General features: G+C 44.1%; 2 protein-coding genes across 3 annotated transcripts in view; one reads left to right on the top strand and one right to left on the bottom strand.

Moving 5' to 3' along the window:
- Positions 1 to 18,482: 18,482 nt before the first annotated feature.
- LOC110505982 (osteoclast stimulatory transmembrane protein) lies at positions 18,483 to 38,994 on the bottom strand. Of its 2 annotated transcripts, none has more exons than XM_021585453.2 (11): positions 38,941 to 38,994; positions 38,524 to 38,586; positions 34,138 to 34,432; positions 30,526 to 30,638; positions 26,818 to 27,016; positions 26,292 to 26,386; positions 26,011 to 26,109; positions 25,687 to 25,894; positions 21,081 to 21,260; positions 20,109 to 20,240; positions 18,483 to 19,979 (listed from the first exon to the last, which is right to left on the bottom strand). In XM_021585453.2, exons 2-10 carry the CDS (start codon positions 38,565 to 38,567, stop codon positions 20,115 to 20,117), a joined length of 1,359 nt encoding a protein of 452 aa, XP_021441128.2. In that variant the 5' UTR covers positions 38,568 to 38,586; positions 38,941 to 38,994; the 3' UTR covers positions 18,483 to 19,979; positions 20,109 to 20,114. The 2 variants fall into 2 exon arrangements, with proteins under 2 accessions (XP_021441128.2, XP_021441129.2); XM_021585454.2 differs by lacking the exon at positions 38,941 to 38,994 and adding an exon at positions 38,877 to 38,914.
- A 30,420-nt stretch (positions 38,995 to 69,414) lies between these two features.
- Positions 69,415 to 72,089, top strand: part of LOC110504282 (nascent polypeptide-associated complex subunit alpha, muscle-specific form) — a 3,795-nt gene continuing 1,120 nt past the window's right edge. The window contains exons 1-2 of the mRNA XM_036962920.1: positions 69,415 to 70,137; positions 70,253 to 72,089. The exon at positions 70,253 to 72,089 is cut by the window's right edge and continues 1,120 nt beyond it. Coding sequence (XP_036818815.1) covers positions 69,430 to 70,137; positions 70,253 to 72,089 — 2,545 coding nt within the window. The 5' untranslated portion in view covers positions 69,415 to 69,429. The remainder of the gene's footprint in view (positions 70,138 to 70,252) is intronic.

Genomic DNA, 72,089 nt, shown 5'->3' with positions numbered 1-72,089 from the left:
ATAGCAATAGTGCCTACGAGGTGCAGAAGAGATATGCATATAGTGGTGAAAAAAAATATGAAGTCATAGAGCGCTTGCAGCAAACATAAATTAACATATTCAGGGTAAATATGCAGACTATTTACGATAATAAGGGCGGATTATTCAATTCAATGAATGTTAAATAGATGAGGAAATGGTATGTCTCTTATCTAGCCATGGCTCCTATTCATTTTAATCGCTTCCCAATTGAACTCTTCATTTTCTTCACTCTGCATTATTGTTCTCGTTCCTGGAGCGGTGGCACCCATTGGCCGCGGTGATTTCCACTGGTCACATGGTTTAAGTGGCTTTCCCTTTATTCAGTGCGGGGGGAAATAGAGGAAGTCGACGTCACGCCCGGGGCCAACATCACGATAAGATGTTTTCATTATGCACAGCGGCTGATAGGCTACGCGATTATTCAGGCTCCTATATGCATAAAGGCAAGAACATACCATTCATCTAGATGAAATATAAACTGTATGTCCTTTATGCATCGCCCACGTGTTCGCTACGGACATAGAAAACAAATGAAGAGCAGAGACCCCAGAATCAACTTTAACTGTGTGTGTGTGTGTGTGCGTGTGCGTGCGTGCGTGTGTGCGTGTGACAGAGAGAGAGAGAGCACCGTTTGAAGTTTAAGGCTACTCAGGCAGGTTTATATAACTTAAGGCAACTCAGGCAGGTTTCTATAATGTAAGGCTACTCAGGCAGGTTTCTATAGCAGAAGGCTACTCAGGCAGGTTTATATAACAGAAGGCTACTCAGGCAGGTTTCTATAGCAGAAGGCTACTCAGGCAGGTTTATATAACAGAAGGCTACTCAGGCAGGTTTATATAACAGAAGGCTACTCAGGCAGGTTTCTATAGCAGAAGGCTACTCAGGCAGGTTTATATAACAGAAGGCTACTCAGGCAGGTTTATATAACATAATGATACTCAGGCAGGTTTATATAACAGAAGGCTACTCAGGCAGGTTTATATAACATAATGATACTCAGGCAGGTTTATATAACAGAAGGCTACTCAGGCAGGTTTATATAACTTAAGGCTACTCAGGCAGGTTTATATAACAGAAGGCTACTCAGGCAGGTTTATATAACTTAAGGCTACTCAGGCAGGTTTATATAACAGAAGGCTACTCAGGCAGGTTTATATAACTTAAGGCTACTCAGGCAGGTTTATATAACAGAAGGCTACTCAGGCAGGTTTATATAACATAATGATACTCAGGCAGGTTTATATAACAGAAGGCTACTCAGGCAGGTTTATATAACATAATGATACTCAGGCAGGTTTATATAACAGAAGGCTACTCAGGCAGGTTTATATAACTTAAGGCTACTCAGGCAGGTTTATATAACAGAAGGCTACTCAGGCAGGTTTATATAACTTAAGGCTACTCAGGCAGGTTTATATAACAGAAGGCTACTCAGGCAGGTTTATATAACATAATGATACTCAGGCAGGTTTATATAACAGAAGGCTACTCAGGCAGGTTTATATAACATAATGATACTCAGGCAGGTTTATATAACAGAAGGCTACTCAGGCAGGTTTATATAACATAATGATACTCAGGCAGGTTTATATAACAGAAGGCTACTCAGGCAGGTTTATATAACATAATGATACTCAGGCAGGTTTATATAACATAATGATACTCAGGCAGGTTTATATAACAGAAGGCTACTCAGGCAGGTTTATATAACTTAAGGCTACTCAGGCAATTTCATATAACAGAAGGCTACTCAGGCAGGTTTATATCACAGAAGGCTACTCAGGCAGGTTTATATAACAGAAGGCTACTCAGGCAGGTTTATATAACTTAAGGCTACTCAGGCAATTTCATATAACAGAAGGCTACTCAGGCAGGTTTATATCACAGAAGGCTACTCAGGCAGGTTTATATAACAGAAGGCTACTCAGGCAGGTTTATATAACTTAAGGCTACTCAGGCAGGTTTATATAACTTAAGGCTACTCGGGCAGGTTTATATAACAGAAGGCTACTCAGGCAGATTTATATAACTTAAGGCTACTCAGGCAGGTTTATATAACAGAAGGCTACTCAGGCAGGTTTATTTAACAGAATGATACTCAGGCAGGTTTATTTAACAGAATGATACTCAGGCAGGTTTATTTAACAGAAGGCTTATCAAGCAGGACATACAACAGAAGGCTCCTCGGGCCAGTTGATATGACAGAATGTTACTCATCTAGGTTTGTATAACAGAAGGCTACTCAGGCAGATTTATCAGAATGATACTCGGGCAGGTTTATCAGAATGTTACTCATCTAGGTTTGTATAACAGAAGGTTACTCAGGCAGGTTTTTTAACAGAAGGCTACTCAGGCAAGTTTATCAGAATGCTACTCAGGCAAGTTGAGATAACAGAATGTTACTCTGGCAGGTTGATAAAGCAGAAGGCTACTCAGGCAGGTTGATATAACAGAATGCTACTCAGGCAGGTTGAGATAACAGAATGTTACTCAGGCAGGTTGATATAACAGAAGGCTACTCAGGCAGGTTTATCAGAATGCTACTCAGGCAAGTTGAGATAACAGAATGTTACTCAGGCAGGTTGATAAAGCAGAAGGCTACTCAGGCAGGTTGATATAACAGAATGCTACTCAGGCAAGTTGATATAACAGAACACTACTCAGGCAGGTTGATAAAGCAGAAGGCTACTCAGGCAGGTTGATATAACAGAATGCTACTCAGGCAGGTTGATATAACAGAAGGCTACTCAGGCTGGTTGATATAACAGAATGCTACTCAGGCAGGTTGATATAACAGAAGGCTACTCAGGTAGGTTCATATGGCAGACTCTGCTGCCCTCTACTGCTAGTTGTTAGTCTCACATCTGTTGTCGCATATTATGGGTTGTACATTGAGTGTACAAAACATGAAGAACACTCCAAATATTGAGTTGCACACACTTTTGTCCTCAGAATTGCCTCAATTGGTTAGGGCATGGACTCTACAAGGTGTCAAAAGCGTTCCACAGGGATGCTGGCCCATGTTAACTCCAATGCTTCCTACAGTTATGTCAAGTTGGCTGGATGTACTTTGGGTGGTGGACCATTCTTGAGAACACACAGGAAACTGTTGAGTGTGGAAAAACCCAGCAGCGTTGCAGTTCTTGACACAAACCGGTGCGCCTGGCACCTACTATCAAACCCCGTTCAAAGGCACTTAAATATTTTGTCTTGCCCATTCGCCCACTGAATGGCACACATACACAACCCATGTCTCAATTATCTCAAGGCTTTAAAATCCTTCTTTAACCTGTCTCCTCCCCTTTCATCTACACTGATTTGAAGTGGATTTAACAAGTGACATCAATAAGGGATCATATCTTTCACCTGGATTCACCTGGTCAGTCCATGTCATGGAAAGAACAGGTGTTCGTAAGGGTTTTGTACACTGTGTGTGTTTGTGTCCCTGTCTGCTCTTCCTTCCTGCCGCCACAAGCTACCAGTCTCCTGATGAGAAGTGTAGAGTGTCATGTTTACCACAAGCTGCCAGTCTCCTGATGAGAAGTGTAGAGTGTCATGTTTACCACAAGGTGCCAGTCTCCTGATGAGAAGTGTAGAGTATCATGTTTACCACAAGCTGCCAGTCTCCTGATGAGAAGTGTATAGTATCATGTTTACCACAAGGTGCCAGTCTCCTGTTGAGTAATGTAGACAGACATGTTGAAGTGGCTGCTTGGTTTGGAGACGCCACTAAATAGGGAATAGGGTGTCATTGGAGATGCCACTATATAGGGAATAGGGTGCCATTGGAGACGCCACTAAATAGGGAATAGGGTGCCATTGGAGATGCCACTATATAGGGAATAGGGTGCCATTGGAGACGCCACTATATAGGGAATAGGGTGCCATTGGAGATGCCACTATATAGGGAATAGGGTGCCATTTAGCTTTCTCAGAATTAGTCATAAGTAAAGACATTGGCTCAGGGAGCTGGGTGTCTCGTCTCCTTCCCCTGTCAGGGGGTTTCTGTTCAGTCATTGGAGAAGTCCCAAATCGCACCCTATTCCTTATTTAGGGCACTACTTTTGACCAGGGCTGTAGGGCTCAGGTCAAAAGTAGTGCACTATATAGGGAATAGGGTGCGATTTGGTGATGAATTCACTATATCTTCTTATCAAATCAGTCAAGGCACACCGCAGACGATGCAGACGAGGCCCCTTTGTTTTTCTAAATTCAGACTCAGGACGTCGCCATGCACTGTTCTGTTTTATACTCCTCCGTCGTTTTAGTTTAAAAATGGAATCATACAGAATAATACAGATCATGACACAGCTCTGATGGAAACAGGAGGTTGAGGTAAAGTTGTATAAATGCCGAGAGATCATTTGTTCATTGGGATCTTTTTGTGCCTGTAAAATACATTTTGAGAGAAATGGCGGTGGAAAAGCCTTTATGTACAAATATTGATAGAGGTCCTGGATGGCAAATATTGATAGAGGTCCTGGATGGCAAATATTAGGTCCTGGTGTAGAGGTCCTGGATGGCACGCAGCTTAGCCCCAGTGATGTACTGGGCCGTACGCACTACCCTCTGTAGTGCCTTGCGGTCAGAGACCGAGCAGTTGCCGTACCAGGCAGTGATGCAACCAGTGTTCTCGATGTTGCAGCTGTAGAACCTTTTGAGGATCTCAGGACCCATGCCAAATCTTTTTAGTTTCCTGAGGGGGAGTAGACTTTGTCGTGCCCTCTTCACAACTGTCTTGGTGTGTTTGGACCATTCTACTTTGTTGTTGATGTGGACCCCAAGGAACTTGAAGCTCTCAACCTGCTCCACTACTGCCCCATCAATGAGAATGGGGCCGTGCTTGGTCCTCCTTTTCCTGTAGTCCACAATAATCTCCTTAGTCTTGGTTACGTTGAGGGATAGGTTGTTATTCTGACACCACCCGGCCAGGTCTCTGACCTCCTCCCTGTAGGCTGTCTCGTCGTTGTCTGTGATCAAGCCTACCACTATTGTGTCGTCTGCAAACTTAATGATGGTGTTGGAGTCATGCCTGGCCATGCAGTCATGGGGGAACAGGGAGTACAGGAGGGGACTGAGCACGCACCCCTGGGGAGCTCTAGTGTTGAGAATCAGCGTGGCAGATGTGTTGCTACCTACCCTAACCACCTTGGGATGGCCCGTCAGGAAGTCCAGGATCCAGTTGCAGAGGGAGGTGTTTAGTCCGAGGATCCTTAGCTTAGTGATGAGCTTTGATGGTACCATGGTGTTGAACGCTGAGCTGTAGTCAATGAATAGCATTCTCACATAAGTGTTCCTTTTGTCCAGGTGGGAAAGGGCAGTGTGGAGTGCAATAGATATTGCATCATCTGTGGATCTGTTTGGGTGGTATGCAAATTGGAGTGGGTCTAGGGTTTCTGGGATAATGGTGTTGATGTGAGCCGTATAGTCACTGTGGGGACGACGTCCTCGATGCACTTATTGATAAAGCCAGTGACTGATGTGGTGTACTCCTCAATGACATCGTACCTCGTCTAGTTTATTGTCCGATGATTGCACTTTGGCGAGTATTATTGACGGTAACGGCAGCTTTCCCACTCAACTTTTCCAGGTCCTGACCAGGCATACGGCTCTTTGTCCTCTGTACCTGCGTCGCTTCCTGTAAGATGGCTGTTCATTGACTATAGCTCAGCATTCAATGGTGCCCTGAGTATGAATCACGCACTGTGCAATTGGGTCCTGGACTTCTTGACGGGCCGCCCCCGAGTGGTGAAGGTAAGAAGCAACACCTCCATTCTGCTGATCCTGATCAACACTGGGGCCCCACAAGGGTGTGTGCTCAGCCCCCTTCTGTACTCCCTGTTCACCCATGACTACGTGGCCTTGCACGCCTCCAACTCAATCATCAAGTTTGCAGACGACACAACAGTAGTAGGCCTGATTACCAACAATGACTAGACAGCCTACAGGAAGGAGGTGAGGGCCCTGGGAGTGTGGTGCCAGGAAAATAACCTCTCACTCAATGTCAACAAAACAACGAATTGGAGATGATTGTGGACTTCAGGAAACAGCAGAGGGAGCACGCCCCTATCCACATCGACGGGACAGTAGTGGAGAAGGTGGAAAGCTTCAAGTTCCTTGACCATACACATCACTGACAATCTGAAAGGGTCCACCCACACAGACAGTGTGGTGAAGAAGGCACAACAGCTTCTCTTCAACCTCAGGAGGCTGAAGAAATTTGGCTTGGCCCCTAAAACCCTCACAAACATTTACAGATGCACAATGGAGAGCATCGTGTCAGGATATATCACCGCCTGGTACGGCAACTGCACCGCCCGCAACCGCAAGACTCTCCAGAGGGTGGTGCGGTCTGCCCAACGTATTACCGGGGACAAACTACCTGCCCTCCAGGACACCTATAGCACCCGATTTCACAGAAAGGCCAAAAAGTTCATCAAGGACAACAACCACCGCCTGTTCACCCCGCTATCATCCAGAAGGCGAGGTCAGTACAGGTGCATCAAAGCTGGGACCGAGAGACAGAAAAACAGGTTCTATCTAAAGGCCATCAGGCTGTTAAATAGCCAGCACTAGCACATTAGAGGCTACTGCCCTATATGCATAGACTTGGTATCACTGGCCACCTTAATAATGGACAACTAGTCACTCTAATAATGTTTAAATAATGTTTACATGTATTCTATTCTTGTAAGACCCTGGAGTGGAGAAGCAGGGGAGTCAAACATTTAATCGTAACAAGACAGGAACAGTGTCAACACACAAGGACATATGACAATGAATGCTGCGTTTGGGAACAGAGCAGGGGAACAGACAGATGTAGGGGTGGTAATGACAGAGGTGATTGAGTCCAGGTGAGTCCAATAATCGCTGATGTGCGTGACGGGGGGAAGGCAGGTGTGTGGAATGATGGTGGCAGGAGTGCGTAATGCTGGGGAGCCTGGCACCCTCGAGCACCAGGGGGAAGAGCGGGAGCAGGCGTGACATTCTACTGTATTTTAGTCAATGCCACTCTGACATTGCTCAATCTAATATTGATGTTTTTCTTATTTCCATTCTTTTACTTTTAGATTTGTGTGTATTGTTGTGAATTGTTAGATACTACTGCACTGTTGGAGCTAGGAACATAAGCATTTCACTACACCCACAATAAAATCTGAGAAATATGTGTATGTGACCAAGAAAATTTGATTTGATGTAAAATTTAGGCTCATCTGTAAAACAGACCCTGGTTTCAGTATGACTTCCTGTCAAAATAAGAGTAAAGGTTAAATATTGTATTTTTACCCATAAGAGTAAAATGTCTCTATTCTCAGAAAACTAACAACCAATTTATACTCTGAGACTCTTTGTGGATATGGCCCCTGGCCAAGAAGGCAGCAGCAAAACACAATGTTACAACATTTTAAACACACGATACATTCAGCACAACAACATGATCCCATGTCACAAGTCGTGGAAACCGAAGGCAGCAGCATGATGTTAAGTGGACGGGAGTGACTGCGAGAGGTTCAGAGCAGATTGACATAAGCAATAGCTTTCGCTGTAATGCGCCTTCATTGATGGGACTGCCTGTGTCTGCAACGGCAGTACTAACTCCAGTGGTGCCTAATCTACCTCTGCCTTCAACTCCGGGACCGTTTGTGTCTGACTCCAGTGGTGCCTAATCTACCTGTGCCTTCAGCACCGGGACCGTTTGTGTCTGACTCCAGTGGTGCCTAATCTACCTCTGCCTTCAGCTCCGGGGCCGTTTGTGTCTGACTCCAGCTGCGGCTCCTTCTCCTCCTTTCTCTGGATCTGACAATGCACTACATGCTGTGGGAGGTCCTGGATCTATCGCCAGGAGTAGCGGGCACACGCTAACAAATTGTGTGTGTCAATTTCATTGTATTGGGCAGTTCGAAGGTAATCTATTGTAGCTCTGTGGGTGTAACATTTATTGATGATTTTGAAACCTTCTGGAAACAAAACATGTTCTATAAGGAGGATGGGATCCACCCAAATCATCTGGGTTCCTGGATCCTTTCACAGTATTATAAGGAGGATGGGATCCACCCAAATCATTTGGGTTCCTGGATCCTTTCACAGTATTATAAGGAGGATGGGATCCACCCAAATCATCTGGGTTCCTGGATCCTTTCACGGTATTATAAGGTGGATGGGATCCACCCAAATCATCTGGGTTCCTGGATCCTTTCACAGCATTATAAGGCTGCGTTGAGACAATGACTTACCAATGACCCAAGCACACCTCATTTAATCCCTACCATTGTGTTGCTGAGTCATCATAATGCTTTAGCAAAGTGTACATTATCCCAGGGGCGTTGGAAGACACAATGTAATTAACCTATTTTATGTCCCTCTTACTGCCAGGAATGCCTCTGCTGATCCTACAGTTAATGTATGTAGTAATCATGTGCCTATGTGTTATACTGTCAGCACTGAGGCGGTGTGGCCTAGCAGAAAGTCCACTATGTGTTATACTGTCAGCACTGAGGCGGTGTGGCCTAGCAGGAAGTCCACTATGTGTTATACTGTCAGCACTGAGGCGGTGTGGCCTAGCAGGAAGTCCACTATGTGTTATACTGTCAGCACTGAGGTGGTGTGGCCTAGCAGGAAGTCCACTATGTGTTATACTGTCAGCACTGAGGCGGTGTGGCCTAGCAGGAAGTCCACTATGTGTTATACTGTCAGCACTGAGGCGGTGTGGCCTAGCAGGAAGTCCACTATGTGTTATACTGTCAGCACTGAGGCGGTGTGGCCTAGCAGGAAGTCCACTATGTGTTATACTGTCAGCACTGAGGCGGTGTGGCCTAGCAGGAAGTCCACTATGTGTTATACTGTCAGCACTGAGGCGGTGTGGCCTAGCAGGAAGTCCACTATGTGTTATACTGTCAGCACTGAGGCGGTGTGGCCTAGCAGGAAGTCCACTATGTGTTATACTGTCAGCACTGAGGTGGTGTGGCCTAGCAGGAAGTCCACTATATGTTATACTGTCAGCACTGAGGCGGTGTGGCCTAGCAGGAAGTCCACTATGTGTTATACTGTCCGCACTGAGGCGGTGTGGCCTAGCAGGAAGTCCACTATGTGTTATACTGTCAGCACTGAGGTGGTGTGGCCTAACAGGAAGTCCACTATGTGTTATACTGTCAGCACTGAGGCGGTGTGGCCTAGCAGGAAGTCCACTGTGTTCAGCTCACCCTGCACTATCATAAATAACATGAGCACTTCTGCTAAACTTCCCAGTAAAACAATAAAAACAATCAAGCATCCCAGATAAGTGTTAAAAATAGCCCACGTTAAGTAGCAAACTCAACTCAGTAGTGCACTACATAGGGAATAGGGTTCTATAGGGGCCATGGTCTAAAGTAGTGCACTATATAGGGACTATGGGTCCATTTGGGACGTAGATAGGGTGTTGCATGGAGCAGCCAATCAAATCATCAGCACGTATTTATTCTTACCCTGTATGTAAACACACACATCAACTTTTAGAGATTATATTGTTAGGCCTACTTGACGTGTTCTTTTAGAGAATATACGCTGTGGCCTACTTGACGTGTTCTTTTAGAGAATATATGACTAGGCTTACTTGACGTGTTCTATAAGATAATATATGTTGTGGCCTACTTGACGTGTTCTATAAGAGAATATACGGTCTGGCCTACTTGACGTGTTCTTTTAGAGAATATACGGTGTTTACTACTTGACGTATTCCCTTTAATTCTCAGTGGGGTGATGGCCGTTCCTCCTGCGGTGTAAAACATACTTTACATCCCGTCTGTTTCACCGAAGGGTTTGGAATCTCTGAAAAGGGAACATTTCCGCCTTTAATTTCTTTAACAATCTCGTGGAGCGTTATTGGCTTTTTGGTTTGTGTTGTGTTTTCTCTGTTGGTCCCCAGGGCAGGGAGTCTGTTAGCTGAGTGTAGAGGAGTCTGTTAGCTGAGTGGAGGAGGGAGTCAGTTAGCTGAGTGGAGGAGGGAGTCTGTTAGCTGAGTAGAGGAGGGAGTCAGTTAGCTGAGTGGAGGAGGGAGTCTGTTAGCTGAGTAGAGGAGGGTGTCAGTTAGCTGAGTAGAGGAGGGAGTCAGTTAGCTGAGTAGAGGAGGGAGTCAGTTAGCTGAGTAGAGGAGGGAGTCAGTTAGCTGAGTGGAGGAGGGAGTCTGTTAGCTGAGTAGAGGAGGGAGTCAGTTAGCTGAGTAGAGGAGGGAGTCTGTTAGCTGAGTGTAGAGGAGGGAGTCAGTTAGCTGAGTGTAGAGGAGGGAGTCTGTTAGCTGAGTAGAGGAGGGAGTCAGTTAGCTGAGTAGAGGAGGGAGTCTGTTAGCTGAGTGGAGGAGGGAGTCAGTTAGCTGAGTGGAGGAGGGAGTCAGTTAGCTGAGTGTAGAGGAGGGAGTCTGTTAGCTGAGTGTAGAGGAGGGAGTCAGTTAGCTGAGTAGAGGAGGGAGTCAGTTAGCTGAGTGGAGGAGGGAGTCTGTTAGCTGAGTGGAGGAGGGAGTCAGTTAGCTGAGTGGAGGAGGGAGTCAGTTAGCTGAGTAGAGGAGGGAGTCTGTTAGCTGAGTAGAGGAGGGAGTCAGTTAGCTGAGTAGAGGAGGGAGTCTGTTAGCTGAGTGTAGAGGAGGGAGTCAGTTAGCTGAGTAGAGGAGGGAGTCTGTTAGCTGAGTGTAGAGGAGGGAGTCAGTTAGCTGAGTGGAGGAGGGAGTCTGTTAGCTGAGTATAGAGGAGGGAGTCTGTTAGCTGAGTAGAGGAGGGAGTCAGTTAGCTGAGTGTAGAGGAGGGAGTCAGTTAGCTGAGTGGAGGAGGGAGGCAGTTAGCTGAGTGGAGGAGGGAGTCAGTTAGCTGAGTGTAGAGGAGGGAGTCAGTTAGCTGAGTGGAGGAGGGAGGCAGTTAGCTGAGTGGAGGAGGGAGTCTGTTAGCTGAGTATAGAGGAGTCTGTTAGCTGAGTGTAGAGGAGGGAGTCAGTTAGCTGAGTGGAGGAGGGAGTCAGTTAGCTGAGTGTAGAGGAGGGAGTCAGTTAGCTGAGTGGAGGAGGGAGGCAGTTAGCTGAGTGTAGAGGAGGGAGTCAGTTAGCTGAGTGTAGAGGAGGGAGTCTGTTAGCTGAGTAGAGGAGGGAGTCTGTTAGCTGAGTGTAGAGGAGGGAGTCAGTTAGCTGAGTGGAGGAGGGAGGCAGTTAGCTGAGTGTAGAGGAGGGAGTCAGTTAGCTGAGTGGAGGAGGGAGGCAGTTAGCTGAGTGGAGGAGGGAGTCAGTTAGCTGAGTGTAGAGGAGGGAGTCAGTTAGCTGAGTGGAGGAGGGAGTCAGTTAGCTGAGTGTAGAGGAGGGAGTCAGTTAGCTGAGTGGAGGAGGGAGGCAGTTAGCTGAGTGGAGGAGGGAGTCTGTTAGCTGAGTGTAGAGGAGGGAGTCAGTTAGCTCAGTGGAGGAGGGAGTTTGTTAGCTGAGTGGAGGAGGGAGTCTGTTAGCTGAGTGGAGGAGGGAGTCTGTTAGCTGAGTGGAGGAGGGAATCTGTTAGTGTAACAGCATAATTTTAGACCGTCCCCTCGCCCATACCCGGGCGCGAACCAGGGTCCTTCTGCACACATCAACAACAGTCACCCACGAAGCGTCGTTAGTTAGTTAGTTGAGTCAGTTAGCTGAGTAGAGGAGGGAGTCTGTTAGCTGAGTGGAGGAGGGAGTCTGTTAGCTGAGTGGAGGAGGGAGTCTGTTAGCTGAGTGTAGAGGAGGGAGTCAGTTAGCTGAGTGGAGGAGGGAGTCATTTAGCTGAGTAGAGGAGGGAGTCAGTTAGCTGAGTGGAGGAGGGAGTCAGTTAGCTGAGTAGAGGAGGGAGTCAGTTAGCTGAGTAGAGGAGGGAGTCTGTTAGCTGAGTGTAGAGGAGGGAGTCAGTTAGCTGAGTGGAGGAGGGAGTCAGTTAGCTGAGTGTAGAGGAGGGAGTCAGTTAGCTGAGTAGAGGAGGGAGTCTGTTAGCTGAGTGTAGAGGAGGGAGTCAGTTAGCTGAGTGGAGGAGGGAGTCAGTTAGCTGAGTGGAGGAGGGAGTCAGTTAGCTGAGTAGAGGAGGGAGTCAGTTAGCTGAGTGGAGGAGGGAGTCAGTTAGCTGAGTAGAGGAGGGAGTCTGTTAGCTGAGTGTAGAGGAGGGAGTCAGTTAGCTGAGTAGAGGAGGGAGTCTGTTAGCTGAGTAGAGGAGGTAGTCTGTTAGCTGAGTAGAGGAGGGAGTCTGTTAGCTAAGTGTAGAGGAGTCAGTTAGCTGAGTAGAGTGGTCAGTTAGCTGAGTAGAGTACCACACAGAGTGCCCTTGTGCAAGCAGGCACCACATGTGCCACAGAATTCAATAAGGCCTGCCTGGATAAAGCAAAAATATATTATTAGACTGAGAGGAAAGACCACGGGCGGTAAACATGAATAATCATACCTAAAGATAACCTAACAGAGAACACTGAAGCTCTCTAAATGTGTGATGCTACACACAGGACTGTACATATTCTGGAGGATTCAACCCTCCTGTCCAGCAGCCAACACTCTTGATTTGAGGGGTTAGTAATGAGGCGCTGCCATTACAGTCCCCCTATTCTGTCCTGTAGAAGTTCAGTCTCCTTATTAATCTCTGTGTTGTAGTTCATAACGCTTCCCCTTTACAGACAGCTCTATGGTGGGCCATGTATCTTCCTAACAGGCCTTCTCAACAAGGAGGTGAGAGCCTGGTGTGGGTGCCATTGTAACCCACACAGACAGACACACACCTTCCTCCTCCATGAGGTTCTAGCAGTATTTTTTTTTTTTAAAGGAAAACAAGTAAAGTCGTGCAATTCAAAAAAAAAATAAATAATAATAATTCCAAGGCTTATGACGTGTTCATGACGTGTTCATATGATATCTACGGGACCAGGGGTCATATGCCGCTGCTGCTACTCAACACAAGCCACTGGACACTGGACATAGGTCCTAACTTTGGCCTATTTTAGTTTGAATGAATTGAATGTCTTTTAGAAAATAAGCCTTTAGCCAATTTTTTTTTTAAACGTAAGTGTAGATTTTGCCGACAGCACACTCAAGTACCCTTCCTCTCAGAATAGTACCCTGGAGCCACAGCCATCAATGACGAAAGTGGTCGACGACAACAATAAACGGCAGCACTTGAAATAGCTTGCCTGCCAGTCCGCTCAACCACTACATAGATGTCTTATCAGATAGCAGCATTTCAGCACCACAGCTCAGGGACAGATCTTTCTTTCTAAGGGAGAAATCTAGAGATCAATCCATTTGAACTAGTTGATTACCGCATATAAAAATATTTTAAAAAACTAAACACAGATTACAGAAAATATGGATTTTGACCGACCGAGGAACGTTTCATTTTTTGACTTTGCCGGGGGAGTTCAACTACTCCACGGTGTGAACGCCAGGTCAGTCCTCCCTGTTATTCTGATAGGGATCTGTTGGACTGGAGTCATAGGGAACCTTCTGGTACTACTGAGTCTCATCCACGACCTGAGAAACGGGACAGCATCCGAAGTCAAATCGCTACTTGCCGGTCTGAGCTCTACAGACCTATTGATCACACTGTTGTGTGCACCTGTGCGCGCAGTCACCTACTACAGACAGACCTGGATCTTGGGAAGCTTGTTGTGCCAAACAGCGGATTGGTTTCAGCACTCCTGCCTGGTCGCCAAAACGTTCACCCTGGCGGCAACAACCGGGGCAAGATGTACCTTTGTTTCAGGCTCCTCTGATAGCAAATATTTTAGCCACATGCAAATCTATGGAGCCCTGGCTTTCATCTGGATAGCATCACTGGTCTCCTCCACCCCTCTTACGATATTCACGTCTTTACAGCCATACCATGACGTCAAGCTGTGCGTAACTGAAATACCATTTTGCGCATCTGGGTTCATGGATGTGTTCTACAAGATCTACCCAACCCTAACTTACCTGGTGCCCATTCTCTTTACCGTTGTGCACTACACCAAGACACTACTGGACACGAAGCCGAAGGGGGACCTTGACGTGACCAATGCTCAACCCCAGGACAAGGGGGCCACTGCGGTGTGGTTATCTGTCAGTGTGGCCAACGCGCTCATGCTACTGCCTGAATGGAGCTCATGGACTTGGGCTCGGCTGGGATACAGTAACAACTACACACCTCCTGTGGGGTTCGTCATCTTCTCTCAGGTCCTCATGTACTCATGTAGCTCTCTGTCACCCATCATATTCCTCACCGCATATGAAGACGTGCGTCATGGGCTCAAAAGTCTGTGGCTTTTCAGAACTTGCAGACGCTCGAAACGCACCAGTATTAGCACAAGTCCAAATATGGAGGAGAACGGAGCAGAGGGAAGAGGAGCCATTGTCATCTATCCGCTCGTGGACTTGAAACATGTGTCTTTGGAGACGCCAGAGGGGTGCGATCTGCGCACAGACACTGCAGCGCGGAAGATCTTTCCTGACTTGGAACACTTTTGGACAGAGCGCGTGAACACGCACGATCCACTTCCGTGGGAGTCACAGGAGGAAAAATCATACTTTAAATCCTGAATTGATCTGAGCAGACGATTTTGGGATGAATATATATTTTTTTGTCCCACAGATTATTTGGAAATGGTCTTCTTTCTGATTTATATGCGTTAGCCTAACTATTGTATTAAAATTACATATTTTTCGCATTATTCATACACTCAGAATTCGCTGCTTCATCTTCAGTAGCCTACCTCTCCTTGTTGTGCATGAGAGTTAAATTGCGTGGTCTCAGTGGGTGGTCTCACTAAATAGAGTACATGGGCGGAGAATCAAGTCGCAGTTAACTTAAATATGAAATTACATTAAATATGATTAGAATGTAGTTTACTACAGTGTCTGTAAATAAATATTGATAATGGAACAAAGAGGGTGCTCAACCAACGTGAGTCAATAAAAAACATGTAATTATGATTGAAAGGGAAAAGGCACAACTCGCACATAGGTTAGGTTACTATGGTGACCATAGTTTAGGCTACTATGGTGACCATAGGTAAGGTTACTATGGTGACCATAGGTAAGGTTACTATGGTGACCATAGGTTAGGTTACTATGGTGACCATAGGTTAGGCTACTATGGTGACCATAGTTTAGGTTACTATGGTGACCATAGGTAAGGTTACTATGGTGACCATAGGTTAGGCTACTATGATCACTTGATGTAAAATGGGACCCAACGGGGCCATATAGTAGGCTTCACACAACCTGTTATTCCGCTCTGTGGTGTCCAAATTGTCCTAAATCCAGCAGGCTGAACACAACAACAACAAAAATGCAATTTCAGAATGTTGGGGAGACATGACCCCCTCTCCCCCGTCCCCAGGGAAAGTTGCACCCCTGGTACATTTTATAAATAGATCCAATTGTGTTTATCTTATTTTTAATATCAGTCATGTTTTAGTAATAACAGTAATGTTTATAATAACAGTAATGTTTATAATAACAGTAATGTTTATAATAACAGTAATGTTTATAATAACAGTAATGTTTATAATAACAGTCATGTTAATAATGACAGTCATGTTAATAATGACAGTCATGTTAATACTCATTGATGCTGGTTATCCTCTTTGCATGATCCTAATGAGCTAGATGCCCTAACATAATATGCTCTACAATGTTTAATGTTAGTATTAGCCTAACTATTTGGAAAGTTCTTGAAACTGCATGTCTATTTGGTGTTTGTGCAATTATATTATCAAAATGTATTTACAAACTACCTTGAGTTGATTCATTTTACTGTTTTCCAGATAACTGATAGGGGGAATACAGTATGTTACAATATGTAAACTGAGTATTTACAAAACATTAGGAACATCTGCTCTTTCCATGACATAGACTGACCAGGTGAATCCAGGTGAAACCAATGATCCCTTATTGCTGTCACTTGTTAAATCCACTTCAAATCACTGTAGATGAAGGGGAGGAGACAGGAGGTTAAAGAAGGATTTTTAAGCCATTCAGAGGGTGAATGGGCAAGACAAAATTTTTAAGCGCCTTTGAATGGGGTATGGCAGTAGGTGCCAGAAACACCGGTTTGAGGTGGTGTGTGTGTGTGGGGGGGGGGGGGGGGGGGGGGCAACTCAATATCAGGTTATATCAAGCCTACTATATGATATAAACTGGGACCCAACAGGACCATATAGTAGGCTTGATATAACCTGGGACCCAACAGGGCCATATAGTAGGCTTGGTATAACCTGGGACCCAACAGGGCCATATAGTAGGCTTGGTATAAACTGGGACCCAACAGGGCCATATAGTAGGCTTGATATAACCTGGGACCCAACAGGGCCATATAGTAGGCTTGGTATAAACTGGGACCCAACAGGGCCATATAGTAGGCTTGGTATAAACTGGGACCCAACAGGGCCATATAGTAGGCTTGGTATAAACTGGGACCCAACAGGGCCATATAGTAGGCTTGGTATAAACTGGGACCCAACAGGGCCATATAGTAGGCTTGGTATAAACTGGGACCCAACAGGGCCATATAGTAGGCTTGGTATAAACTGGGACCCAACAGGGCCATATAGTAGGCTTGATATAACCTGGGACCCAACAGGGCCATATAGTAGGCTTGGTATAAACTGGGACCCAACAGGGCCATATAGTAGGCTTGGTATAAACTGGGACCCAACAGGGCCATATAGTAGGCTTGGTATAAACTGGGACCCAACAGGGCCATATAGTAGGCTTGGTATAACCTGGGACCCAACAGGGCCATATAGTAGGCTTGATATAACCTGGGACCCAACAGGGCCATATAGTAGGCTTGGTATAACCTGGGACCCAACAGGGCCATATAGTAGGCTTGATATAACCTGGGACCCAACAGGGCCATATAGTAGGCTTGGTATAACCTGGGACCCAACAGGGCCATATAGTAGGCTTGGTATAACCTGGGACCCAACAGGGCCATATAGTAGGCTTGGTATAAACTGGGACCCAACAGGGCCATATAGTAGGCTTGATATAAACTGGGACCCAACAGGGCCATATAGTAGGCTTTTTATAACCTGGGACCCAACAGGGCCATATAGTAGGCTTGGTATAACCTGGGACCCAACAGGGCCATATACAGGCAGCCTCTGAAACAAGCTCCTTGTTCCTGAACTGTCATCATTTTCTCCCGCAGTGTAATCATTAATATGTTTTATGAATAACTGGTGCTGTTTGGTGTAGTGATTAATATGTTTGATAAATAACCAACACGTTTTGGTGTAATGGTAGACAGGTTATTTCCAGTTAGTGTGCTTCCCCTATGATTACATTGAAAACTGTCACACCCTGGTCAAAGTATTTTGTGTTTATCTTTATTTATTTGGTCAGGCCAGGGTGTGGCATGGGTTTTTGTATGTGGTGTGTATGTGTGGGGATTGTAGCTAGTGGGGTGTTCTAGCTAAGTCTATGGCTGTCTGAAGTGGTTCTCAATCAGAGGCAGGTGTTTATCGTTGTCTCTGATTGGGAACCATATTTAGGCAGCCATATTCTTTGAGTTTGTCGTGGGTGATTGTCCTTAGTGTCCTGATGTCATTGTTCTGTGTTAGGAGACACAAGTATAGGCTGTTTCGGGTTTTGTTAAGTTTATTGTTTTGGTAGTGTTTGTGTTTAGTGTGTTAATTCATTAAACATGGATTGCAATAGACACGCCGCATTTTGGTCCGACTCTCCTTCTCATACGGAAAACCGTTACAGAAAACAGAGTCAGATGGATAGGTAATACTGATTTTAATAAGATTTAAAGTCAATTGTCTTATTGACATGATTGATTGATTAATGTATATGTAGAATCTTGTTCATTTCTAGTCATCGTTGGTCTGCAGTGGAATCTTGTTCATTTCTAGTCATCGTTGGTCTGCAGTGGAATCTTGTTCATTTCTAGTCATCGTTGGTCTGCAGTAGAATCTTGTTAATTTCTAATCATCGTTGGTCTGCAGTGGAATCTTGTTCATTTCTAGTCGTCGTTGGTCTGCAGTAGAATCTTGTTAATTTCTAGTCATCGTTGGTCTGCAGTAGAATCTTGTTCATTTCTAGTCATCGTTGGTCTGCAGTGGAATCTTGTTCATTTTCAGTCATCGTTGGTCTGCAGTGGAATCTTGTTCATTTCTAGTCATCGTTGGTCTGCAGTAGAATCTTGTTCATTTTCAGTCATCGTTGGTCTGCAGTGGAATCTTGTTCATTTCTAGTCATCGTTGGTCTGCAGTGGAATCTTGTTCATTTCTAGTCATCGTTGGTCTGCAGTAGAATCTTGTTCATTTTCAATCATCGTTGGTCTGCAGTGGAATCTTGTTCATTTTCAGTCATCGTTGGTCTGCAGTGGAATCTTGTTCATTTCTAGTCATCGTTGGTCTGCAGTAGAATCTTGTTCATTTCCAGTCATCGTTGGTCTGCAGTAGAATCTTGTTCATTTTCAGTCATCGTTGGTCTGCAGTAGAATCTTGTTCATTTTCAGTCATCGTTGGTCTGCAGTAGAATCTTGTTCATTTTCAGTCATCGTTGGTCTGCAGTAGAATCTTGTTCATTTTCAGTCATCGTTGGTCTGCAGTAGAATCTTGTTCATTTCTAGTCATCGTTGGTCTGCAGTAGAATCTTGTTCATTTTCAGTCATCGTTGGTCTGCAGTGGAATCTTGTTCATTTCTAATCATCGTTGGTCTGCAGTGGAATCTTGTTCATTTCTAGTCATCGTTGGTCTGCAGTAGAATCTTGTTCATTTCTAGTCATCGTTGGTCTGCAGTGGAATCTTGTTCATTTCTAGTCATCGTTGGTCTGCAGTAGAATCTTGTTCATTTCTAGTCATCGTTGGTCTGCAGTGGAATCTTGTTCATTTTCAGTCATCGTTGGTCTGCAGTAGAATCTTGTTCATTTCTAGTCATCGTTGGTCTGCAGTGGAATCTTGTTCATTTCTAGTCATCGTTGGTCTGCAGTAGAATCTTGTTCATTTTCAATCATCGTTGGTCTGCAGTGGAATCTTGTTCATTTTCAGTCATCGTTGGTCTGCAGTGGAATCTTGTTCATTTCTAGTCATCGTTGGTCTGCAGTAGAATCTTGTTCATTTCCAGTCATCGTTGGTCTGCAGTAGAATCTTGTTCATTTTCAGTCATCGTTGGTCTGCAGTAGAATCTTGTTCATTTTCAGTCATCGTTGGTCTGCAGTAGAATCTTGTTCATTTTCAGTCATCGTTGGTCTGCAGTAGAATCTTGTTCATTTTCAGTCATCGTTGGTCTGCAGTAGAATCTTGTTCATTTCTAGTCATCGTTGGTCTGCAGTAGAATCTTGTTCATTTTCAGTCATCGTTGGTCTGCAGTAGAATCTTGTTCATTTCCAGTCATCGTTGGTCTGCAGTGGAATCTTGTTCATTTCTAGTCATCGTTGGTCTGCAGTAGAATCTTGTTCATTTCTAGTCATCGTTGGTCTGCAGTGGAATCTTGTTCATTTCTAGTCATCGTTGGTCTGCAGTAGAATCTTGTTCATTTCTAGTCATCGTTGGTCTGCAGTGGAATCTTGTTCATTTTCAGTCATCGTTGGTCTGCAGTAGAATCTTGTTCATTTCTAGTCATCGTTGGTCTGCAGTGGAATCTTGTTCATTTCTAGTCATCGTTGGTCTGCAGTGGAATCTTGTTCATTTTCAGTCATCGTTGGTCTGCAGTGGAATCTTGTTCATTTTCAGTCATCGTTGGTCTGCAGTGGAATCTTGTTCATTTTCAGTCATCGTTGGTCTGCAGTAGAATCTTGTTCATTTCTAGTCATCGTTGGTCTGCAGTAGAATCTTGTTCATTTCTAGTCATCGTTGGTCTGCAGTGGAATCTTGTTAATTTCTAATAATCGTTGGTCTGCAGTGGAATCTTGTTCATTTTCAGTCATCGTTGGTCTGCAGTGGAATCTTGTTCATTTTCAGTCATCGTTGGTCTGCAGTAGAATCTTGTTCCCGAGGTGTATGGTCTGATCCGCCTTCCAGTTTCTATGAAGTAGATTTCAATTTTACTTCCTGTATCATAATCACATTATTGATTCATTCAATGATTGATTGATCTAAAGAATGGACATCATGAAGACATGAAATAACCAAAAAAAAAAACGAATTCCATACACCGATCTAGGAAATATTTCCCTCATCCTCCAGCTTTAATAGAATCTTGTCCCGCAGGTACAAGGCTCGTTCCTCCTCTCTGTCTCTGTAGAAGGACGAGCAGATCTTCCTCCTGATCCTCCTGGAGAACACCTGACATAATAACATCGTAATATGATACATGGCATTTGCAGAAGCTGTTATCCAAACGTTACGTAGAGTAGTAACGGTTTCAAATGGGTGGCAGCAAACAAAAGTGCCGAACTCTACCTACTGAGCTACACAGAACCACCTCTCTCACCTCTCCCAGAATCCCTACTGAGCTACACAGAACCACCTCTCACCTCTCCCAGAATCCCTACTGAGCTACACAGAACCACCTCTCACCTCTCCCAGAATCCCTACTGAGCTACACAGAACCACCTCTCACCTCTCCCAGAATCCCTACTGAGCTACACAGAACCACCTCTCACCTCTCCCAGAATCCCTACTGAGCTACACAGAACCACCTCTCTCACCTCTCCCAGAATCCCTACTGAGCTACACAGAACCACCTCTCACCTCTCCCAGAATCCCTACTGAGCTACACAGAACCACCTCTCACCTCTCCCAGAATCCCTACTGAGCTACACAGAACCACCTCTCTCACCTCTCCCAGAATCCCTACTGAGCTACACAGAACCACCTCTCACCTCTCCCAGAATCCCTACTGAGCTACACAGAACCACCTCTCACCTCTCCCAGAATCCCTACTGAGCTACACAGAACCACCTCTCACCTCTCCCAGAATCCCTACTGAGCTACACAGAACCACCTCTCACCTCTCCCAGAATCCCTACTGAGCTACACAGAACCACCTCTCACCTCTCCCAGAATCCCTACTGAGCTACACAGAACCACCTCTCACCTCTCCCAGAATCCCTACTGAGCTACACAGAACCACCCCTCACCTCTCCCAGAATACCTAATGAGCTACACAGAACCACCTCTCACCTCTCCCATAATCATGACCAGGGCGGTGAGGAAGAGGGCTGCTGTGGTGGAGAGGACAGACGGGTCTGGGGGGGACAGGGGACGTACGCAGTCCGGGGGCAAAAGCAGGATCCTGTAGCCATACTCTTTGTTCATTTCTCCCACAGGTTCACGGATAAAGCCAATGATTAGAGCTGTAATCTAAAAACAGAGACAGAGGGTGGAGCTTTGTGGATGGTAATACAGCTGATACTGTTGATACGGGTAACGTAACCAGGTAACGTAGCCAGGTAGTGTAACAAGGTAATGTAACCAGGTAACGTAACCAGGTAGTGTAACCGGGTAACGTAACCGGGTAACGTAACCGGGTAATGTAACCGGGTAACGTAACCTGGTAACGAAACCGGGTAACTTAACCAGGTAATGTAACCGGGTAACGTAACCGGGTAACGTAACCGGGTAACGTAACCGGGTAACGTAACCGGGTAACGTAACCGGGTAACGTAACCGGGTAACGTAACCGGGTAACGTAACCGGGTAACGTAACCGGGTAATGTAACCGGGTAACGTAACCGGGTAACGTAACCAGGTAACGTAACCATGTAACGTAACCGGGTAATGTAACCAGGTAATGTAATCGGTTAATGTAACCAGGTAACGTAACCAGGTAATCTAACCAGGAAGTGTATCCAGGTAACGTAACCATGTAACGTAACCAGGTAATGTACAGTCCCTAGACATTTTTATTGAGGCTGGCATAAGACTATTTGAAGGTTTTGTTATATTTCTCAAGTTGTGATTGAATATCAAAATAAAATAAAATTGTATTTCTTACATGTTTTGAAAAACAACAGCTGTAGTGCTAACATGGAAATGCTTACTTACGGGCCGTTGCCAACAATGCAGAGAGAAAATAGAGAAACAAAAGAAAAATAATAACACAAGGAATAAATACACAGTGAGTAATGATATATATATAATATATACACGGGGTACCAGAGTCAATGAGTAATGATATATATATATAATATATACACGAGGTACCAGAGTCAATGAGTAATGATATATATATATAATATATACACGGGGTACCAGAGTCAATGAGTAACGATATATATATAATATATACACGGGGTACCAGAGTCAATGAGTAACGATATATATATAATATATACACGGGGTACCAGAGTCAATGAGTAATGATATATATATATAATGTATACACGGGGTACCAGAGTCAATGAGTAACGATATATATATAATATATACACGGGGTACCAGAGTCAATGAGTAACGATATATATATAATATATACACGGGGTACCAGAGTCAATGAGTAACGATATATATATAATGTATACACGGGGTACCAGAGTCAATGAGTAATGATATAAAAATAATATATACACGGGGTACCAGAGTCAATGAGTAACGATATATATAATATATACACGGGGTACCAGTACTGAGTCAATGAGTAACGATATATATAATATATACACGGGGTACCAGTACTGAGTCAATGAGTAACGATATATATATAATATATACACGGGGTACCAGAGTCAATGAGTAACGATATATATATAATGTATACACGGGGTACCAGAGTCAATGAGTAACGATATATATATAATATATACACGGGGTACCAGTACTGAGTCAATGAGTAACGATATATATATAATATATACACGGGGTACCAGAGTCAATGAGTAACGATATAAATATAATATATACACGGGGTACCAGAGTCAATGAGTAACGATATATATATAATGTATACACGGGGTACCAGAGTCAATGAGTAACGATATATATATAATATATACACGGGGTACCAGTACTGAGTCAATGAGTAACGATATATATATAATATATACACGGGGTACCAGAGTCAATGAGTAACGATATATATATAATATATACACGGGGTACCAGAGTCAATGAGTAATGATATATATATATAATATATACACGGGGTACCAGAGTCAATGAGTAACGATATATATATATAATATATACACAGGGTACCAGAGTCAATGAGTAACGATATATATATAATATATACACGGGGTACCAGAGTCAATGAGTAATGATATATATATAATGTATACACGGGGTACCAGAGTCAATGAGTAACGATATATATATAATATATACACGGGGTACCAGAGTCAATGAGTAACGATATATATATATAATATATACACGGGGTACCAGAGTCAATGAGTAACGATATATATATAATATATACACGGGGTACCAGAGTCAATGAGTAACGATATATATATATAATATATACACGGGGTACCAGAGTCAATGAGTAATGATATATATATAATATATACACGGGGTACCAGAGTCAATGAGTAACGATATATATATAATATATACACGGGGTACCAGAGTCAATGAGTAATGATATATATATAATATATACACGGGGTACCAGAGTCAATGAGTAACGATATATATATAATATATACACGGGGTACCAGAGTCAATGAGTAATGATATATATATAATATATACACGGGGTACCAGAGTCAATGAGTAACGATATATATATAATATATACACGGGGTACCAGTACTGAGTCAATGAGTAATGATATATATATAATATATACACGGGTACCAGTACTGAGTCAATGAGTAACGATATATATATAATATATACACGGGGTACCAGAGTCAATGAGTAATGATATATATATAATATATACACGGGGTACCAGAGTCAATGAGTAACGATATAAATATAATATATACACGGGGTACCAGAGTCAATGAGTAACGATATATATATAATATATACACAGGGTACCAGTACTGAGTCAATGAGTAACGATATATATATAATATATACACGGGGTACCAGAGTCAATGAGTAACGATATATATATAATATATACACGGGGTACCAGAGTCAATGAGTAACGATATATATATAATATATACACGGGGTACCAGTACTGAGTCAATGAGTAACGATATATATATAATATATACACGGGGTACCAGAGTCAATGAGTAACGATATATATATAATATATACACGGGGTACCAGAGTCAATGAGTAACGATATAAATATAATATATACACGGGGTACCAGAGTCAATGAGTAACGATATATATATAATATATACACGGGGTACCAGAGTCAATGAGTAATGATATATATATAATATATACACGGGGTACCAGAGTCAATGAGTAACGATATATATATAATATATACACGGGGTACCAGTACTGAGTCAATGAGTAACGATATATATATAATATATACACGGGGTACCAGAGTCAATGAGTAACGATATATATATAATATATACACGGGGTACCAGAGTCAATGAGTAATGATATATATATAATATATACACGGGGTACCAGAGTCAATGAGTAACGATATATATATAATATATACACGGGGTACCAGAGTCAATGAGTAATGATATATATATAATATATACACGGGGTACCAGAGTCAATGAGTAACGATATATATATAATATATACACGGGGTACCAGTACTGAGTCAATGAGTAATGATATATATATAATATATACACGGGTACCAGTACTGAGTCAATGAGTAACGATATATATATAATATATACACGGGGTACCAGAGTCAATGAGTAATGATATATATATAATATATACACGGGGTACCAGAGTCAATGAGTAACGATATAAATATAATATATACACGGGGTACCAGTACTGAGTCAATGAGTAATGATATATATATAATATATACACGGGTACCAGTACTGAGTCAATGAGTAACGATATATATATAATATATACACGGGGTACCAGAGTCAATGAGTAACGATATATATATAATATATACACGGGGTACCAGAGTCAATGAGTAACGATATATATATAATATATACACGGGGTACCAGTACTGAGTCAATGAGTAACGATATATATATAATATATACACGGGGTACCAGAGTCAATGAGTAACGATATATATATAATATATACACGGGGTACCAGAGTCAATGAGTAATGATATATATATATAATATATACACGGGGTACCAGAGTCAATGAGTAATGATATATATATATAATGTATACACGGGGTACCAGAGTCAATGAGTAACGATATATATATAATATATACACGGGGTACCAGAGTCAATGAGTAATGATATATATATATAATATATACACGGGGTACCAGAGTCAATGAGTAACGATATATATATATAATATATACACGGGGTACCAGAGTCAATGAGTAACGATATAAATATAATATATACACGGGGTACCAGAGTCAATGAGTAACGATATATATATAATATATACACGGGGTACCAGAGTCAATGAGTAACGATATATATATATATATATAATATATACACGGGGTACCAGAGTCAATGAGTAACGATATATATATAATATATACACGGGGTACCAGAGTCAATGAATAACCGCAGATTTTCCACTCGTCACCGGATCCTTACAAGGCACCCAATCTCCTTCTGCGATATCTCCATCTTTTTTTTGGGGGGGGGGGGGGGGGTGCCTCGTCGGGTGTCTGGAGTAAATCCTTCCCGTCCGACTCATTAAAGAAAAGTCTGTTGAATATACTAACCTTCACATGGAGTGAGATGGTAGTTTTCACCTCAGGAATGTCCTGTGCCCAGCTCAGAGACGTCTGCAGGACAGAGTAGATGAGGTGGTCGAGCCCTAGGACCAGGGCACATACCAGGCAGTAGAAGCCCAGGATGGTGCCTCCCCACAGGCATCGTCTCAGCTCCCTCTGTGTCATCCTCCAGCCCCTGGTCCTCACCAGCCTCTTTCTGTAATCAATCAATCAAATGTACTTTATAAATTCCTTTTTACATCAGTAGTTGGCACAAAGTGCTCTACAGATACCCAGCCTGGATCTGAAGAGAGAGACCTACAGGTTTCCCACCTGTAGGCCTCTGGGAGCTCCTCCACCCCCCGGGTCCTCAGTAACTCCTGTAGTCGGCCTGTCTGACACACATTGTCGTGCTTTAGGTCTGTGAGATACCTGAGGAAAAGAAGAGAACTCTAACTCCTCTAGTCTAAACATATAAAAAGGTAGGCTGGAACCACCCTAAAGAGCAAGCCTCCCTAGAGGAAGGGGACCTACAGTAGTTAGGCAGGAACCTAGAAATAAACCCAGAGAGGAACTCAGAGGGGTGTCCTCTTCAGCTGTATTGGGTAGATTACCTGACCAGGTAACTGGCAGAACTCCCAAGCAGCAGCATGATGAAGGAGGAGGCGATGACCTTCTGGGCCACTTGACCTGTGACCTCCAGAGTATCCTGTGTAAGGGAGTTAAGAATTTGCCTTAAGCTGAAAATCTCTCCAATGGTGCCATCGAAAATATAAATTTTTTTGGTGACACAACTGCTTGGTATGTTTTCAAAGAGGGCGGTGGAGTTCGCGATCAGACTGATGAAGTGAAGCTGTTAGCAACACAATGATGTTGGTTTCACCTGAAGCAGAATTGCTGAAAACAAAGACTATCGCTTGTGTTCAAATAGCGTCAGGAATTTTTTTTTTTGCAAACTACGACAATAACCCTTTCCTAAACTCAACCTAATTCTCCTAACCTGCTATGTTAATTATTTTAACCTTCTGATTAAGTTCTCCTAACCTGCTTAAAAAAATTATGTCTGCCGTACTCCCCATCTAGTCAAAACCGGCAGCCCCGCAGAACAACGTGAGTTTCCAATAACACGATACACCTCACCTGCATGGCTTTGAACTCAGCCTTCAGTCTGGCCGAGGCGTTTCTGATACCCATCTTCATCTCCTCGACATCCACTTTCTGCTCGATCTGCAAGAACTGGTTGATGTTCACAATTCTCGGTATGCTTCCGATGAAATTCTTCATGTCGTGTAGGGCGTTGTTTACTTGACTGGTGGAGGCCAGGATTCTCTCGGCGGTGCTGTAGGACCCATTTAAAAGTGTGTTACATGGAGTCACATTTATTTATTTTCCATGATATAGCACACACTTTTTTCCATACAGCTGGTTCCTAAAGAGTTGAGTCTGCTTCTTGATTAAATAACATCTCTCCTTCATGCTTCAGGGGAGAGTGGGGTAAGTTCAGCACAGGCGGTTGGTGGCACCTTAATTGAGGAGGATGGGCTCGTGCTAATGGCTGGAGCCAAAAGGCCAAAGGCTAAGTTGAGTCAATGGCCACTATATCCATACAAATGATGATTACATGTTCTCCGTTTTTAATGCGTAATATGTATAGGATTCTTGCAATGAGTCATGCATATGAACTCAACTCAGAGAGCTTGCCAACAAATTGGTCAAGAAATGGAAGGGTAAGTGATGTTGAACAGAGAGATCTGCCTTCGGAAAGTATTCAGAACCCTTTTTCCACATTTTCTTATTATATATTATATCATTCATATATATATATATATATATATATATATATATATATATATATATATATATATATATGGTTACAGACATATTCTAACATTGATCATATCTTTTTCCCCCTCATCAATCTACACACAATACTGCATAATAAGAAAGCAAAAACAGGATTTTATTAAAATAAGAAACTGAAGTATCACATTTACATGAATATTCAGACCTTTTTTTTATTTAACTAGGCAAGTCAGTTAAAGAACAAATTCTTATTTACAATGACGGCCCTAGACCGGCCAAACCCGGGCGACGCAGGGCCAATTGTGCACCGCCATATGGGGCTCCCAATCCCGTCCGGTTGTGATACAGCCTGGATACAAACCAGGGTGGCTGTAGTGACGCCCCTAGCACTGAGACACAGTGCCTTAGACCAAAGCACTTTTGGGAGCAATTACAGCCTCGAGTCTTCTTGGGTATGACGCTACAAGCTTGGCACACCTGTATTTGGGGAGTTAATCCCATTCTTCTCTGCAGATTCTCTCAAGCTCATTCAGGTTGGAAGGTGAGCGTTGCTGCACAGCTATTTCCAGGTCTCTTAAGAGATGTTCGATCGGGTTCAAGTCTGGGCTCTGGCGGGGCCAGCCAAGGACGTTCAGATTCTTGTCCCAAAGCCACTCATACGTTGTCTTGGATGTGTGCTTAGGGTCGTTGTCCTGTTGGAAGGTGAACCTTCGCCCCAGTCTGAGGTCCTGAGTGCCCTGGAGCAGGTTTTCATTAAGGATCTCTCTGTACTTTGCTCTGTTCATCTTTGCCATGATCCTGACTAGTCTCCCAGTCTCTGCCACTGAAAAACATCCCCACAGCATGATGCTGCCACCACCATGCTTCACCGTAGGGATGGTGCCAGGTTTCCTCCAGACGTGACGCTTCGCATTCAGGCCAAAGAGTTCAATGTTGATTTCGTCAGACCAGAGAATCTTCTTTCTCAAGGTATGAGAGTCTTTAGGTGCCTTTTGGCAAACTCCATGCGGGCTGTCATGTGCCTTTTACTGATGAGTGGCTTCCGTCTGGCCACTCTACCACAAAGACCTGATTGGTGGAGTGCTGCAGAGAAGGTTGTCCTTCTGGAAGCTTCTCCCGTTTAAAATTTTTACTCATTTTGTTTATTTAGCCTTTATTTAACTAGGCAAGTCAGTTAAGGAGAAATTCTTATTTACAATGACAGCCTACCAAAAGACAAAAGTCATCCTGCATGGATGTAGCTGGGATAAACAAAAAAAAATTATAGTACAAAACACACAACACTACATAAAGAGAGACCTAAGACAACAACATAGCAAGGCAGCAACACATGACAGCACAACATGGTAGCAACACCACATGACAACAATATGGTAGCAACACAACATGGTAGCAACACAACATGGTAGCAACACAACATGGCAGCTACACAACATGGTAGCAACACAACATGGCAGCTACACAACATGGTAGCAACACAACATGGCAGCTACACAACATGGTAGCAACACAACATGGCAGCTACACAACATGGTAGCAGCACAAAACATGGTACAAACATTATTGGGCACAGACAACAGCACAAAGGGCAAGAAGGTAGAGAGACAACAATACATCACGCCAAGCAGCCACAACCGTCAGTAAGAGTGTGGAGATAGAACGGTCCAGTTTGAGTGTTTGTTGCAGCTCGTTCCAGTCGGTAGCTGCAGCGAACTGAAAAGAAGAGCGACCCAGGGATGTGTGTGCTTTGGGAACCTTTAACAGAATGTGACTGGCGGAACGGGTGTTGTATGTGGAGGATAAGCGCTGCAGGAGATGTCTCAGATGGGGGGGAGTGAGGCATGAGAGAGGTTTATAAATAAGCATCAACCAGTGGGTCTTGCGTCGGGTATACAGAGATGAGCAGTTTACAGAGGAGCATAGAGTGCAGTGATGTGTCCTATAAGGAGCATTGGTGGCAAATCTGATGGCCGAATGGTAAAAAACATCTATAAATTAGGTCTCCGTAATCTAGCATGGGTAGGATGGTCATCTGAATCAGGGTTAGTTTGGCAGCTGGGGTGAAAGAGGAGTGATTACGATAGAGGAAGCCAAGTCTAGATTTAACTTTAGCCTGCAGCTTTGATATGTGCTGAGATAAGGACAGTGTACCGTCTAGACATACTCCCACGTACTTGGCAGAGAAAGCTTTGATGTAGAGCGTTTTACGCAACTGATTGGCTCAAACACACAAGGAAATAAATTCCACAAATTAACTTTTAAGAAGGCCCACTTGTTTATGGAAGTGCATTCCAGGTGACTACCTCATGAAGCTGGTTGGGAGAATGCCAAGAGTGTGCAAAGCTGTCATCAAGGCAAAGGATGGCAATTTGAAGAATCTCATATCTAAAATATATTTTGATTTGTTTAACACTTTTTTGCTTGCTATATGATTCCATATGTGTTATATCATAGTTTTAATGTCTTCACTATTATTATACAATGTAGAAAATAGTACAAATAAAGAAAAACCCTTGAATGACTAGGTGTGTCCGAACTGTTGACTGGTACGGTATATAAATACCATAAGTACAGAAATGGTTTGCTCAGTGGGAAATGAATATCCAACTTGTTAGTGACAACTGTGTGGAGTTTGGCATTTGTGACTGCAAAACACTTACCTTAATATGAACATTGGTAATTGTAGTCTTATAACTAAAATATGTAGTCAGTCAGGTCCTACACATACTCCTCGTGTCCTCTCTCTCCTCGTCTCCTTCTCAAAAACTCATTGGAGGAGAAGGTCAGAGGGGAGGGACCTTTGGCTTTCTCATCCAATGGGTATTGAGACAGAGATGAGGAAAGAGAGGATGCAAGGAGTATGCAAATGAGATATTCCAAATGAGAAGGTAGCACGCCTCCCAGGGGTGAGTCCCGAATGTGCATGGAGCTGGGAGGGCTATCACGGGCCGATGGCACCGCAGCTGTGGGAGGAGCACTTGATCATATCAACAGAGGGCCTCACCTGTGGGAGGAGCACTTGATCATATCAACGGAGGGGCTCACCTGTGGGAGGAGCACTTGATCATGTCAACAGAGCGGCTCAAGTTCCTGGTCATGTTGGGGATGCAGCTGGTCACCACAATAACCAGGGCAGTGGAGATGAGGATCTTCCTGCCCTGTTTGTAGGGTTGCAATGATGTCACCAGGAAGTATCACCGTACCAGGAAGTATCGCCGTACCAGGAAGTACCATGGCAAGGAAACAAAACATGAAGCTGGATTCAATATCCTGAGGAAAGAAGTAAATAGCCTTGTTCGAGCCACAACCAGCAACGGCTCATAGGAGCAGGAACCAACGGCTCATAGGAGCAGGAACCGACGGCTCATAGGAGCAGGAACCGACGGCTCATAGGAGCAGGAACCGACGGCTCATAGGAGCAGGAACCGACGGCTCATAGGAGCAGGAACCGACGGCTCATAGGAGCAGGAACCAACAGCTCATAGGAGCAGGAACCAACGGCTCATAGGAGCAGGAACCAACGGCTCATAGGAGCAGGAACCAACGGCTCATAAGGAGCAGGAGCCTAGACAGCTTGATGTCCCAGTACACCCCCTGGACTTGACGCTAGACTATCACAGGCTCCTGAGGAAGACAGTCCTACCATTAGAAACACTACTAGTCTATCACAGAGTCCTGATGAAGACAGTCCTACCATTAGAAACACTACTAGTCTATCACAGAGTCCTGATGAAGACAGTCCTACCATTAGAAACACTACTAGTCTATCACAGAGTCCTGATGAAGACAGTCCTACCATTAGAAACACTACTAGTCTATCACAGAGTCCTGATGAAGACAGTCCTACCATTAGAAACACTACTAGTCTATCACAGAGTCCTGATGAAGACAGTCCTACTATTAGAAGACAGTCCTACCATTAGACACTGTTGGATTCTAGCTTGAAATGTACTTATTCATGTTACCATACTAGAATGTATTGCTTTCTTCACGTGTATAAGGAATAAAGAGGAACTAGGGGTGTGGAAAGTTACTGACTACAAGTTACTGTGAGAGAAAAGGGGAACAGAGTACACGACCGCGAAGACAACACCGCAAAATTTAGGCAGTATATCGGGCAACAGATAACAGTTCTGAGAAATTACACCCCTAATCTCATCTTGACATATAAATGCCTGTTTGATCATGTGCAAAACAAATATTTGCAGCTGTATGACCCAGTGGAGTTGAATACGTTTGGTTTGAGCTTTTCCTTGTCGTCCTTAGCTTATGTTGTTCTGTTATGAGACACAGGTTTTATTTTCCAAGTGTTTGACATAAAGCAGGTTCTTAAAGGACTAAAGAGTTTACTCTGCATCGTACTTTCTTTTTTTTGCCATGAAATGTGAAACCCTAATATGAAACCCTAATGTGAAACCCTAATGAAACCCTAATGTGAAACCCTAATGAAACCCTAATGAAACCCTAATGTGAAACCCTAATGTGAAACCCTAATGAAACCCTAATATGAAACCCTAATGAAACCCTAATGAAACCCTAATATGAAATCCTAATGAAACCCTAATGAAACCCTAATGAAACCCTAATGAAACCCTAATGAAACCCTAATATGAAACCCTAATGAAACCCTAATATGAAATCCTAATGAAACCCTAATGAAACCCTAATGAAACCCTAATATGAAACCCTAATGAAACCCTAATGTGAAACCCTAATGAAACCCTAATGTGAAACGCTAATGTGAAATCCTAAAGAAAGCCTAATGAAACCCTAATGAAACCCTAATGTGAAACCCTAATATGAAACCCTAATGAAACCCTAATGAAACCCTAATGTGAAACCCTAATGTGAAACCCTAATATGAAACCCTAATGAAACCCTAATGAAACCCTAATATGAAACCCTAATGAAACCCTAATGTGAAACCCTAATGAAACCCTAATGTGAAACCCTAATGAAACCCTAATATGAAACCCTAATGAAACCCTAATATGAAACCCTAATGTGAAACCCTAATGTGAAACCCTAATGTGAAACCCTAATGAAACCATAATGAAACCCTAATGAAACCCTAATATGAAACCATAATGTGAAACCCTAATATGAAACCCTAATGTGAAACCCTAATGAAACCCTAATGTGAAACCCTAATGAAACCCTAATGAAACCCTAATATGAAACCCTAATGTGAAACCCTAATGTGAAACCCTAATGTGAAACCCTAATGTGAAACCCTAATGTGAAACCCTAATGAAACCCTAATGAAACCCTAATGTGAAACCCTAATGAAACCCTAATGTGAAACCCTAATGTGAAACCCTAATATGAAACCCTTATGAAACCCTAATGAAACCCTAATGTGAAACCCTAATGTGAAACCCTTATGAAACCCTAATGTGAAACCCTAATGTGAAACCCTTATGAAACCCTAATGAAACCCTAATGTGAAACCCTAATGAAACCCTAATGAAACCCTAATGAAACCCTAATATGAAACCCTAATGAAACCCTCATGTGAAACCCTAATGAAACCCTAATGAAACCCTAATGTGAAACCCTAATGAAACCCTAATGAAACCCTAATGTGAAATCCTAATATGAAACCCTAATGAAACCCTAATGTGAAACCCTAATGAAACCCTAATGAAACCCTAATGAAACCCTAATGTGAAATCCTAATGAAACCCTAATGAAACCCTAATGAAACCCTAATGAAACCCTAATGAAACCCTAATGAAACCCTCATGTGAAACCCTAATGAAACCCTAATGTGAAACCCTAATGAAACCCTAATGAAACCCTAATGTGAAACCCTAATGTGAAACCCTAATGAAACCCTAATGAAACCCTCATGTGAAACCCTAATGAAACCCTAATGAAACCCTCATGTGAAACCCTAATGAAACCCTAATGTGAAACCCTAATGAAACCCTAATGAAACCCTAATGTGAAATCCTAATATGAAACCCTAATGAAACCCTAATGTGAAACCCTAATGAAACCCTAATGAAACCCTAATGTGAAACCCTAATGAAACCCTAATGAAACCCTAATGTGAAACCCTAATGAAACCCTAATGAAACCCTAATGTGAAACCCTAATGAAACCCTAATGTGAAACCCTAATGAAACCCTAATGAAACCCTAATGAAACCCTCATGTGAAACCCTAATGTGAAACCCTAATGAAACCCTAATGAAACCCTAATGTGAAACCCTAATGAAACCCTAATGTGAAACCCTAATGAAACCCTAATGAAACCCTAATGAAACCCTAATGAAACCCTAATATGAAACCCTAATGTGAAACCATAATGAAACCCTAATGTGAAACCCTAATGAAACCCTAATGAAACCCTAATGTGAAACCCTAATGAAACCCTAATGAAACCCTAATGAAACCCTAATGAAACCCTAATGTGAAATCCTAATGAAACCCTAATGAAACCCTAATGAAACCCTAATGTGAAACCCTAATGTGAAACCCTAATGTGAAACCCTAATGTGAAACCCTAATGAAACCCTAATATGAAACCCTAATGAAACCCTAATGAAACCCTAATGTGAAACCCTAATGAAACCCTAATGTGAAACCCTAATATGAAATCCTAATGAAACCCTAATGAAACCCTAATGTGAAACCCTAATGACAACTCTACCTGTTTGGTTCCCAGGGAGGGCACTGAGATAGAGAGGACACAGCGGACGGGGTGGAGGAGGAGCAACACCAGGACTACTATACAGCCGCAGGTACTGGACACCACCATTGACGGAAAGGGCTGGTAGTTCAGACTGTAGACCATCCAGACGTGTAGAAGACCTCCTATCGCTGCACCGATGATGAGACAGAAACAGAAGAGGATGAAGACCTCTAACGTGTTCGCCGGGGAAGGTTTGGAATATACACCCCATTGGAACGTCAACGTGGAAGATAGTCTTCTTTTAAAAGATGATCTATAGATTCAAAACAAAAAAAACAAAAAAGTATATATTTTTTGTCATTTCGTTGATCATCTTCTTGGACAGTGTTCTACCATCCTGGTCTTTTAATTAGATGTTATATTATGATAAGACTTAACACATTGGGGTGGGGGGGGTGTAGGTAACACACTCTACCAGGATATACTTCCACACTCCATGCCCCTAGGTGGCAGCACTGAATCTAGGATATATAATATGAAACAAGGTTTTGATGTGTCTGTACTATATCTAGGAGATTGTTTGTGGTTTTTTGGACACATGCAGCTGAAGTCGGGAAGTTTTACACCTCAGTCGAATACATTTAAACTCAGTTTTTCCACAACTCCTGACATTTCATCTTAGTAAAAATTCCCTGTCTTATGGTCAGTTAGGATCACCAGTTTATTTTAAGAATGTGAAATGTCAGAATAATAGTAGAGAGAATGATTTATTTAAACTTGTATTTCTTTCATCACAATCCCAGTGGGTCAGAAGTTTACTTACACTCACCTACTATTTTGTAGCATTGCCTTTAAATTGTTTAACTTGGGTCAAACGTGTCGGGTAGCCTTCCACAAGCTTCCCACAATAAGTTGGGTGAATTTTGGCCCACTCCAATACCTTGACTTTGTTGTCCTTAAACCATTTTGTTACAACTTTGGAAGTATGCTTGGGTTCATTGTCCATTTGGAAGACCCTTTTGTGACCAAGCTTTAACTTCCTGACTGATGTCTTGAGATGTTGCTTCAATATATCCACATAATTTTCCTACCTCATGATGCCATCTATTTTGTGAAGTGCACCAGTCCCTCCTGCAGCAAAGCACCCCCACAACATGATGCAGCCACCCCCATGCTTCACGGTTGGGATGGTGTTCTTCGGCTTGCAGCCTCCCCCTTTTTCCTCCAAACACAATGATGGTCATGATGGCCAAACAGTTATATATTTTTTCAGACCAGAGGACATTTCTCCAAAAGGTACGATCTTTGTTCCCATGTACATTTGCAATTTGTAGTCTGGCGTCTTTATGGCGGTTTTGGAGCGGTGGCTTCTTCCTTGTTGAGTGGCCTTTCAGGTTATGTCAATATAGGACTCGTTTTACTGTGGATATAGATACTTTTGTACCTGTTTCCTCCAGCATCTTCACAAGGTCCTTTGCTGTTGTTCTGGGATTGATTTGTACTTTTCGCACGAAAGTACGTTCATCTTTAGGAGACAGAACGAGTCTCCTTCCTGAGCGGTGTGACGGCTGCGTGGTCCCATTGTGTTTATACTTGCTTACTATTATTTTTACAGATGAACGTGGTCCCTTCAGGCGTTTGGACAATGCTCCCAAAGATGAACCAGACCTGTGGAAATCTACCATTTTTTTTCTCTTGGCTGATTTCTTTCGATTTTCCCATGATGTCAAGCAAAGAGGCACTGAGTTTGAAGGTAGGCCTTGAAATACATCCACAGGTACTCCTCCAATTGACTCAAATTATGTCAATTAGCCCATCTGAAACTTCTAAAGCCATGACATCATTTTCTGGAAATTTCCAAGCTGTTTAAAGGCACAGACAACTTAGTGTATGTAAACTTCTGACCCACTGGAATTGTGATACAGTGAATGATAAGTGAAATAATCTGTCTGTAAACAATTGTTGGGAAAATGACTTGTGTCATGCAGAAAGTAGATGTCCTGACCGACTCGCCAAAACTATAGTTTGTTAAAACAAGATCATTTGTGGAGTGGTTGAAAAACGAGTTTTAATAACTTGAACCTAAGTGTATGTAAACTTCCAACTTCAACTGTATTTAAGTCCTTTTTTTTGTTGGCACAAAACCTCCCCTTCATTTGTATTGGTTACCTTCAGACGAGTTCTGTGACACTTGATGGGGTCATGGAGCAAAAAGAACACCATCTCGTTCATGAGTCTGCCCTTTCGATAGTGGGTCATATTAGTTTTAGCTCAAACCGTTCGGACGCTATAGATGTTTTCTTGAGAAGACAGATTTCCTGGATGTCTCGTGGTCTGACAAACATCGCTGTAGCTCAGCCACTTTCCACCACCAATGCAGAAGGCTGATATCTCTAGCTCTAGCTTCTAGGGAGTTTTTCCTAGCCACCGTGCTTCTTCACCTGCATTGCTTGCTGTTTGGGGTTTTAGGCTGGGTTTCTGTACAGCACTTTGAGATATCAGCTGATGTACGAAGGGCTATATAAAATAAATTTGATTTGATTTGATTTAAAGCAACGGATTCTGATGGGGATTTTTTATTATGTTTTTATTATGTTACATAGATTGACGCATGGGTGCATCAATATACTCTTAAGGATTAAGGAGATGGTCAGTCAGTGTCCCGGCTGGATGGTCAATAGACTCATTAAGGAAATGGTCAGTCAGTGTCCCGGCTGGATGGTCAATAGACTCATTAAGGAGATGGTCAGTCAGTGTCCCGGCTGGATGGTCAATAGACTCATTAAGGAGATGGTCAGTCAGTGTCCCGGCTGGATGGTCAATAGACTCATTAAGGAGATGGTCAGTCAGTGTCCCGGCTGGATGGTCAATAGACTCATTAAGGAGATGGTCAGTCAGTGTCCCGGCTGGATGGTCAATAGACTCATTAAGGAGATGGTCAGTCAGTGTCCCGGCTGGATGGTCAATAGACTCATTAAGGAGATGGTCAGTCAGTGTCCCGGCTGGATGGTCAATAGACTCATTAAGGAGATGGTCAGTCAGTGTCCCGGCTGGATGGTCAATAGACTCATTAAGGAGATGGTCAGTCAGTGTCCCGGCTGGATGGTCAATAGACTCATTAAGGAGATGGTCAGTCAGTGTCCCGGCTGGATGGTCAATAGACTCATGAAGGAGATGATCAGTCAGTGTCCCGGCTGGATGGTCAATAGACTCATTAAGGAGATGGTCAGTCAGTGTCCTGGCTGGATGGTCAATAGACTCATTAAGGAAATGGTCAGTCAGTGTCCTGGCTGGTCAATAGACTCATTAAGGTGATGGTCAATAGATTCATTAAGGTGATGGTCAATAGACTCATTAAGGTGAAGGTCAATAGACTCATTAAGGTGGTGGTCAGTCAGTGTCCCAGCTGACAAGCCGTGGGGCTGCTGGTTGGTTTGGATGGCCTTGAAGCCCTTTGTTTGGTGAGGAGTTTTAAGTTTGTACATTCTTTTGGTATTTTTTCTGTTTCGTCACTATCTGAGCAAATAATAATCCACTTTGACTGATCGACCCAGTGGTCAAGAAGGAGCTGGCCCTGGAAGGTAAGGTGGCCCTGGAAGGTAAGGTGGCCCTGGAAGGTAAGGTGGCCCTGGAAGGTAAGGTGGCCCTGGAAGGTAAGGTGGCCCTGGAAGGTAAGGTGGCCCTGGAAGGTAAGGTGGCCCTGGAAGGTAAGGTGGCCCTGGAAGGTAAGGTGACCCTGGAAGGTATGGTGGCTCGCTCCTTGGTCCATCCATGTACTTTCAACACCTGGTTGCATACTCTTACTTCTCATTTTAATGCGTCAAATCAGGTTACACACAGTGAACTGGGCCTAAGACCCCTCGACCCCTCGACCACTCGAGGGCAATAATATTAGCAGTCTAGTTAATCGGTTTTGTAACAATTACATGAAGCATATTATATAATGGTAAATAATTAATACACTGTATATCAGACCTGGGTTCAAATACTATTTCAATTATTTCAATTTCTTTCACATACATTTTAAATTAAATAATCAGATATTTTCTATTTGAAAATAAAAGCAGTTGAATATTGGAATGTATTTGGGAAGTATTGGGATGTATTTACTCAAATACACAGATTATTTTCAAATACAAATAAATATCCCCATGCATTTGAACCCAGGTCCTATGAGTATTTAAAATAATGTAGTTGGAAATAAGTACTTGAAAATATTTTCAAATTGTAGACGACTTCGAGGAAATAATTTGAAAATAATTTCAAGTATTTCCAATAAAAGTAGTTCATTTTGGCCACATTTATTTGCTAATAATCAAATAAACAGAAAGTAGTTATTTCCATAACAAACAATCAAATCCACGTGTAGTTGAACTCAGGTGTGATTATTAACTCTGGACTCACAGGAATCCCGAGGCTCGGTGTGGACCGCTGGAGACATCCTCCATGACGTATGGACTTCAATGACTGGGATTAAATTAACAACAACATAATGGGTGAAATATTCACAAATTGGTACAATTTTATTTTTTTAATTAAAAAAAAAAAAATAAACATCTAAACGTAAATATTGAACGATGGTGTTTTCTGTGTTTTAAATAAAACAGAATTGGTTCAGCCAATATAACATTTTAACAATTAGTTCTGCTATTATGTCTACAGATATTCATATAAATTCTAGTTTATAACCTACCTTCAGTTCTCTGGAGCAGTACTGTGTTGAGTGTAGAATCTATAAATTCTAGTTTATAACCTACCTTCAGTTCTCTGACACAGTGCTGTGTTACGTGTAGAATCTATGAATCATAGTTTATGACCTACCTTCAGTTCTCTGACACAGTGCTGTGTTGAGTGTAGAAATGCCCTTGGTAGTCCAAATCAAGAGACCGATTGATTTATATACAGCCCTGAGGGGTTCCTCTTTTCTGGCCATGGGCAGGCTGAAAACACTTACGTAATATGTTGATAAATACAGGGTCTGAAAAACATTCATTTCTACTGTGTTGAAATGGAACTTCAGATGTCCTGTGTGTCAGACATTAACTGGTATTACTGTGTAATAAGGAGGTAGTAGAAAGCCTGTACGAGGGTTAGCACTCAGGCTAGAATGAAAGACTGCCGTAGAAAGCCAGTACGAGGGTTAGCACTCAGGCTAGAATGAAAGACTGCCGTAGAAAGCCAGCACGAGGGTTAGCACTCAGGCTAGAATGAATGGCGGCCGTAGAAAGCCAGTACGAGGGTTAGCACTCAGGCTAGAATGAAAGACTGCCGTAGAAAGGCTAGAATTAAAGGCGGCTGGTGCGTGGGAGAGAAAACATCTGTAGAGCTCAAAAAGTACTCACACTCAAAACCATGACAGGAAACAGTACAAAACGTTAAAGTGTAAGGGACTGCTGATGTGTGTGGACAACACTACAAGAAACATACAAAGTCCAATTCCTAATTAACCCCTTGGGGGAGTAGAGTTTTTAAGTGGAAGAGCCATCCGTACCATCTGGAGAAGGAACCCATCCGTACCATCTGGAGAAGGAACTCATCCGTACCATCTGGAGAAGGAACTCATCCGTACCATCTGGAGAAGGAACTCATCCGTAACATCTGGAGAAGGAACTCAGCAGGACCATCTGGAGAAGGAACTCATCTGTACCATCTGGGGAAGGAACTCATCCGTACCATCTGGAGAAGGAACTCATCCGTACCATCTGGAGAAGGAACTCATCCGTACCATCTGGAGAAGGAACTCATCCGTACCATCTGGTGAAGGAACTCATCCGTACCATCTGGAGAAGGCACTCATCCGTACCATCTGGAGAAGGAACTCATCCGTACCATCTGGAGAAGGAACTCATCTGTACCATCTGGAGAAGGCACTCATCCGTACCATCTGGAGAAGGCACTCATCCGTACCATCTGGAGAAGGAACTCATCCGTACCATCTGGAGAAGGAACTCATCTGTACCATCTGGAGAAGGAACTAATCCGTACCATCTGGAGAAGGAAGTCATCCGTACCATCTGGAGAAGGAACTCATCTGTACCATCTGGAGAAGGCACTCATCCGTACCATCTGGAGAAGGAACTCATCCGTACCATCTGGAGAAGGAACTCATCCGTACCATCTGGAGAAGGCACTCATCCGTACCATCTGGAGAAGGAACTCATCCGTACCATATGGAGAAGGAACTCATCCGTACCATCTGCGGTTTGAGAAAACATGGTCAATGTCACAGAACTTAAGATCAGTCACAGTATGATTAGCCTCATGAAAGTGTCTGGTGATTTCAGGGCCTTTCTAGAGGATTGGCACTGCGATGCTCGTTGATGCGTAACCCGTAGTTGTCTGTGTGTTTTGCAAGACAGTAGATGCACTACATTGTTAGATCCACAGGCGATGAATCTATTGACGGTGTATTTTTTATTTGTGGCAGAAAGATCTGAATGTGTTGTTCTTTTCAATACTTGTACAGGCCGAAGGGGAATAAACCACAGGAGGCTGATCAACAACTGCAGGAAGTGTTTGGTTGTGGTCATTACTAAAGGTGGCACAACCAGTTATTGAGCTTAAGGGGCCAATTACTTTTTCACACAGGGGCATTGGGTGTTGCATAACTTTGTTTATAAAACGAAATAATTATCAAAATGTTGTGTTATTTGTTCCCTCGGGTTCCTTTCATCTAATATTAGGTTTGAGGTGAAGATCTAGAAACATTCAGTGTTGGAAATATACAAAAACATAAAAATACTTGTTCACAGAACTGTAAGTCTATTACATAGGTGTATTATATAGGTGTATTATATAGTATATTATATAGGTGTATTATGTAGGTGTATTATATAGGTGTATTATATAGGTGTATTATATAATCTACTATGTAGGTGTATTATGTAGTGTATTATATAGTGTTATATAGTGTTGTATATAGTGTATTATGTAGTGTATTATATAGTATATTATATAGGTGTATTATATAGTATATTATATAGGTGTATTATGTAGTGTATTATATAGTATATTATATAGGTGTATTATATAATCTACTATATAGGTGTATTATGTAGTGTATTATATAGTATATTATATAGGTGTATTATATAATCTACTATATAGGTGTATTATATAATCTACTATATAGGTGTATTATATAATCTACTATATAGGTGTATTATATAATCTACTATATAGGTGTATTATGTAGTGTATTATATAGTATATTATATAGTATATTATATAGTGTGTTATATAGTGTATTATATAGGTATATTATACAGTGTATTATATTGTGTGCTATATAGGTTAATTATATAGAGTATTATACAGGTGTATTAGAGAGAATCATTTATTTCAGCTTTTATTTCTTTCATCACATTTCCAGTGGGTCAGAAGTTTACCATACAATCAATTAGTATTTGGTAGCATTGCCTTTAAATTGTTTAACTTGGGTCAAACGTGTCAGGTAGCCTTCCACAAGCTTCCCACAATATGTTGGGTGAATGTTGGCCCATTCTTCCCGACAGAGCTGGTGTAACTGAGTCAGGTTTGTAGGCATCCTTGCTCGCAAGGATAGGATTGATGTCAAGGCTTTGTGATGGCCACTCCAATACCTTGGCTTTGTTGTCCTTAAGCCATGTTGCCACAACTTTGTAAGTATGCTTGGGGTATGCTTGGGGTCAAATGGAAGACCCATTTGTGACCAAGCTTTAACTTCCTGACTGGTGTCTTGAGATGTTGCTTCAATATATCCACATAATTTTCCACCCTCATGATGCCATCTGTTTTAGGAAGCGCACCAGTCCCTCCTGCAGTGCACCCCCACAACATGATGCTGCCACCCCCGTGCTTCAAGGTTGGGATGATGTTCTTCGGCTTGCAAGCCTCCCCCTTTTTCCTCCAAACATTACGATGGTCGTTCTGGCCAAACAGTTCTATTTTTGTTTCATCAGACCAGAGGATCTTTCTCCAAAAAGTACGATCTTTGTCCCCATGTGCAGTTGCAAACCGTAGTCTGGCTTTTTATGGCAGTTTTGGAGCAGTGACTTCTTCCTTGCTGAGGGGCCTTTCAGGTTATGTCAATATAGGACTCATTTTACTGTGGATATAGGTACTTTTGTACCTGTTTCCTCCAGTATCTTCACAAGGTCCTTTGCTGCTGTTCTGTGATTGAGTCGCACTTTTCAAACTAAAGTACGTTAATTTCTAGGTGACAGAACGCATCTCCTTCCTGAGCAGTAAGACGGCTGCGTGGTCCCATGGTGTTTATACTTGCGCACTATTGTTTGTACAGATGAACGTGGTACCTTCAGGCATTTGGAAATTGCTCCCAAGGATGAATCAGACTTGTGGAGGTCTACAATTTTTTTTCTGAGGTCTTGGCTGATTTCTTTCGATTTTCCTATGATGTCAAGCAAAGAGGCACTGAGTTTGAAGGTAGACCTTGAAATACATCCACAGGTACACCTCCAATTGACTCAAATGATGTCAATTAGCCTATCAGAAGCTTTTGAAGCCATGACATAATTTTGGGGAATTTTCCAAGCTGTTTAAAGGCACAGTCAACTTAGTGTATGTAAACCTCTGACCCACTCGAATTGTGATACAGCGAATTATAAGTGAAATAATCTTGTCTGTAAACAATTGTTGGAAAAATAACTTGTTTCATGCACAAAGTAGATGTCCTAACCAACTTGCCAAAACTATAGTTTGTTAACAAAACATTTGTGGAGTGGTTGAAAAACAAGTTTTAATGACTCCAACCTAAGTAATAAAATGACATGTTCTTTGTATTTTGACTTTATAACGTTCTCGTGAATAAACTCTACGGACCTTTCAGCATAAGCTGAGTCTTTGCCTAGTTATTTTTAAACCCAGGGTCTTACAAACCTCGGGGATTAGTCAAAGCTTTAATAATTTTTAGTTATTGAAAATTCTCGTGACAATTTAAAGGCAACGCTACCAAATACTAATTGAGTGTATTGTAAACTTCTGACCCACTGGGAATGTGATGAACGATGTAAAAGCTCAAATAAATCATTCTCTCTACTATTATTCTGACATTTCACATTCGTAAAATAAAGTGGTGATCTTAACTGACCTAAGAATTGTGAAAAACTGAGTTTAAATGTATTTGGCTAAGGTGTATGTAAACTTCTGACTTCAACTGTAGCTAGTACCAGCTATCTACCTAGCTAGCTGGTTTGATGGTTGACACTGACAGGCAGCAGAAGTGACAAGATGGCACTGACAGACACAGTCGCACTGTTTCCAGGTCCTAGCTAACTTTGCAGTATTTAGTATTTATGGACATATTTCATCTCTCCCTATCCCAGTCTGTTGTCCCCACTTGCTCCAAGATGTCCACCATTGCTCCTGTACCCATGAAAGTGAAGGTAACTGAACTAAATGACTATCACCTCATAGCACTCACTTCTATCATCATGAAGTGCTTTGAGAGACATGTTAAGGATCATATCACCTCCACCTTACCTGACTCCCTAGACCAATTCCAATTTCCTTACCACCCAACAGATCCAAGGACAACACAATTGCCATTGCCCTGCCACTGGATCCTGGACTTCATGATGGGGCACCCCCAGGTGGTGAGGGTAGGCAACTGCACATCCCCTACGCTGACCCTCAACATAGGAGTCCCACAGGGGTGCATGCTCAGCTCCTTGCAGTAATAACCAACAAGTAATCTAACCTAACAATTCCACAACTACTACCTTGTACACACAAGTGTAAAGGGATGAAGAGTATGTACATAAAGATATGAATGAGTGATGGTACAGAACGGCATAGGCAAGATGCAGTAGATGGTATCGAGTACAGTATTACATATGAGATGAGTAATGTAGGGTATGTAAACAAAGTGGCATAGTTTAAAGTGGCTAGCGATACATGTATTACATAAAGATGCAGTAGATGATATAGAGTACAGTATATGCATATGAGATGAGGGTATGTAAACATTATATTAAGTGGCATTGTTTAATTAAAGTGGCTAGTGATACATTTATTACATATATTTCCATCAATTTCCATTATTAAAGTGGATGGAGTTGAGTCAGTTTGTTGGCAGCAGCCACTCAATGGATCAGACCCCAGAGCCTGTAGGGATCAGACCCCAGAGCCTGTAGGGATCAGACCACAGAGCCTGTAAGGATCAGACCCCAGAGCCTGTAAGGATCAGACCCCAGAGCCTGTAGGGATCAGACCCCAGAGCCTGTAGGGATTAGACCACAGCGCCTGTAGGGATCAGACCCCAGAGCCTGTAGGGATCAGGCCAAATAGCCTGTAGGGATCAGACCCCAGAGCCTGTAGGGATCAGACCCCAGAGCCTGTAGAGATCAGATGCCAGAGCCTGAAGAGATCAGGCCTCAGAGCCTTTAGGGATCCGACCCCAGAGACTGTAGAGATCAGACGCCAGAGACGGAAGGGATCAGAACTCAGAGCCTTTAGGGATCAGACCCCAGAACCTGTAGGGGTCAGGAATCAGAGACTGTAGGGATTAGGCCAAGGAGTCTGTAGGGATCAGGCCTCAGAGTCTGTAGGGATTAGACGCCAGAGACGGAAGGGATCAGGCACCAGAGCCTGCAGGGATCATACCCCAGAGCCTGTAGTGATCAGACCCCAGAGCATGTAGGGATCAGACCCCAGAGCCTGTAGGGATCAGACCTCAGAGCCTGTAGGGATTAGACCCCAGAGCCTGTAGGGATCAGACCCCAGAGCCTGTAGGGATCAGGCCTCAGAGCCTGTAGGGATCAACCCATTGAGCCAATAGGGATCAGGAATCAGAGACTGTAGGGATCAGACCCCAGAGCCTGTAGGGATCAGACATCAGAGCCTGTAGGGATTAGACCACAGAGCCTGTAGGGATCAGACCCCAGAGACTGTAGGGATCAGGCCTCAGAGCCTGTAGGGATCAAATCACAGAGCCTGTAGGGATCAGTAATCAGAGACTATAGGGATCAGACCCCAGAGCCTGTAGGGATTAGACCCCAGAGCCTGTAGGGATCAGGAATCAGAGACTGTAGGGATTAGGCCAAGGAGTCTGTAGGGATCAGGCCTCAGAGTCTGTAGGGATCAGGCCCCAGAGCCTGTAGGGATCAGGCCCCAGAGCCTGTAGGGATCAGGCACCAGAGCCTGCAGGGATCATACCCCAGAACCTGTAGTGATCAGACCCCAGAGCATGTAGGGATCAGACCCCAGAGCCTGTAGGGATCAGAACTCAGAGCCTGTAGGGATTAGACCCCAGAGCCTGTAGGGATCAGACATCAGAGTCTGTAGGGATTAGACCACAGAGCCTGTAGGGATCAACCCATTGAGCCAATAGGGATCAGGAATCAGAGACTGTAGGGATCAGACCCCAGAGCCTGTAGGGATCAGACATCAGAGCCTGTAGGGATTAGACCACAGCGCCTGTAGGGATCAGACCCCAGAGACTGTAGGGATCAGGCCTCAGAGCCTGTAGGGATCAAATCACAGAGCCTGTAGGGATCAGGTCCCATAGCCTGTAGGGATCAGGCCTGTAAAGATCAGACGCCAGAGCCTGAAGAGATCAGGCCTCAGAGCCTTTAGGGATCAGACCCCAGAGCCTGTAGAGATCAGACGCTAGAGCCTGAAGGGATCAGGACTCAGAGACTTTAGGGATCAGACCCCAGAGCCTGTAGGGGTCAGAAATCAGAGACTATAGGGATTAGGCCCCAGAGTCTGTAGGGATCAGGCCTCAGAGCCTGTCAGGATCAGACCCCAGAATCAGAGACTGTATGGATCAGGCCCCAGAGTCTGTAGGGATCAGGCCTCAGAGACTGTAGGGATCATACCCCAGAGCCTGTAGGGATCAGACCCAGGAGCCTGTAGGGATCAGACCCCAGAGCCTTTAGGGATCAGGCCCCAGAGCCTGTAGGGATCAGACCACAGAGCCTGTAGGGATCAGACCCCAGAGCCTGTAGGGATTAGACCCCAGAGCCTGTAGGGGTCAGGAATCAGAGACTGTAGGGATCAGACCCCAGAACCTGTAAGGATCAAACCACAGTGCCTGTAGGGATCAGACCCCAGAGCCTATAGGGACCAAACCACAGAGTCTGTAGGGATTAGACCCCAGAGCCTGTAGGGACCAAACCACAGAGCCTGTAGGGATTAGACCCCAGAGCCTGTATTGGTCAGGAATCAGAGACTGTAGGGATCAGACCCCAGAGCCTGTAGGGATCAGACCCCAGAGCCTGTCAGGATCAGACCCCAGAATCAGAGACTGTATGGATCAAGCCCCAGAGTCTGTAGGGATCAGGCCTCAGAGACTGTAGGGATCAGGCCCCAGAGCCTGTAGGGATCAGACCCAGGAGCCTGTAGGGATCAGACCCCAGAGCCTGTCGGGATCAGACCACAGATCCTGTAGGGATCAGACCCCAGAGCCTGTAGGGATCAGGCCCAGAGCCTGTAGGGATCAGACCCCAGAGCCTGTAGGGATCAGACCACAGATCCTGTAGGGATCAGACCCCAGAGCCTGTAGGGATCAGGCCCCAGAGCCTGTAGGGATCAGACCCCAGAGCCTGTAGGGATCAGACCCCAGAACCTGTAGAGATCAGACCCCAGAGCCTGTAGGGATCAGACCTCATGGCCTGTAGGGATCAGACCCCAGAGCCTGTAGAGATCAGACCCCAGAGCCTGTAGGGATGAGGCCCCAGAGCCTGTAGGGATCATACCCCAGAGCCTGTAGGGATCAGACCCAGGAGCCTGTAGGGATTAGACCCCAGAGTCTGTAGGGATCAGACCCCAGAGTCTGTAGAGATAAGTGTACATTTGACCAAGTGAAGGAGTACATTGACTTTTGTAAATATTTTTTGTAATATTATAGATTTTTTATTTTTTACATCTCCGTTTTTACCCAGTAGGTGGCGACAATACACATTTGTTGGATGTAGTCGGTCAATAAAACTTTAAAAAAGAAGAAGAAGAAGAAGAAGGTAGCTACTTCAGCTCACAGGAGTGTGATATCCCTCTGATGTACAGATCATCTGACTGTATATATGACGGAGATGATGGCCATACTGTTGGCCTTGCAGTGGGTCGAGGAAGTCAAGGTAGACAGAGTAGTCAGACAGAGTAGCCTGAAATGGACAGTGATGGTGCAGAGATGGCAGGAGCAGTGGAACAGACATACAAAGGGCAGGCATTTATTTTTGAAGTACAGATGAGAGTCAAGGAGGGGAGGATGGCAAGAAGGGACAGAAGAGAGGAGGCTATTTTTACAAGATGAAGGGTAGGACACAGCCAGTAGATTAAGGGTGGGACACAGCCAGTAGATTAAGGGTAGGACACAGCCAGTAGATTAAGGGTGGGACACAGACAGTAGATTAAGGGAGGGACACAGCCAGTAGATTAAGGGTGGGACACAGCCAGTAGATTAAGGGTAGGACACAGCCAGTAGATTAAGGGTGGGACACAGCCAGTAGATTAAGGGTGGGACACAGCCAGTAGATTAAGGCTGGGACACAGCCAGTAGATTAAGGGTGGGACACAGACAGTAGATTAAGGGTGGGACACCGTCAGTAGATTAAGGGTGGGACACAGCCAGTAGATTAAGGTTAGGGCACAGCCAGTAGATTAAGGGTGGGACACAGCCAGTAGATTAAGGTTGGGACACAGCCAGTAGATTAAGGGTGGGACACAGTCAGTAGATTAAGGCTGGGACACAGCCAGTAGATTAAGGCTGGGACACAGCCAGTAGATTAAGGGTGGGACACAGCCAGTAGATTAAGGGTGGGACACAGCCAGTAGATTAAGGGTGGGACACAGCCAGTAGATTAAGGTTGGGACACAGCCAGTAGATTAAGGGTGGGACACAGCCAGTAGATTAAGGCTGGGACACAGCCAGTAGGGACACAGCCAATAGATTAAGGCTAGGACACAGCCAGTAGATTAAGGGTGGGACACAGCCAGTAGATTAAGGGTGGGACACAGCCAGTTGATGAAGGGTGGGACACAGCCAGTAGATTAAGGGTGGGACACAGCCAGTAGATTAAGGGTGGGACACAGCCAGTAGATTAAGGGTGGGACACAGCCAGTTGATGAAGGGTGGGACACAGCCTGTAGATTAAGGGTAGTACACAGCCAGTAGGGACACAGCCAATAGATTAAGGGTGGGACACAGTCAGATGATTAAGGCTGGGACACAGCCAGTAGATTAAGGGTGGGACACAGCCAGTAGATTAAAGGTGGGACACAGCCAGTAGATTAAGGCTGGGACACAGCCAGTAGATTAAGGTTGGGACACAGCCAGTAGATTAAGGGTGGGACACAGCCAGTAGATTAAGGGTGGGACACAGCCAGTAGATTAAGGGTGGGACACAGCCAGTAGATTAAGGGTGGGACACAGCCAGTAGATTAAGGTTGGGACACAGCCAGTAGATTAAGGGTGGGACACAGCCAGTAGATTAAGGCTGGGACACAGCCAGTAGGGACACAGCCAATAGATTAAGGCTAGGACACAGCCAGTAGATTAAGGGTGGGACACAGCCAGTAGATTAAGGGTGGGACACAGCCAGTTGATGAAGGGTGGGACACAGCCAGTAGATTAAGGGTGGGACACAGCCAGTAGATTAAGGGTGGGACACAGCCAGTAGATTAAGGGTGGGACACAGCCAGTTGATGAAGGGTGGGACACAGCCTGTAGATTAAGGGTAGGACACAGCCAGTAGGGACACAGCCAATAGATTAAGGGTGGGACACAGTCAGATGATTAAGGCTGGGACACAGCCAGTAGATTAAGGGTGGGACACAGCCAGTAGATTAAAGGTGGGACACAGCCAATATATTAAGGGTGGGACACAGGCAGTAGATTAAGGCTGGGACACAGCCAGTAGATTAAGGGTGGGACACAGCCAGTAGGGACACAGCCAATAGATTAAGGGTAGGCCACAGCCAGTAGATTAAGGGTGGGACACAGCCAGTAGATTAAGGCTGGGACACAGCCAGTAGATTAAGGGTAGGACACAGCCAATAGGGACACAGCCAGTAGATTAAGGGTGGGACACAGCAAGTAGGGACACAGCCAATAGATTAAGGGTGGGACACAGCCAGTAGATTAAGGGTGGGACACAGCCAGTAGATTAAGGCTGGGACACAGCCAGTTGATGAAGGGTGGGACACAGCCTGTAGATTAAGGGTAGGACACAGCCAGTAGGGACACAGCCAATAGATTAAGGGTGGGACACAGTCAGATGATTAAGGCTGGGACACAGCCAGTAGATTAAGGGTGGTACACAGCCAGTAGATTAAAGGTGGGACACAGCCAATATATTAATGGTGGGACACAGCCAGTAGATTAAGGCTGGGACACAGCCAGTAGATTAAGGGTAGGACACAGCCAGTAGGGACACAGCCAATAGATTAAGGGTAGGACACAGCCAATAGATTAAGGGTAGGCCACAGCCAGTAGATTAAGGGTGGGACACAGCCAGTAGATTAAGGCTGGGACACAGCCAGTAGATTAAGGGTAGGACACAGCCAATAGATTAAGGGTGGGACACAGCAAGTAGGGACACAGCCAATAGATTAAGGGTGGGACACAGCCAGTAGATTAAGGGTGGGACACAGCCAGTAGATTAAGGCTGGGACACAGCCAGTAGATTAAGGATGGGACACAGCTAGTAGATTAAGGCTGGGACACAGCCAGTAGATTAAGGGCTGGGACACAGCCAGTAGATTAAGGGTGGGACACAGCCAGTAGATTAAGGGTGGGACACAGCCAGTAGATTAAGGGTGGGACACAGCCAGTAGATTAAGGCTGGGACACAGCCAGTAGATTAAGGGTGGGACACAGCCAGTAGATTAAGGGCTGGGACACAGCCAGTAGATTAAGGGTGGGACACAGCCAGTAGATTAAGGCTGGGAACTTAAATTATTGTTAATCTAACTGCACTGTCCAATTTACAGTAGCTATTACAGTGAAATAATAACATGCTATTGTTTGAGGAGAGTGCACAGTTATGTACTTGAACATGTATCAATTAACCAATTAGGCATATTTGGTCGGACTTAATACAACATTTTGAATATTAATGCAATGGTTAATTGGATCATTCTAAAGCTTTGCACATACACTACTGCCATCTAGACACCAACATCTAAATTGCTAAAATACATTATTGCCTTTCTCTGGCATTTCAAGGATGATGGAACAAAACAAAAAAAAAGAGTTTTTTTCTTTGCATTATCTTTTACCAGATCTATTGTGTAATATTCTCCAACATTAATTTCACATTTCCACAAACATGCATATCCTTGAACATGCATATCCTTGCTTCTGTTCCTGAGCTACAGGCAGTTAGATTTGGGTATGTCATTTTAGGAGATAATTGGGGGAGGGAAAGGGTTTGATGAAGAGGTGAGCAAGGGGCTGGCAGGTAGGATTTCGTTCCTCCATGTCTCTGGCCCACACTCCAGTACAATAGGTAGCGGTCATGCACCATAACGTTGGATGCCAACCGCCGATAAACCCCACCGAAGTAGAATAAGTATTTGCCGATGCCGAACTTCTGCCACCGAAAGGTAAGACAGTTGTATATTTCTCACTGTCACAATATCCAGCATTGTTTTTACAGTTCTCCATCGTTGAATGGAGCGCAATTGTCGACACGGTATTTCCTGGATTTGGGCAGAAAGCTGAACGAGGAAAGAATTACAGAGAAAAGAACGCCATAGTAGTCAGTCACTGGGATACATACTGTAACGACCCTGGGTTTATTTTTAGCGGGGGTATCGACTCGATGCTTTTGGGGCACAGTCGATAGCGAGCTGGACTTCGGGCCAGAAGGTTGAGGGTTCGCGACCTGCTCCTTGCTGTTTCATTACAATTCTGCTAAATACATTATTACCTCTAAAGTATACATTGTTGCCGGGAAATCTACCCGATCTGAATTTAGGCTTTGTTTACGTTTAGTTTTTTAATTTAAAAAAAATATATCTTCTCTTCTGAAATGCATATCTTCAGGCACTTCGGACTTCACGTCTGTTATAAAATGCAGTTAATTTTTCTTCAGCTCCACAGTTAACAAAAGTGCTACTGACAAAAAAATGAAATAACAACATCCAAAACACCAACAGTCCACATTAACTGACTTGCATAATTACATAAAGGTAACAGTCAGAGAGATAATTCATTGCAGCCTAAATGTCGTGAAACATTTTCAATATATCCCTGACTAAATAATAAACATAGATTTGAAGGATAATAATCAGTCCATGTTCACAGTGAGTTCGTTGAAAAGACCAGAGGTGGGCCGACCCGTTTAAGAACAAATTCTTATTTTCAATGACGGCCTAGGAACAGTAGAGAAGATATCTAAATTAACTGCCTTGTTCAGGGGGCAGAACGACAGCTTTTTACCGTGTCAGCTCAGGGATTCGATCTGGCAACCATTCAGGTTCCTAGTCCAATGCTCTAACCACTAGTCTACCTGCCTCCTCTACACTCTAACCACTAGGCTACCCTGCCACCTCTACACTCTAACCACTAGGCTACCTGCCACCTCCACACTCTAACCACTAGGCTACCTGCCTCCCCTACACTCTAACCACTAGTCTACCTGCCTCCTCTACACTCTAACCATTAGGCTACCTGCCTCCTCTACACTCTAACCACTAGGCTACCTGCCACCTCTACACTCTAACCACTAGGCTACCTACCTCCTCTACACTCTAACCACTAGGCTACCTGCCACCTCTACACTCTAACCACTAGGCTACCTCCCTCCCCTACACTCTAACTACTAGGCTACCTGCCACCTCTACACTCTAACCACTAGGCTACCTGCCACCTCTACACTCTAACCACTAGGCTACCTGCCACCTCTACACTCTAACCACTAGGCTACCTGTCTCCCCTACACTCTAACCACTAGGCTACCTGCCACCTCTACACTCTAACCACTAGGCTACCTGCCACCTCTACACTCTAACCACTAGGCTACCTGCCACCTCTACACTCTAACCACTAGGCTACCTGCCACCTCTACACTCTAACCACTAGGCTACCTGCCTCCCCTACACTCTAACCACTAGGCTACCTGCCACCTCTACACTCTAACCACTAGGCTACCTGCCACCTCTACACTCTAACCACTAGGCTACCTGCCACCTCTACACTCTAACCACTAGGCTACCTGCCATCTCTACACTCTAACCACTAGGCTACCTGCCACCTCTACATTCTAACCACTAGGCTACCTGCCACCTCTACACTCTAACCACTAGGCTACCTGCCTCCCCTACACTCTAACCACTAGGCTACCTGCCACCTCTACACTCTAACCACTAGGCTACCTGCCACCTCTACACTCTAACCACTAGGCTACCTGCCACCTCTACACTCTAACCACTAGGCTACCTGCCACCTCTACACTCTAACCACTAGGCTACCTGCCACCCCTACACTCTAACCACTAGGCTACCTGCCACCCCTACACTCTAACCACTAGGCTACCTGCCGCCCCTACACTCTAACCACTAGGCTACCTGCCGCCCCTACACTCTAACCACTAGGCTACCTGCCACCTCTACACTCTAACCACTAGGCTACCTGCCACCCCTACACTCTAACCACTAGGCTACCTGCCTCCTCTACACTCTAACCACTAGGCTACCTACCACCTCTACACTCTAACCACTAGGCTACCTGCCACCTCTACACTCTAACCACTAGGCTACCTGCCACCTCTACACTCTAACAACTAGGCTACCTACCACCTCTACACTCTAACCACTAGGCTACCTGCCACCTCTACACTCTAACAACTAGGCTACCTACCACCTCTACACTCTAACCACTAGGCTACCTGCCTCCCCTACACTCTAACTACTAGGCTACCTGCCTCCTCTACACTCTAACCACTAGACTACCTGCCTCCCCAATAAGACTAGTCTACTCTTTCAAATCAAATCAAATTTTATTTGTCACATACACATGGTTAGCAGATGTTAATGTGAGTGTAGTGAAACGATTGTGCTTCTAGTTCCGACAATGCAGTAATAACCAACGAGTAATCTAACGTAACAATTCCAAAACTACTACCTTATACACACAAGTGTAAAGGGATAAAGAATATGTACAGATATATGAATGAGTGATTGTACAGAACGACATAGGCAAGATGCAGTAGATGGTATAGAGTACAGTATATACAGATGAGATGAGTAATGTAGGGTATGTAAACATTATATTAAGTGGCATTGTTTAAAGTGGCTAGTGATAATTTTTTTAATATAAATTTCCATTATTAAAGTGGCTGGAGTTGAGTCAGTATGTTGGCAGCAGCCACTCAATGTTAGTGGTGGCTGTTTAACAGTCTGATGGCCTTGAGATAGAAGCTGTTTTTCAGTCTCTCGGTCCCAGCTTTGATGCACCTGTACTGACCTCGCCTTCTGGATGATAGCGGGGTGAACAGGCAGTGGCTCGGGTGGTTGTTGTCCTTGATGATCTTTATGGCCTTCCTGTAACATTGGGTGGTGTAGGTGTCCTGGAGGGCAGGTAGTTTGCCCCCGGTGATGCGTTGTGCAGACCTCACTACCCTCTGGAGAGCCTTCCGGTTGTGGGCGGAGCAGTTGCCGTACCAGGCGGTGATACAGCCCGACAGGATGCTCTCGATTGTGCATCTGTAGAAGTTTGTGAGTGTTTTTGGTGACCAGCCGAATTTCTTCAGCCTCCTGATGTTGAAGAGGCGCCCGCTGCGCCTCCTTCACAAAGCTGTCTGTGTGGGTGGACCAATTCAGTTTGTCCGTGATGTGTACGCCGAGGAACTTGGCATAATGACTATTTACTCAGACAGTATTGTAGGCCTTATCAATCATGTATTGTGGCTCTTCTAAACAGTAATGTCCCTTACACACCTGAACAGGTAACTAGGTGATCCAGGGTTGTGATGACCTCGTGTTTTAGAATAGAGGACATTCTCCTGACAGAGCTCTGCCTTTGTTTGTCCTGACAGAGCTCTGCCTTTGTTTCACCTGACAGAGCTCTGCCTTTGTTTCTCCTGACAGAGCTCTACCTTTGTTTGTCCTGACAGAGCTCTGCCTTTGTTTGTCCTGACAGAGCTCTGCCTTTGTTTGTCCTGACAGAGCTCTGCCTTTGTTTCTCCTGACAGAGCTCTGCCTTTGTTTCTCCTTACAGAGCTCTGCCTTTGTTTGTCCTGACAGAGCTCTGCCTTTGTTTCTCCTTACAGAGCTCTGCCTTTGTTTGTCCTGACAGAGCTCTGCCTTTGTTTGTCCTGACAGAACTCTGTCTTTGTTTGTCCTGACAGAGCTCTGCCTTTGTTTCTCCTGACAGAGCTCTGTCTTTGTTTGTCCTGACAGAGCTCTGCCTTTGTTTCTCCTGACAGAGCTCTGCCTTTGTTTGTCCTGACAGAGCTCTGTCTTTGTTTCTCCTTACAGAGCTCTGCCTTTGTTTCTCCTTACAGAGCTCTACCTTAGTTTGTCCTGACAGAGCTCTGCCTTTGTTTCTCCTGACAGAGCTCTGTCTTTGTTGCTCCTGACAGAGCTCTGTCTTTGTTGCTCCTGACAGAACTCTGTCTTTGTTGCTCCTGACAGAGCTCTGCCTTTGTTGCTCCTGACAGAACTCTGCCTTTGTTGCTCCTGACAGAACTCTGCCTTTGTTGCTCCTGACAGAACTCTGCCTTTGTTGCTCCTGACAGAACTCTGTCTTTGTTGCTCCTGACAGAGCTCTGCCTTTGTTTGTCCTGACAGAACTCTGTCTTTGTTTGTCCTGACAGAACTCTGTCTTTGTTTGTCCTGACAGAACTCTGTCTTTGTTTCTCCTGACAGAGCTCTGTCTTTGTTTCTCCTGACAGAACTCTGCCTTTGTTGCTCCTGACAGAACTCTGCCTTTGTTGCTCCTGACAGAACTCTCTCTTTGTTGCTCCTGACAGAGCTCTGCCTTTGTTGCTCCTGACAGAACTCTGCCTTTGTTGCTCCTGACAGAGCTCTGTCTTTGTTGCTCCTGACAGAGCTCTGCCTTTGTTTCTCCTGACAGAACTCTGCCTTTGTTGCTCCTGACAGAACTCTGTCTTTGTTGCTCCTGACAGAGCTCTGCCTTTGTTGCTCCTGACAGAACTCTGCCTTTGTTGCTCCTGACAGAACTCTGCCTTTGTTTCTCCTGACAGAACTCTGCCTTTGTTGCTCCTGACAGAACTCTGCCTTATTTTCTCCTGACAGAGCTCTGTCTTTGTTTGTCCTGACAGAACTCTGTCTTTGTTTCTCCTGACAGAGCTCTGTCTTTGTTTGTCCTGACAGAGCTCTGTCTTTGTTTGTCCTGACAGAGCTCTGTCTTTGTTTCTCCTGACAGAACTCTGCCTTTGTTGCTCCTGACAGAACTCTGCCTTTGTTTCTCCTGACAGAGCTCTGTCTTTGTTTGTCCTGACAGAACTCTGCCTTTGTTGCTCCTGACAGAACTCTGCCTTTGTTTCTCCTGACAGAGCTCTGTCTTTGTTTCTCCTGACAGAACTCTGTCTTTGTTTCTCCTGACAGAGCTCTGTCTTTGTTGCTCCTGACAGAGCTCTGTCTTTGTTGCTCCTGACAGAACTCTGTCTTTGTTGCTCCTGACAGAGCTCTGCCTTTGTTGCTCCTGACAGAACTCTGCCTTTGTTGCTCCTGACAGAACTCTGCCTTTGTTGCTCCTGACAGAACTCTGCCTTTGTTGCTCCTGACAGAACTCTGTCTTTGTTGCTCCTGACAGAGCTCTGCCTTTGTTTGTCCTGACAGAACTCTGTCTTTGTTTGTCCTGACAGAACTCTGTCTTTGTTTGTCCTGACAGAACTCTGTCTTTGTTTCTCCTGACAGAGCTCTGTCTTTGTTTCTCCTGACAGAACTCTGCCTTTGTTGCTCCTGACAGAACTCTGCCTTTGTTGCTCCTGACAGAACTCTCTCTTTGTTGCTCCTGACAGAGCTCTGCCTTTGTTGCTCCTGACAGAACTCTGCCTTTGTTGCTCCTGACAGAGCTCTGTCTTTGTTGCTCCTGACAGAGCTCTGCCTTTGTTTCTCCTGACAGAACTCTGCCTTTGTTGCTCCTGACAGAACTCTGTCTTTGTTGCTCCTGACAGAGCTCTGCCTTTGTTGCTCCTGACAGAACTCTGCCTTTGTTGCTCCTGACAGAACTCTGCCTTTGTTTCTCCTGACAGAACTCTGCCTTTGTTGCTCCTGACAGAACTCTGCCTTATTTTCTCCTGACAGAGCTCTGTCTTTGTTTGTCCTGACAGAACTCTGTCTTTGTTTCTCCTGACAGAGCTCTGTCTTTGTTTGTCCTGACAGAGCTCTGTCTTTGTTTGTCCTGACAGAGCTCTGTCTTTGTTTCTCCTGACAGAACTCTGCCTTTGTTGCTCCTGACAGAACTCTGCCTTTGTTTCTCCTGACAGAGCTCTGTCTTTGTTTGTCCTGACAGAACTCTGCCTTTGTTGCTCCTGACAGAACTCTGCCTTTGTTTCTCCTGACAGAGCTCTGTCTTTGTTTCTCCTGACAGAACTCTGTCTTTGTTTCTCCTGACAGAGCTCTGTCTTTGTTTCTCCTGACAGAGCTCTGCCTTTGTTTCTCCTGACAGAGCTCTGCCTTTGTTTCTCCTGACAGAACTCTGTCTTTGTTTCTCCTGACAGAACTCTGCCTTTGTTTCTCCTGACAGAGCTCTGTCTTTGTTTCTCCTGACAGAGCTCTGTCTTTGTTTGTCCTGACAGAACTCTGCCTTTGTTTCTCCTGACAGAGCTCTGTCTTTGTTTCTCCTGACAGAGCTCTGCCTTTGTTTCTCCTGACAGACCTCTGTCTTTGTTTCTCCTGACAGAGCTCTGCCTTTGTTTCTCCTGACAGAACTCTGTCTTTGTTTCTCCTGACAGAACTCTGCCTTTGTTTCTCCTGACAGAACTCTGTCTTTGTTTCTCCTGACAGAACTCTGCCTTTGTTTCTCCTGACAGAACTCTGTCTTTGTTTCTCCTGACAGAACTCTGCCTTTGTTTCTCCTGACAGAACTCTACCTTTGTTGCTCCTGACAGAACTCTGCCTTTGTTTCTCCTGACAGAACTCTGCCTTTGTTTCTCCTGACAGAACTCTGCCTTTGTTTCTCCTGACAGAACTCTGCCTTTGTTTCTCCTGACAGAACTCTGCCTTTGTTTCTCCTGACAGAACTCTGCCTTTGTTTCTCCTGACAGAACTCTGTCTTTGTTTCTCCTGACAGAACTCTGCCTTTGTTTCTCCTGACAGAACTCTGCCTTTGTTTCTCCTGACAGAGCTCTGCCTTTGTTTCTCCTGACAGAACTCTGTCTTTGTTTCTCCTGACAGAACTCTGCCTTTGTTTCTCCTGACAGAACTCTGTCTTTGTTTCTCCTGACAGAGCTCTGTCTTTGTTTCTCCTGACAGAGCTCTGTCTTTGTTTCTCCTGACAGAGCTCTGTCTTTGTTTCTCCTGACAGAGCTCTGTCTTTGTTTCTCCTGACAGAACTCTTTGTTTCTCCTGACAGAACTCTTTGTTTCTCCTGACAGAACTCTTTGTTTCTCCTGACAGAACTCTTTGTTTCTCCTGACAGAACTCTTTGTTTCTCCTGACAGAACTCTGTTTCTCCTGACAGAACTCTTTGTTTCTCCTGACAGAACTCTTTGTTTCTCCTGACAGAACTCTTTGTTTCTCCTGACAGAACTCTTTGTTTCTCCTTACTTCCTGACAGACACATTCCTGCTTCTTAACTCTGTAAACTTGTATTTCTACATACGTTGTAAAGGTTTTGACCATCCAACAATGGCCACAGAGGTGTGTGTGTGTGTGTGTGTGTGTGTGTGTGTGTGTGTGTGTGTGTGTGTGTGTGTGTGTGTGTGTGTGTGTGTGTGTGTGTGTGTGTGTGTGTGTGTGTGTGTGTGTGTGTGTGCGTGCGTGCGTGCGTGCGTGCGTGCGTGCGTGCGTGCGTGCGTGCGTGCGTGCGTGCGTGCGTGCGTGCGTGCGTGCGTGCGTGCGTGCGTGCGTGACAGTGCTGGTGTGTGGCAGTTTAAGCAGAGACTCCTATCCATTCTGCTGCTCAGGACTCCTGTCCATTCTGCTGCTCAGGACTCCTGTCCATTCTGCTGCTCAGGACTCCTATCCATTCTGCTGCTCAGGACTCCTGTCCATTCTGCTGCTCAGGACTCCTGTCCATTCTGCTGCTCAGGACTCCTGTCCATTCTGCTGCTCAGGACTCCTGTCCATTCTGCTGCTCAGGACTCCTGTCCATTCTGCTGCTCAGGACTCCTGTCCATTCTGCTGCTCAGGACTCCTGTCCATTCTGCTGCTCAGGTCTCCTGTCCATTCTGCTGCTCAGGACTCCTGTCCATTCTGCTGCTCAGGACTCCTATTCCTTCTTCTGCTCAGGACTCCTGTCCCTTGTGCGTCTCCTCGCTCAGACACTCTGGGGATTAAATCCACCTGGTAGATAGATTTGACTGTCAACTTTAAAGGGTCGATCTGAAGTTCAAACAACAAGATAGACAGATAGCAGCTGTCAACTATAACACGAGGATAGCTGTAGTAGTCTATAAGCCTACGTAGACCTACGTAGACATGTAGACCTACATAAATAGTACGTCCCGGGAATGAAGGAGTTCCTGCTTTAGACCAGGGCATTCTCTTTATAGTGCACTGCTTTAGACCAGGGCATTCCCTTTACAGTGCACTGCTTTAGACCAGGGCATTCCCTTAATAGTATACTGCTTTAGACCAGGGCATTCCCTTTATAGTACACTGCTTTAGACCAGGGCATTCCCTTTATAGTACACTGCTTTAGACCAGGGCATTCCCTTTACAGTGCACTGCTTTAGACCAGGGCATTCCCTTTACAGTGCACTGCTTTAGACCAGGGCATTCCCTTTACAGTGCACTGCTTTAGACCAGGGCATTCCCTTTACAGTACACTGCTTTAGACCAGGGCATTCCCTTTACAGTGCACTGCTTTAGACCAGGGCATTCCCTTTACAGTGCACTGCTTTAGACCAGGGCATTCCCTTTACAGTGCACTGCTTTAGACCAGGGCATTCCCTTTATAGTGCACTGCTTTAGTCCAGGGCATTCCCTTTATAGTGCACTGCTTTAGACCAGGGCATTCCCTTTATAGTGCACTGCTTTAGTCCAGGGCATTCCCTTTATAGTGCACTGCTTTAGACCAGGGCATTCCCTTTATAGTACACTGCTTTAGACCAGGGCATTCCCTTTATAGTACACTGCTTTAGACCACGGCATTCCCTTTACAGTGCACTGCTTTAGACCAGGGCATTCTCTTTATAGTGCACTGCTTTAGACCAGGGCATTCCCTTTACAGTGCACTGCTTTAGACCAGGGCATTCCCTTTACAGTACACTGCTTTAGACCAGGGCATTCCCTTTATAGTGCACTGCTTTAGACCAGGGCATTCCCTTTATAGTGCACTGCTTTAGACCAGGGCATTCCCTTTATAGTGCACTGCTTTAGACCAGGGCATTCCCTTTATAGTACACTGCTTTAGACCAGGGCATTCCCTTTATAGTACACTGCTTTAGACCAGGGCATTCCCTTTATAGTGCACTGCTTTAGACCAGGGCATTCCCTTTATAGTACACTGCTTTAGACCAGGGCATTCCCTTTATAGTGCACTGCTTTAGACCAGGGCATTCCCTTTATAGTACACTGCTTTAGACCAGGGCATTCCCTTTATAGTACACTGCTTTAGACCAGGGCATTCCCTTTATAGTGCACTGCTTTAGACCAGGGCATTCCCTTTATAGTGCACTGCTTTAGACCAGGGCATTCCCTTTATAGTACACTGCTTTAGACCAGGGCATTCCCTTTATAGTGCACTGCTTTAGACCAGGGCATTCCCTTTATAGTGCACTGCTTTAGACCAGGGCATTCCCTTTATAGTACACTGCTTTAGACCAGGGCATTCCCTTTATAGGATACTGCTTTAGACCAGGGCATTCTTTTTACAGTGCACTGCTGGTCCAGATCAGGCACACATGGCAGGGACGCTGGTCGACTTTGAGCTTAATAAATCTCTGTGAGAGAGGTCCGCCTAAGGAGCCAGAGACGGAGCCTTATAAGGTGTAATGTATTTGGAAAACAGGGGTTAGGGCCTAAATGACTGCTCCCAACGTATGTGCTGTTGTTGTCAAGCCCAAACTAGAACAAGGATTTGACATGATGGCAACAACCAGACTGGCACTTAGGCTCCCTTTCACTGAGTTGACATGATGGCAACAACCAGACTGGCACTTAGGCTCCCTTTCACTGAGTTGACATGATGGCAACAACCAGACTGGCACTCAGGCTCCCTGTCACTGAGTTGACATGATGGCAACAACCAGACTGGCACTCAGGCTCCCTTTCACTGAGTTGACATGATGGCAACAACCAGACTGGCACTCAGGCTACCTTTCACTGAGTTGACATGATGGCAACAACCAGACTGGCACTTAGGCTACCTTTCACTGAGTTGACATGATGGCAACAACCAGACTGGCACTTAGGCTACCTTTCACTGAGTTGACATGATGGCAACAACCAGACTGGCACTTAGGCTACCTTTCACTGAGTTGACATGATGGCAACAACCAGACTGGCACTTAGGCTACCTTTCACTTAGTTGACATTAGAGGTCAACCGATTATGATTTGTCAACACCGATACCGATTATTGGAGGACCAAAAAAGCCGATACCGATTAATCGTCCGTTTTTTAAAATGTATTTGTAATAATGACAATTACAACAATACTGAATTAACACTTATTTTAACTTAATATAAAACATCAATAAAATCTATTTAGCCTCAAGTAAATAATGAAACATGTTCAATATGGTTTAAATAATGTAAAAACACAGTGTTTGAGAAGAAAGTAAAAGTGCAATATGTGCCATGTAAGAAAGCTAACGTTTCAGTTCCTTGCTCAGAACATGAGAACATATGAAAGCTGGTGGTTCCTTTTAACATGAGTCTTCAATATTCCCAGGTAAGAAGTTGTAGGTTGTAGTTATTATAGGAATTATAGGACTATTTCCCTCTATACCATTTGTATTTCATTAACTTTGACTATTGGATGTTCTTATAGGCACTTTAGTATTGCCAGTGTAACAGCATAGCTTCCGCCCCTCTCCTCCCTGGGCTCGAACCAGCAAACACAACGACAATTAGGGCGCGCTAACTAGCGAGCCATTTCACATCGGTCACACCAGCCTCATCTCGGGAGTTGATAGACTTGAAGTCATAAACAGCGCAATGCTTGACGCACAACGAAGAGCTGCTGGCAAAACGCACGAAAGTGCTGTTTGAATGAATGCTTCTGCCTACCACCACTCAGTCAGATACTTGTATGCTCAGTCAGATTATATGCAACGCAGGACACGCTAGATAATATAGTAATTATGATTGATTGTTTTTTTATAAGATAAGTTTAATACTAGCTAGCAACTTTTTACTTATTTTACCAATTTACCTTGGCTTACTGCATTCGCGTAACAGGCAGTCTCCTTGTGGAGTGCAACGAGTTGGACTAGTTAATTTATTGCGTTGGACTAGTTAACTGTAAGGTTGCAAGATTGGATCCCCCGAGCTGACAAGGTGAAAATCTGTCTTTCTGCCCCTGAACGAGGCAGTTAACCCACCGTTCCTAGGCCGTCATTGAAAATAAGAATGTGTTCTTAACTGACTTGCCTAGTTAAATAAAGGTATAAAAATATAAAAAAATCGGCGCCCAAAAATACCGATTTCCGATTGTTATGAAAACTTGAAATCGGCCCTAATTAATCGGCCATTCCGATTAATCGGTCGACCTCTAGTTGACATGATATGTGTAACTCTGTGTTGTAACTCTGTGTTGTCACACTGCTTTGTTTTATCTTGGCCAGGTCGCAGTTGTAAATGAGAACTTGTTCTCAACTCGCCTACCTGGTTAAATAAAGGTGAAATAATAAATCAATAAAAAATTTGCTATAAAAATAAAAATACTCAATAATATTGTATAATACTATATAGTATTGTATAATACTATATAATTCCCTATAATATTGTATAATACTCTATAATATTGTATAATACTATATAATTCCCTATAATATTGTATAATACTCTATAATATTGTATAATACTGCATAATACTCTATAATATTGTATAATACTCTATAATATTGTATAATACTGCATAATAATCTATAATATTGTATAATACTCTATAATATTGTATAATACTGTATAATAATCTATAATATTGTATAATACTCTATAATATTGCATAATAATCTATAATATTGTATAATACTGTATAATAATGTATAATATTGTATAATACTCTATAATACTATATAATACTCTATAACACTCTAATATTGTATAATAATCTAATATTGTATTATACTCTATAATACTCTAATATTGTATAATATTGTATGATAATCTATAATATTGTATAATACTCTATAATATTGCATAATAATCTATAATATTGTATAATACTGTATAATAATGTATAATATTGTATAATACTCTATAATACTATATAATACTCTATAACACTCTAATATTGTATAATAATCTAATATTGTATTATACTCTATAATACTCTAATATTGTATAATATTGTATAATACTCTATAATACTCTAATATTGTATAATACTCTATAATAGTGTATAATATTGTATAATACTCTATAATATTGTATACTATTCTATAATACTCTATAATATTGTATAATACTCTATAATACTCTATAGTACTGTATAATACACCATAATATTGTATAATACTGTGTAATAATCTATAATATTGTATAATAATCTATAATATTGTATAATACTCTATAATATTGTATAATAATCTAGAATATTGTATAATAATCTAGAATATTGTATAATACTCTATAATACTGTATAGTACTGTATAATACACCATAATATTGTATAATCTGTGTAATAATCTATAATATTGTATAATACTCTATAATTCTGTATAATACTGTATAATACTCTATAATATTGCCCCGTTCAAAAAGCAGGAAATCCCCTTAAACTCTCAGACATTGAAAGCTAATTTGGGCCATTGCATCATTATTCACTAATCTTTTACTTTCTCTTACATTTTCCTGAACAATAGAAGTGGGAGATTCTCAGACAGCGCCGCAGTGATTATCCTGGATTCGGTTTCCACTTTCAGCAGTTCTTTTGCCACTACTGATAATGAAATTTGATTCTTGCATAATCTGACATACTATATTTTTTTTCCCCTCTTTCATGTCCTTCATTTAACCAAATGGATCTTTCAGATCCATACTGAAGTACGTATCATCTGAGAGACCAGGTAAGGACACAGCTTCACAATGCAACCCACATCCTACGTAGTTTAAGCATTTACAGCTAATGTAAAGCTGCGTCACACACTGCTGAGTCGTAGTCCAGGAACCTTTTGGACTGAGAGAACCACAATGGGAAATAAATAGCTTTAAGTGTCATCCTCAATGCATTTAAATGTATTGTATCCACATGTGTTGTTGAATTGCGTTTCATTTTTTTTATATTGTCAAATCTAATGTCAATAAATATGTTTAGCTTGTTGAGGATTTCTTCTCTGCTCTCTCTCCTACTCTCTCGACAGCGCAGAGATGTCTTTCACACGTGATAAACTGTCTTTGCACCTGCGCTACAGAATGACGGAGTTTATCAGAAGAGTGAAAGCCACAGAGCTCATGGCCAACCTCCCCTGCCTTACACAGTCTGACAGGGTGGGTAGCTCAAATCAAATCAAATGCATACACCCAATTTTTCAGTTTTTGATTTGTTCAAAAAGTTTGAAAAATCCAATAAATGTCGTTCCACTTCATGATTGTGTCCCACTTGTTGTTGATTCTTTACAAAAAAATACAGTTTTATATCTTTATGTTTGAAGCCTGAAATGTGGGAAAAGGTCGCAAAGTTCAAGGGGGCCGAATACTTTCGCAAGGCACTGTATATAGACCTTCGTACATCAGCTGATATCTCAAAGTGCTATACAGAAACCCAGCCTAAAACCCCAAACAGCAAGCAATGCAGGTGTAGAAGCACGGTGGCTAGGAAAAACTCCCTAGAAAGGCCAAAACCTAGGAAGAAACCTAGAGAGGAACCAGGCTATGTGGGGTGGGCCAGTCCTCTTCTGGCTGTGCCGGGTAGAGAGGAACCAGGCTATGAGGGGTGGCCAGTCCTCTTCTGACTGTGCTGGGTAGAGAGGAACCAGGCTATGAGGGGTGGGCCAGTCCTCTTCTGGCTGTGCCGGGTGGAGATTATAACAGAACATGGCCATGAACATGTTGGATGTTGGTCATTGGCTTATTCAGGTCTGATTATGTTTCTTCCTGGTAGATGCTAAGTGAGATCCTTGGTACGACCCTACCCTAAAGCCCTAACCTTATCCCTTACTCTGACCTTGTCACACCCTGACCATAGTTTGCTTTGTATGTTTCTATGTTTTGTTTGGTCAGGGTGTGAACTGAGTGGGCATTCTATGTTGGATGTCTTGTTTGTCTGTTTCTGTGTTTGGGCCTGATATGGTTCTCAATCAGAGGCAGGCGTTAGTCATTGTCTCTGATTGGGAACCATATTTAGGTAGCCTGTTTTGTGTTGGGTTTTGTGTGTGATTGTTACTGTCTTTGTGTTTGTTACACCAGATAGGGCTGTTTTCGGTTTTTCACGGTTCTTGTTTTTGTATATTGTTCTATTTTCATCTTTATTAAAGATGTATCAAAATAACCAGGTTGCGTTTTGGTCCGCCTCTCCTTCAACAGAAGAAAACCGTGACAGACCTTAACTCTTACTTTAACCATTTTAAGATTTTAACTTCAATGGGGTGATGTCACAGTTTGACGTGCCAATAATCCCACTTAGCATTTACCCTTTCTTCAATGCAAGATATTATCCTTGTTTGGATGACATGATTAGGGCCAGTTGTTTTGGATGTCATGATTAGGGCCAGTCGTTTTGGATGACAAATCCGTGCACAACATTTGAGAGAATTAAGCTTTTTATGCATATGGAACATTTCTGGGATCTTTTATTTCAGCTCATGAAACAACACTTTACATGTTGCGTTTATATTTTTGTTCAGTGAATGAGCAAACTGCTTCGACTGGGAAGCATACGCAAAGTTTTAGGACCCTCTAACTGAACTCTGGACCTCGAAGCCAGTTCCACTGCATTTTTTCAGTGTTCCTCCTCCAATCAGGGACTGATTTAGACCTGGGACACCAGGTGGGTGATTCCCCTCTAATCAGGGACTGATTTAGACCTGGGACACCAGGTGGGTGATTCCCCTCTAATCAGGGACTGGTTTAGACCTGGGACACCAGGTGGGTGATTCCCCTCTAATCAGGGACTGATTTAGACCTGGGACACCAGGTGGGTGATTCCCCTCTAATCAGGGACTGATTTAGACCTGGGACACCAGGTGGGTGCAATTACTTATCAGGTAGAACAGAAAATCAGCTGGTTCCGGACCTCTTAGGGTCAAAGTTGAATGCCTCTGCAATAGGCGATTTCCCGTTCCAAAAAACACTTTTCCAACCAGACATGGATTGTTTAGAGACTGTATGCATCAACTAAAGAACATTTCCTATGATTTTCTGGAAATACAGGTTAAAGAACCCCCCCCCCCCCCCCCCCCCCAAAACAAATGACCTGGGAACCTCTAGCAAACCAGGTTATTAACATACATGGTAATGGTTGGTTATGGCTGTGTCTAGTCAGGTATGGGTTGGTTATGGCTGTGTATAGTCAGGTATGGGTTAGGGTTGGTTATGCCTGTGTATAGTCAGGTATGGGTTAGGGTTGGTTATGGCTGTGTATAGTCAGGTATGGGTTAGGGTTGGTTATGGCTGTGTCTAGTCAGGTATGGGTTAGGGTTGGTTATGCCTGTGTATAGTCAGGTATGGGTTAGGGTTGGTTATGGCTGTGTATAGTCAGGTATGGGTTAGTTATGGCTGTGTATAGTCAGGTATGGGTTAGGGTTGGTTATGGCTGTGTCTAGTCAGGTATGGGTTAGGGTTGGTTATGGCTGTGTATAGTCAGGTATGGGTTAGGGTTGGTTATGGCTGTGTCTAGTCAGGTATGGGTTAGGGTTGGTTATGCCTGTGTATAGTCAGGTATGGGTTAGGGTTGGTTATGGCTGTGTATAGTCAGGTATGGGTTAGTTATGGCTGTGTATAGTCAGGTATGGGTTAGGGTTGGTTATGGCTGTGAATAGTCAGGTATGGGTTGGTTATGGCTGTGTCTAGTCAGGTATGGGTTGGTTATGGCTGTGTCTAGTCAGGTATGGGTTGGTTATGGCTGTGTCTATTCGGGTGTGGGTTGGTTATGGCTGTGTCTAGTCAGGTATGGGTTAGGGTTGGTTATGGCTGTGTCTAGTCAGGTATGGGTTAGGGTTGGTTATGGCTGTGTATAGTCAGGTATGGGTTAGTTATGGCTGTGTATAGTCAGGTATGGGTTAGGGTTGGTTATGGCTGTGAATAGTCAGGTATGGGTTGGTTATGGCTGTGTCTAGTCAGGTATGGGTTGGTTATGGCTGTGTCTATTCGGGTGTGGGTTAGTTATGGCTGTGTATAGTCAGGTATGGGTTAGGGTTGGTTATGGCTGTGTCTAGTCAGGTATGGGTTAGGGTTGGTTATGGCTGTGTATAGTCAGGTATGGGTTGGTTATGGCTGTGTATAGTCAGGTACACTACATGACCAAAAGTATGTGGACAATATCTGATTCCAAAATCATGGGGATTAATATGGAGTTGGTCCCCCCTTCACTGCTATGACAGCTTTCCACTAGATGTTGGAACATTACTGCAGGGTTTTGCTTCCATTCAGCCACAAAAGCATTAGTGAGGTCGGACACTGATGTTGGGCGATTAGGCCTGGTTCGCAGTTGGCGTTCCAATTCATCCCAAAGGAGTTTGATGGGGTTGAGGTCAGGGCTCTTTGCAGGCCAGTCAAGTTCTTACATATTGATCTCGACAAACCATTTCTGTATGGACTACAGGTCGACCGATTACGATTTTTCAACGCAGATACCGATTTTTGGAAGACCACAAAAAGCCTCCCGGGTGGCGCAGTTCTAGTTTTTCAAATATTCTCATTCATCATATTCTTAGGAGGAGATCCAGGCCATGAAAAATTGTGTCGGTAACTCAGCTGCAATGCAGATCCTGCTGGACTATGTACAGAAGAGAATGAACTGGCCAGAAGAGTTGATATTAGCTCTGGAGGTGGTGGAGCATCAGGACCTGGCTGATGAACTGAGGGCAGAGTGGACCAAGAACAACCAGACCAGTAAGTCACCATTAAATTAAATCAAACTTTATTTTAAAGTGTGTTGTAAAAATCAAATAAAAAACAGACTTTACAGTGAAACAACACTGGACACTCTGACCTTTGTCTGTGATAAAACATCACTGGACACTAGTACCTTTGTCTGTGATAAAACATCACTGGACACTAGTACCTTTGTCTGTGATAAAACATCAAATCAAATCAAATGTATTTATATAGCCCTTCGTACATCAGATGATATCTCAAAGTGCTGAACAGAAACCCAGCCTAAAACCCCAAACAGCAAGCAATGCAGGTGTAGAAGCACGGTGGCTAGGAAAAACTACCTAGAAAGGCCAAAACCTAGGAAGAAACCTAGAGAGGAACCAGGCTATGTGGGGTGGCCAGTCCTCTTCTGGCTGTGCCGGGTGGAGATTATAACAGAACATGGCCAAGATGTTCAAATGTTCATAAATGACCAGCATGGTCGAATAATAATAAGGCAGAACAGTTGAAACTGGAGCAGCAGCACGGCCAGGTGGACTGGGGACAGCAAGGAGTCATCATGTCAGGTAGTCCTGAGGCATGGTCCTAGGGCTCAGGTCCTCTGAGAAAGAGTAAGAAAGAGAGAAGGAGAGAATTAGAGAACGCACACAGGACACCGAATAGGACAGGAGAAGTACTCCAGATATAACAAACTGACCCTAGCCCCCCGACACATAAACTACTGCAGCATAAATACTGGAGGCTGAGACAGGAGGGGTCAGGAGACACTGTGGCCCCATCCGAGGACACCCCACTAGTACCTTTGTCTGTGATAAAATATCACTGGACACTAGTACCTTTGTCTGTGATAAAACATCACTGGACACTAGTACCTTTGTCTGTGATAAAACATCACTGGACACTAGTACCTTTGTCTGTGATAAAACATCACTGGACACTAGTACCTTTGTCTGTGATAAAACATCACTGGACACTAGTACCTTTGTCTGTGATAAAACATCACTGGACACTAGTACCTTTGTCTGTGACTCCGTTCAAAATTGTGGATATGACGAGAGGTGAAAGTTACTTTTTTTGTTGGTACTGTTCAACCTCTCTGAGCCCTTGTTCCTCTCTAGGTTTCTTCCTAGGGTCCTGCCTTTCTAGGGAGTTTTTCCAGGCCACTGTGCCTCTGCACCAGCATTTCTCACTCTTTAGGGTTTTAAACTGGGTCTCTTTACAGCACAGGGCTTTATAAGGGTGATGTATACAGGGCTTTATAAGGGTGATGTATACAGGGCTTTATAAGGGTGATGTATACAGGGCTTTATAAGGGTGGTGTATACAGGGCTTTATAAGGGTGATGGATAAAGGGCTTTATAAGGGTGATGTATAAAGGGCTTTATAAGGGTGATGTATAAAGGGCTTTATAAGGGTGATGTATAAAGGGGTTTATAAGGGTGGTGTATAAAGGGCTTTATAAGGGTGGTGTATAAAGAGCTTTATAAGGGTGATGTATAAAGGGGTTTATAAGGGTGGTGTATAAAGGGCTTTATAAGGGTGATGTATAAAGGGCTTTATAAGGGTGACGTATAAAGGGTTTTATAAGGGTGATGTATAAAGGGCTTTATAAGGGTGGTGTATAAAGAGCTTTATAAGGGTGATGGATAAAGGGCTTTATAAGGGTGATGTATAAAGGGCTTTATAAGGGTGATGGATAAAGGGCTTCATAAGGGTGATGGATAAAGGGCTTTATAAGCTCCCCAGAGCCAGAATTTATTAGGGGTGGCAGGTAGCCTAGTGGTTAGAGCAACTGAAAGATTGCTAGATCGAATCCCCGAGCTGACAAGGTAAACATCTATTGTTCTGCCCCCTGAACAAGGCAGTTACCCAACTGTTCCTAGGCCGTCATTGTAAATAAGAATTTGTTTTTAACTGACTTGCCTAGTTAAAATAATATAATTTATTAAATGCTGTAAACAACTGGTCCACTTGATTCATCTCAGGACATTTTCCACCAGGTTTCACCATTACGATATATCTTAGACAGAACATGGAGGGTAAATCTGTTGGGGATGTTGATGTGCCTTATTCTTATATACCACAACTCGTTTCCTTTTTAAAAGTCCAATCTGCTTTTGTTTCTCCAGATCCTTCTCCTGCTGCTGCTCCTACCAGCCCATCTCTGCCCATCTCAGAGAGCTCTGATGACCCTACATCTTCTATGGTCCTCCCAGCTCAGCCAGCACCACCTTCAGAGTCACTCAGCCCTGAGATTGCTGCCTGTCCGGAGGATGGTGGCCAGCCAGTAGTCCCCACAAGTTCAGTTGTTGAGGCTCCCATCACTGGTGCCTCCCCAGAGCCAGTTCCACAGGCTCTCGAAGCAGCAGTAAAACCTGTCACAGCCACCCAGGCAGCACCTTTGCCTGTCTCAGTGAAAGTGGAGCCCACAGTGGTCTCTGAACCACAGCCTCCACTCTCTCACTCTGATAACACTGCCTCCTCCCAGCCTGGTCCTGTAGAAACGGGATCTCTGGAGGATAACCCATCTCATACAGTCCTGTCTGAAACCACTCTCACCTTGCCTGTGTCAGATCTAAAGCCAGCCCTGTCCCAAACTGAATACACCCCCACCGCTGCTGCCCCTGCCTCGGTCCAGGCCCCTGAGAAAGGTCCGGTTCAGGACGCCACGCCACCAACAGCCAAAGTGATCTCCTTCCACCAGAGGCCAGTAGAGGACTCTGATCCAACTGCAACTCAGGTGAATAGTATTTCTTGTTAGATTTTGTATGTTTACTGACTAGATAGAGTTAAATTCAGTTTATCTTACTAATGAAATGAAATCTGTTGACCACATCTACATTTTGAATTTTCAGCGAAGAGTTGAAAACATTGACGGGAAGCGGGAACTTAAAGCTCTCCTCCAGGTGACTGCAGACGACCAGCACGCCGTGCCGCCTCAGAGCCCCCCCGAGAGCCGTCACTTCTCCCCGGTCACGACACCAGCCTCGTCCCCGGGGCATACCTCCATGGATGAGGATAACTGGGAGCTCAGCAAGCCTGACGTTCTCCTCAGTGAGAACCAGCCATACTCAGGAGGCTCATGGCTTCTGCAGATGGATAGCCGGTCAGTGTTGGACCCTGAGCCGGCTGCTGTGACGAGTCCTGCTCCTGTGACCTGTCCTGCTGCTGTGACCTGTCCTGCTGCTGTGACCTGTCCTGCTGCTGTGACCTGTCCTGCTGCTGTGACCTGTCCTGCTGCTGTGACGAGTCCTACTGCTGTGACGAGTCCTGCTGCTGTGACGAGTCCTGCTCCTGTGACCTGTCCTGCTGCTGTGACCTGTCCTGCTGCTGTGACGAGTCCTGCTGCTGTGATCTGTCCTGCTGCTGTGACTTGTCCTGCTGCTGTGACTTGTCCTGCTGTGGTCCTAGACCACTTGTCTAGTGTTCCAGGACCTCTGACTAGTGTAACGCCTCTGCCATGTCAGGAGCATGAGGAACACGTGTCCCGTAACGAGCCTGAGGAGGACACGTACCAGGAGGTGCTGATCAATGTAATTCATGTGTCTGAGGACGCGTACATCCAGAATCAGGAAGGCCAAACACAGAGCATGCTGGGTAATAAGGATGCAGGTGTGTCTGAAACCCTCCCACCAGTTCAGAACCACAACAGCCGATCGCAGATCACACCTCTCTCTGGATCTACAGAACTTGAGCTGTCGTCTGGTCCGAACCGGCACGACCAAGCTGAGGACAGTCTGGGGAAAGCAGTTAGTAAGTCTGACGACTCTCGGGATCTGATTATGATCGTTAACGGCCAAGCCGCCAGCCCCTCAACCAAACATCCTGATCCTCCACCTCCAGCCACTTCTCCTTCTGTCACCATCGTCAACGGCCAAGCCGACAGCCCCTCAACCAAACATCCTGATCCTCCACCTCCAGCCACTTCTCCTTCTGTCACCATCGTCAACGGCCAAGCCGCTAGCCCCTCAACCAAACATCCTGATCCTCCACCTCCAGCCACTTCTCCTTCTGTCACCATCGTCAACTGCCAAGCCGCCAGCCCCTCAACCAAACATCCTGATCCTCCACCTCCAGCCACTTCTCCTTCTGTCACCATCGTCAACGGCCAAGCCGCAAGCCCATCAACCAAACATCCTGATCCTCCACCTCCAGCCACTTCTCCTTCTGTCACCATCGTCAACGGCCAAGCCGCCAGCCCCTCAACCAAACATCCTGATCCTCCACCTCCAGCCACTTCTCCTTCTGTCACCATCGTCAACGGCCAAGCCGCCAGCCCCTCAGCCAAACATCCTGATCCTCCACCTCCAGCCACTTCTCCTTCTGTCACCATCGTCAACGGCCAAGCCGCCAGCCCCTCAGCCAAACATCCTGATCCTCCACCTCCAGCCACTTCTCCTTCTGTCACCATCGTCAACGACCAAGCCGCCAGCCCCTCAACCAAACATCCTGATCCTCCACCTCCAGCCACTTCTCCTTCTGCCACCATCGTCAACGGCCAAGCCGCCAGCCCCTCAACCAAACATCCTGATCCTCCACCTCCAGCCACTTCTCCTTCTGTCACCATCATCAACGGCCAAGCCGACAGCCCCTCAACCAAACATCCTGATCCTCCACCTCCAGCCACTTCTCCTTCTGTCACCATCGTCAACGGCCAAGCCACTAGCCCCTCAACCAAACATCCTGATCCTC

The sequence above is a fragment of the Oncorhynchus mykiss genome, chromosome 25 (assembly GCF_013265735.2).
Source record: "Oncorhynchus mykiss isolate Arlee chromosome 25, USDA_OmykA_1.1, whole genome shotgun sequence".
NCBI lineage: Eukaryota > Metazoa > Chordata > Actinopteri > Salmoniformes > Salmonidae > Oncorhynchus > Oncorhynchus mykiss.
The sequence above is the reverse complement of the archived record's forward strand: the minus strand, read 5'-3'. Positions and strand labels throughout refer to the sequence as shown.

Bases quoted from the DNA above. Each gene is read 5' to 3' on its own strand.
- LOC110505982 (XM_021585453.2), bottom strand. From the start codon at position 38,567: ATGGAGGATGTCTCCAGCGGTCCACACCGAGCCTCGGGATTCCT. The intron at 26,110-26,291 runs GTAATCTACCCA...TCTTTTCCTCAG, and splicing joins TCTGCCAGTTACCTGGTCAG to GTATCTCACAGACCTAAAGC. The intron at 21,261-25,686 runs GTTAGTATATTC...CTCTGTTTTTAG, and splicing joins CCATCTCACTCCATGTGAAG to ATTACAGCTCTAATCATTGG.